We start from the raw sequence: 72,089 nt of genomic DNA, 5'->3' as shown, positions 1-72,089 counted from the left end.
GATGGGAGTGGGGATGGGGATGGGGTGGGGATGGGGATGGGGCTGGGTTTGGGATTGCGGATGGGGATGGGGTTGGGGGTGGGGTTGAGGATGGGGTTGGGGATGGGGTTGGGGATGGGGTTGGGGATTGGGATGGGGGTGGGGTTGGGGTTGGAGATGGGGATGGGGTTGGGGATGGGGATGGGGTTGGGGTTGGGGATGGGGATGGGGGTGGGGATGGGGCTGGGGTTGGGAGTGGGGGTGGGGTTGGGATTGAGCATGGGGATGGTGTTGGGGATGGGGTTGGGGATTGGGTTGGTGATGGGGATGGGGTTGGGGTTGGGGTTGGGGGTGGGGATGCGGTTGGGGTGGGGTTGGGGATGCGTGTGGGAATGATGTTGGGGATGGGGTTGGGGGTGGGGTTGGGGGTGGGGTGGGGTTGGGGATGGGAGTGGGGATGGGGATGGGGTGGGGATGGGGATGGGGCTGGGTTTGGGATTGCGAATGGGGTTGGGGGTGGGGTTGGGGATGGGGTTGGGGATGGGGATGGGGATTTGGGTGGGGATGGATTTGTGGTTGGGGGTGGGGTTGGGGATGGGGTTGGGGTTGGTGATGGGGTTGGGAATGGGGATGGGGATTGGGGTGGGTGGGGTTGGGGGTGGGGTTGGGGATGGGGTTGGGGATGGGGTTGGAGTTGGGGATGCGGTTGGGGATGGGGATGTGTGTGGGGCTGGGGATGGGGTTGGGGATGGGGATTGGGGTGGGGATGGGGATGGGGTTGGGTTGGGGTTGGGGATGGGATGGGGTTGGGGATGGGGATCGGGATCGGGATTGGGGTGGGGATGGGGTTGGGGTTGGGGTTGGGGTTGGGGATGGGATGGGGTTTGGGATGGGGATCGGGATTGGGGTGGGGATGGGAATGGGATTGGGGACGGGGTTGGGAGTGGGGAATGGGGTTGTGGTTGGGGACGGGGATGGGGGTGGGGATGGGGTGGGGATGGGGATGGGGATGGGGTTAGGGATGGGGATGGGGATGGGGTTGGGGTTGGGCATTATGGTGGGGTTGGGGATGGGATAGGGATGGAGTTGGGGATGGGGTTGGGGTTGGGGATGGGGTTGGGTGTGGGGTTGCGGATGGGGATGGGGTTGGGTATGGGGGTGGGGATGGGGATTGGGTGGGGAGGGGATGGGTGCGGATGGGGTTGGGGATGGGGATGGGGTTGGAGATGGGGATGGGGATGGTGTTGGGGATGGGGTTGGGGCTTGGGATGGGCATGGGGTTGGGGATGGGGTGGGGATGGGGATAGAGGATGGGGATGGGAATGGGGATGGGGATGGAGATGGGGTTGGGGTTGGGGATGGGGTTGGAGATGGGGATGGGGTTGGGGATGGGGATGGGGTTGGGGTTGGGGATGGGGATGGGGGTGGGGATGGGGCTGGGGTTGGGAGTGGGGGTGGGGTTGGGATTGAGCATGGGGATGGGGTTGGGGATGGGGTTGGGGATTGGGTTGGTGATGGGGATGGGGTTGGGGTTGGGGTTGGGGGTGGGGATGCGGTTGGTGTGGGGTTGGGGATGCGTGTGGGGATGGTGTTGGGGATGGGGTTGGGGGTGGGGTTGGGGGTGGGGTTGGGGATGGGGTGGGGTTGGGGATGGGAGTGGGGATGGGGATGGGGTGGGGATGGGGATGGGGCTGGGTTTGGGATTGCGAATGGGGATGGGGTTGGGGGTGGGGTTGGGGATGGGGTGGGGGATGGGGATGGGGATTTGGGTGGGGATGGATTTGTGGTTGGGGGTGGGGTTGGGGATGGGGTTGGGGTTGGTGATGGGGTTGGGAATGGGGATGGGGATTGGGGTGGTTGGGGTTGGGGGTGGGGTTGGGGATGGGGTTGGGGATGGGGTTGGAGTTGGGGATGCGGTTGGGGATGGGGATGTGTGTGGGGCTGGGGATGGGGTTGGGGATGGGGATTGGGGTGGGGATGGGGATGGGGTTGGGTTGGGGTTGGGGATGGGATGGGGTTGGGGATGGGGATCGGGATCGGGATTGGGGTGGGGATGGGGATGGGGATGGGGTTGGGGTTGGGGTTGGGGTTGGGGATGGGATGGGGTTTGGGATGGGGATCGGGATTGGGGTGGGGATGGGAATGGGATTGGGGACGGGGTTGGGAGTGGGGAATGGGGTTGTGGTTGGGGACGGGGATGGGGGTGGGGATGGGGTGGGGATGGTTTAGGGGGTGGGAATGGGGTTGGGGATGGGGATGTGGATGGGGTTGGGGTTGGGCATTATGGTGGGGTTGGGGATGGGATAGGGATGGAGTTGGGAATGGGGTTGGGGTTGGGGATGGGGTTGGGTGTGGGGTTGCGGATGGGGATGGGGTTGGGTATGGGGTGGGGATGGGGATTGGGTGGGGAGGGGCTGGGTGCGGATGGGGTTGGGGATGGGGATGGGGTTGGAGATGGGGTTGGGGATGGTGTTAGGGATGGGGATGGGGTTGGGGTTTGGGATGGGCATGGGGTTGGGGATGGGGTGGGGATGGGGATAGAGGATGGGGATGGGAATGGGGATGGGGATGGAGATGGGGTTGGGGTTGGGGATGGGGTTGGAGATGGGGATGGGGTTGGGGATGGGGATGGGGTTGGGAATGGGGATGGGGTTGTGGATGGGTTTGGCGATGGAGTTGGGGATGGGGTTGTGGGTGAGGATGGTGTTGGGGTTGGGTATGGGGGCGCGGATGGGGATGGGGATGGGGATGGGGTTGGGGGTATGGATGGGGTTGGATTTGGGGGTGGGTTTGGGGATGGGGTTGGGGATGGGGATGGGGATTGGGATGGGGATAAGGTTGGGCATGGGGATGGGGTGGGGATAGGGGTGGGGATGGGGATGAGCTTGGGGATGGGCATGGGGTGGGGGGTGGGGATGGGGATGAGGTTGGGGATGGGGTTTGGGGAGGGGATGGGGTTTGGGATGGGGATGGGGTGGGGTGGGGATGGGGGTTGGGGTGGGGGTGGGTTTGGGGTTGGGGTTGGGGATGGGGGTGGGGATGGGGGTGGGGTTTGGGTTTGGGATGAGGTTGGGGTTGGGGATGGGGATGGGGTTGGGGATGGGGACGGTGTTGGGGGTGGGGAATGGGTTTGTGGTTGGGGATGGGGATGGGGGTGGGGATGGGGTGGGGATGGGGATGGGGGTGGGGATGGGGGTGGGGATGGGGATGGGGTTTGGGTTTGGGATGAGGTTGGGGTTGGGGATGGGGATGGGGTTGGGGATGGGGTTGGGGATGGGGATGGGGTTGGGATTGGGGATGGGGATGGGGATAAGGGTGGCGATGGGGATGGGAGTGGGGTTGGGGTTGGGATTGGGCATGGGGATGGGGTTGGGGATGGAGTTGGTAATGGGGATGGGGTTGGGTTTGGGGTTGAGGGTGGGGATGGGGTTGGGTTGGGGATGGGGTTGGGGATGGGGTTGGGGATGGGGTTGGGGATGGGGTTGGGGATGGGGTTGGGGATGGGGTTGGGGATGGGGTTGGGGATGGGGTTGGGGTTGGGGTTGGGGATGGGGTTGGGGTGGGGATGGGGTTGGGGATGGGGTTGGGGATGGGGTTGGGGTTGGGGATGCGTGTGGGGATGGGGATGGGGTGTGGATGGGGTTGGGGATGGGGTTGGGGATGGGGTTGGGGGTGGGGATGGGGATGGGGTGGGGTTGGGGTTGGGGTTGGGGTTGGGGTTGGGGATGGGATGGGGTTTGGGATGGGGATCGGGATTGGGGTGGGGATGGGGATGGGATTGGGGACGGGGTTGGGAGTGGGGAATGGGGTTGTGGTTGGGGACGGGGATGGGGGTGGGGATGGGGTGGGGATGGTAATGGGGATGGGGATGGGGATGGGGTTGGGGATGGGGATGTGGATGGGGTTGGGGTTGGGCATTATGGTGGGGTTGGGGATGGGATAGGGATGGAGTTGGGGATGGGGCTGGGGTTGGGGATGGGGTTGGGTGTGGGGTTGCGGATGGGGATGGGGTTGGGTATGGGGTGGGGATGGGGATTGGGTGGGGAGGGGATGGGTGCGGATGGGGTTGGGGATGGGGATGGGGTTGGAGATGGGGATGGGGATGGTGTTAGGGATGGGGATGGGGTTGGGGTTTGGGATGGACATGGGGTTGGGGATGGGGTGGGGATGGGGATGGGGATAGAGGATGGGGATGGGAATGGGGATGGGGATGGAGATGGGGTTGGGGATGGGGTTGGAGATGGGGATGGGGTTGGGGATGGGGATGGGGTTGGGGTTGGGGATGGGGATGGGGGTGGGGATGGGGCTGGGGTTGGGAGTGGGGGTGGGGTTGGGATTGAGCATGGGGATGGGGATGGGGTTGGGGATGGGGTTGGGTTTGGGGATGGGGATGGGGTTGGGGTTGGGGATGGGGATGAGGAAGGGGTTGGGGATGGGAATTGGGGTGGGGATGGAGATGGTGATGGGGTTGGGGATGGGGATGGGGTGGGGTTGGGGATGGGATGGGGGCGGGGATGGGGTTGGGGATGGGGTTGGGGATGGGGTTGGGGATGGGGTAGGGGATGGGGCGAGGGTAGGGTTGGAGATGTGGATGGGGATGGGGGTGGGGTGCGGATGGGGTTGGTGTTGGGGATGGGGGTAGGGATGGGGTGGGGATGGGGTTGGGAATGGGGATGGGGTTGGGGATGGGTTTGGGGATGGAGTTGGGGATGGGGTTGGGGGTGAGGATGGTGTTGGGGTTGGGTATGGGGGCGCGGATGGGGATAGGGATGGGGTTGGGGGTATGGATGGGGTTGGATTTGGGGGTGGGTTTGGGGATGGGGTTGGGGATGGGGATGGGGATTGGGATGGGGATAAGGTTGGGCATGGGGATGGGGTGGGGATAGGGGTGGGGATGGGGATGAGCTTGGGGGTGGGCATGGGGTGGGGGGTGGGGATGGGGATGAGGTTGGGGATGGGGGTTGGGGAGGGGATGGGGTTTGGGATGGGGATGGGGTGGGGTGGGGATGGGGGTTGGGGTGGGGGTGGGTTTGGGGTTGGGGTTGGGGATTGGGGGTGGGGATGGGGGTGGAGTTGGGGTGGGGTTGGGGTGGTGGAGGGAGTGTGGATGGGGATGGGGTTGGGGACGGTGTTGGGGGTGGGGAATGGGTTTGTGGTTGGGGACGGGGATGGGGGTGGGGATGGGGTGGGGATGGGGATGGGGATGGGGGTGGGGATGGGGGTGGGGATGGGGATGGTGTTTGGGTTTGGGATGAGGTTGGTGTTGGGGATGGGGATGGGGTTGGGGATGGGGATGGGGTTGGGGATGGGGATGGGGTTGGGATTGGGGATGGGGATGGGGATGGGGATGGGGATAAGGGTGGCGATGGGGATGGGAGTGGGGTTGGGGTTGGGATTGGGCATGGGGATGGGGTTGGGGATGGAGTTGGTAATGGGGATGGGGTTGGGGTTGGGGTTGAGGGTGGGGTTGGGGTTGAGGGTGGGGTTGGGGATGGGGTTGGAGATGGGGTTGGGGATGGGGTTGGGGATGGGGTTGGGGATGGGGTTGGGGTTGGGGTTGAGGGTGGGGATGGGGTTGGGGTGGGGATGGGGTTGGGGATGGGGTTGGGGATGGGGTTGGGGTTTGGGATGCGTGTGGGGATGGGGATGGGGTGGGGATGGGGTTGGGGATGGGGTTGGGGATGGGGTTGGGGGTGGGGATGGGGATGGGGTGGGGTTGGGAGTGGGAGTGGGAATGGGGATGGGGTGGGGATGGGGATGGGGCTGGGTTTGGGATTCCGGATGGGGATGGAGTTGGGGTGGGGTTGGGGATGTGGTTGGGGATGGGGTTGGGGATGGGGTTGGAGATGGGGTTGGGTGGTGTTGGGGATGGGGTTGGGGATGGGGATGGGGATTTGGGTGGGGATGGAGTTGTGGTTGGGGGTGGGGTTGGGGATGGGGATGGGGTTGGTGATGGGGTTGGGGATGGGGATGGGGATGGGGATTGGGGTGGGGTTGGGGTTGGGGGTGGGGTTGGGTTGGGGTTGCGCTTGGGGTTGGAGTTGGGGATGCAGTTGGGGATGGGGATGTGTGTGGGGCTGGGGATGGGGTTGGGGATGGGGATCGGGATTGGGGTGGGGATGGGGATGGGGTTGGGGTTGGGGTTGGGGTTGGGATGGGGTTGGGGATGGGGATCGGGATCGGGATTGGGGTGGGGATGGGAATGGGGATGGGGTTGGGGTTGGGGTTGGGGTTGGGGTTGGGGTTGGGGATGGGATGGGGTTGGGGATGGGGATGGGGATCGGGATTGGGGTGGGGATGGGGATGGGGTTGGGGTTGGGGTTGGGGTTGGGGTTGGGATGGGGTTGGGGATGGGGATCGGGATCGGGATTGGGGTGGGGATGGGAATGGGGATGGGGTTGGGGTTGGGGTTGGGGTTGGGGTTGGGGATGGGATGGGGTTGGGGATGGGGATGGGGATCAGGATTGGGGTGGGGATGGGGATGGGGTTGGGGATGGGGATGGGGTTGGGGATGGGGTTGGGGTTGGGGTTGAGGATGGGGATGGGGTTGGGGTTGGGGATGGGGAAGGGGTTCGGGATGGGAATTGGGGTGGGGATGGAGATGGTGATGGAGTTGGGGATGGGGATGGGGTGGGGTTGGGGATGGGGATGGGGGCGGGGATGGGGTTGGGGATGGGGTTGGGGATGGGGTTGTGGATGGGATAGGGGATGGGGATGCGGGTGGGGCTGGGGATGGGGATGGGGATGGGGGCGCGGATGGGTGGGGGTGGGGTTGGGGATGGGGTTGGGGATGGGGATGGGGATGGGGGCGCGGATGGGTGGGGGTGGGGATGGGGATGGGGTGGGGATGGGGATAAGTTTGGGCATGGGGGTGGGGGTGGGGATGGGGATGAGGTTGGGGTGGGGGTAGGGATGGGGTGGGGATGGGGTTGGGAATGAGGATGGTGTTGCGGATGGGTTTGGGGATGGGGTTGGGGATGGGGTTGGGGTGAGGATGGTGTTGGGGTTGGGTATGGTGGCGCGGATGAGGGTGGGGGTGGGGATGGGGATGGGGTGGGGATGGGTATAAGGTTGGGGATGGGGGTGGGGGTGGGGATGGGGTTGGTGTTGGGGATGGGGGTAGGGATGGGGTGGGGATGGGGTTGGGGATGGGTTTGGGGATGGGGTTGGGGATGGGGATGGGGTTGGGGGTGGGGATGGGAATGGTGATGGGGCGGGGATGGGAGAGGGATGAGTGTGGGGATGGGGATGGGGTTGGGGGTCTGGATGGGGTTGGATTTGGGGGTGGGGTTGGGGATGGGGTTGGGGATGGGGGTGGGGACGGGGATTGGGATGGGGTTGGGGATTGGGATGGGGTGGGGGGTGGGGATGGGGTTGGGGATGGGGATGGGGTGGGGGGTGGGGATAGGGATGGGGATGGGGTTGGGGATGGGGATGGGGATGGGGTTGGGTAGGGATGGGGATGGGATGAGGTTGGGGGTGTGGTTGGGGATGGGGATGGGGATGGGGTTGGGGGTGGGGATGGGGATGGGGTTGGGGGTAGGGATGGGGATGTCGTTAGGGATGAAGTTGGGGATGGGGGTGGGGTTGGGGTTGGGAGTGGGGATGGGAATGTGGGTGGAGTTGGGGATGGGGATGGGGTGAGGTTGGTGATGAGATGGGGTTGGGATTGGCATTGGGATTGGGATTGGGATGGGTTTGGGGATGGGGTTGGCCTTGGGGATGAGGTTGGGGATGGGGATGAGGTTGGGGATGGGATGGGGTTGGGGATGGGGTTGGCCCTCGGGATGAGGTCGGGAATGGGGATGAGCTTGGGGATGGGATGGGGTTGAGGATGAGGTTGAGGATGGAATGATTTGGGGGTTAGTAGTTGAGACCCCAGAGGGAAACGGTCGCCCAGAAATTTGTCGGGAATGAGGGAATGCGTGACAGACAGGAGGACAGATCTCTTCATTTTCATCTCAGCCCCTGTGAGTGACTAACGCTTGGGCAATATGCGGTTTACCAACAGAACGTCTTTTACAAATCATCTTCATGCAAGGAAAAAGCATCAATTACAATTGTAACCACTAATTATACAAAAGGCTTTAATTCCAGTCATTTATGGTAAATTACCAGTCACAATCAGAGGATAGTTGGCATTGTATTAAGTAGCTTTCACAGAACACTGCTTTCTCCCCAGTGATATAAATACATGCCTCAGAGACAATGGATTACATCGCGATGATTGATGAGACATACTCGAAAGAAATGTTTATTCCATCGTTATTGAAGACCTTTACTTATCACAAGATGGTTCTGAAGGTTCTGACTAATCTTATCTGACTCAAGATGCATTCTAACCCCCCGCAGATTTCAGATAAAACACTCGTCAAATTTCATTAAGTTTCCTGTGGACCTGACAACCCGATAATTAATGGGGGGAGACACACACATCACTAACAACTTCTGAACTCACTTGCAAATAATTATAATTAACTTCAATGCTCTCTCTGGTATTCAGGGTTGCTTTTGCACACCCTGCTGGGTTTGCCCGAGTTAAACCAATCAGAACTTTCTTGAGCTGATTCCCCCCTGAGCTATTCAACACTGTTGAGTTGTTTTTCCTTATTTCAGAGACTCTGCTGTTGGAGTAGAGGACAAGTGACCAGCACTGGGAACTCAGGAAGAAGTCAGCCATTCTCCCCCTCGAACCTGCTAGTTACTCAAAGCACAGAATCAACGGACTCCTAGACTTTATGTTGTGGTCCTGAAAACAGGCTGGGAAGATACACATGGGCGAGGAACAGAAACTGCCTCATGAGACCCTGGCTGGAATCGATACTGGCCATCTGCAAAAGCACCCAAGTCAAGACATAAACCTGTTATTGCGATATGGACTTTGTGATTACCCACTCCAAACACTATGAATATGGAACAAAGTTCCAGATACAGGTGATCAACTTTGCAGCAGGACGAAGAGCAGACAAAAGAAGCCATCAGACTCCATAATGAGCTGATGTCTGGTCAGACAATGGGTCTTGATTGAACCACCAGCGATAAACAGGAGTATCCTGTCTTTACCATTAACCAGTTGGGGTCTGGCTCAGACAATGGCCAGTGGTGGGCGTATATCCAAGCTTCCCAGTATAAAGGAAGGAATAGTGCAAAGATCTTGAGCGATACCTGGGAGTTCCCCAGGCACAACCATCGCAAGAAGATAGGGCCCTGGTTTCGCAAAACGTTGGTTTACAGGGCAACAGGTGATTAAGAAGGTGAATGGAGTTTTGTCCTTCATTGCTAGAGGGATGGAGTTTAAGACTAAGGAGGTTATGCTGCAACTGTATAAGGTGTTAGTTAGGCCGTACCTGGAGTATCGTGTTCAGTTTTGGTCTCCTTACCTGAGAAAGGACGTACTGGCGCTGGAGGGTGTGCAGAGGAGATTCACTCGGTTAATCCAAGAGCTGAAGGGGTTGGATTATGTGGAGAGGTTGAGTAGACTGGGACTGTACTCGTTGGAATTTAGAAGGATGCGGGGGTATCTTATAGAAACATATAAAATTATGAAGGGAATAGATAGGATAGATGCGGGCAGGTTGTTTCCACTGGCAGGTGAAAGCAGAACTAGGGGGCATAGCCTCAAAATAAGGGGAAGTAGATTTAGGACTGAGCTTCGGAGGAACTTCTTCACTCAAAGGGTTGTGAACCTATGGAATTCCTTGCCCAGTGAAGCAGTTGAGGCTCTTCCATTAAATGTTTTGAAGATAAAGATAGATAGTTTTTTGAAGAATAAAAGGATTAAGGGTAATGGTGTTCGGGAGGGAAAGTGGAGCTGAGTCCACAAAAGATCAGCCATGATCTCATTGAATGGTGGAGCAGGTTCAAGGGGCCAGATGGCCGACTCCTGCTCCTAGTTCTTATGTTCTTATGTTTCGAACCCAGAGAAGGCATCAACATCGAGTGATCGAAGCCTGCCAGCCTCCTTTACTAAGTGTGGGTAAAACCCAAAGCTCAGCTGGGAGCCTGAGTCATAATTTCTTGAGTAATAGAATTGTGAATATAATTGCATTCAACTGTGAACCTGTTTTGTCCTTTGTTTATCTCATAAATAAGTGCACCTGAGTAAAACGTTTGAGTAAGTAAACTGGTTGAATGCATCAGAGGTTTTAAAGGTATAACAATGTCTTTGGGTTTCCAATTCAATAAAAGAAAGCTGACGTGACCAGTAATCCACCAGTTAGGTGTGAAAGACCATCTATATCCTCTTGTCTATCAATGACCCTTTAGTTTTAAACCATTCTGGGTGGACATTGGCCATTGACTAAATGAGCAAAAACTGTATTCTGATATCAAAATCCTTTATTACTCCATGACCCCGAAGACACCTGGGCAGACTGAAGAAACCAAGAACTGCGGCGAGGGGGCGGCATGGTAGCACAGTGGTTAGCACTGCTGCCTCACAGCTCCAGAGTCCCGGGTTCAATTCCGGCCTCGGTTGACTGCCTGTGTGGAGTTTGCTCGTTCTCCCCGTGTCTGTGTGGGTTTCCTCCGGGTGCTCCGTTTCCCCCACATTCCAAAGATGTCCAGGTTGGGTGGATTGGCCATGATAAATTGTCCCTTAGTGTCCAAAAGGTTAGGTGGGGTTGCTGGGTTACAGGGATAGGGTGGAGACGTGGGCTTAAGTAGGGTGCTCTTTCCGAGGGCCGACGCAGACTCGATGGGCCAAATGACCTCCGTCTGCACTGTAAATTCTATGAATTCTATGATTCTATGAAAGGCTGTGCCATTTTACCTTGAACCATCAGTTGTCAGATTCGGAAACTAGCTGTAAATCATCAAGCAACCAAGTTACTTAACCTGTTCCAGTTTCAAAGTTCCTCTGAGAACCAACCTCCTAGATAATCAACTGCAAGAAACCTCACAACCTGCTGCGAACCCTTCTCTTTTCAAGACCATTACTTCAACCTTAAACCATTGAAGCCATTCAAGTAACCGCGGGCCTCCCGTGAATGGAAACCAGTGGGCCGAGTTGAGAGGGTCTGGTGCCTCCTTACATGTGAGTTCCATTTCCTCCTGGTCAGGACTACCCAGCAAATCACACGCAGTTTGTTTCCCAGAAGGCATCACACTGAAACAGGAAGCAGAGGTTGGTATAAAACAAAGAGGAGGCTTGAACAGTGTGGAACAGCTCAAACAGGTTGTTTGAGTGCCACCAGAAGTAAATGGACGTGATGTTTGACTACCTGCTGACCAACCTGAGAGAAAATGTGATTTACTACCTGGCTTTAATCTTTGCTTGGTGTGTGACCTCAAATTGGAACACAAATTGTGACTGCCTGAGGACCTGATCTGACTAGGACATGACTTTTCAAACACTGACCAGGAGACTTTCTGTCTGCAATGGTTTGATTGCATGATAAATCGCCTATCTATCCATGCAAAGATACAGAGAGGATAATCAATGTAAAGATAGTGGCTAGCGAAGAACTAGGTCTTGTGTTCGTTTGATCTCTTTCTGATTTTGAAGTGCCTCGGTTATGTGGAACAGACTTTACAACAATAACGATACAGTCATTGTACTGGTTAGCTGAATTCCTGTGTTAAAGTGTGCTTAAACTCCCCGCCTACAAAGATTGCAGGGCAGCACCACACCCTTGCTGTTGTTACAGCAGGAGTGTGTGATGTTGTGTTAATTCAGGGTAAGCGTGTGAGAATAAAAAAAAACGTTGTTGACTTTTTAAACTCATGAAAACTTGCTGCTGAATTATTTAATTGGAATACACACTCTCTGAGAAGACACAGCTCTTTCCATGTCACAGATTGATTATAGGCAGTGAGAGAGTAAATCCATTCTGTCTGTGGCAGTAACAACAACTGCTTGGTGTATCACTTTGTCATTTGCTTTGTTGGTTCTGAATAAGCAATTGTAACTTGGCAGCGATTCTTTGGTAAGGACGGTAAAGTGTTTGAATTTCCTAAATCGCTCTCTGCAGAATAGAAGTGTGAGTAATTGGGGCGGGATAGCTCCTCCTCTGATGGGAATGAGCATTGATCTGATTGTTCTATTGGGTGTTCAGCTGCCCAATCATGCTAAGCTGATTGTTGGGGCTGGTGTTGGGGGAGGGGGGTGGGTGATGTTGACGCGATTGGCCAGAACCAATTGGGCTTGGCAAGGGAGAGGCGGCCAATGGAACGTGAACTCTGGGTGCTGGGTGAGGGCAGCAGTCAGCCTGCTGCCACAACCTCCCCCCCCCCCCCCCGCGATCCCACACTGGGCTGAAGAATGAGTGAAGTGAGGGAGGGAGGGAGAAAGAGGCCAACTCTCATCGTTGCAGAGACCGACCAGAGCCATACCATCGGGGGAGAGACAGAAGAAAAATTAAATCGGGAAACAAAAATAAAAATCTAGGAAGAAAAGTTCAAGGTAAAATAATCAATCAACTGATAACATATTCACAAGATTGCCATAAATTAGTTGACAGTAATTATGATTTAATTTGCGTGCTGTAAATTATCATAAATTACACACTTTGTATGGCGGTAAGTACCCAAATGAAATGAAGGGTTGATTTGTTCCACTTACTCATCAATCCTCTTCATTTGCTCAAAGAGGTAACGCTTTTACCTAAACAAAATACTCCAACACCTGGCTCAGTTTAGAGCTTTGGTCCTGGCCATTCAGGAGGCAAAGCTATCTGGATGTGACTCGCTGGTCAGGATTGGATTTGGTTATTGTCACGTATACCGAGGTACAGCAAAAAGGATTGTTCTGCGCACAGTCCAGACAGATTGTTCCATACATGAAAAACATAGGATATACAATAGATACACAATGTAAATACATAGGCAACGGGTGAAGCACACGGAGTGTAGTACTACTCAGTAGAGAAGATGTGTGGAGAGATCAGTTCAATCCATAAGAGGGTCATTCAGGAGTCTAGTAACAGCGGGGAAGAAGCTGTTTTTGAATCTGTTCGTGCGTGTTCTCAGACTTTTGTATCTCCTGCCCAATGGAAGAAGTTCGAAGAGAGAATAACCCGGGTGGGAAGGGGTCTTTTCCCAAGGCTGAATCAATGGATGGGAGGCAGGTTTGTGTGATGGACTGGGCTGTGTTTACGACTCTCTGAAGTTTCTTGTGGTCTTGGGCCGAGCAGTTGCCATACCAGGCTGTGATACAGCCAGATAGGAGGCTTTCTATGGTGCACCTGTAAAAGTTGGTAAGAGTTAATGTGGACATGCCGAATTTCCTTAGTTTCCTGAGGAAGTATAGGCGCTGTTGTGCTTTCTTGGTGGTAGCATCGACGTGGGTGGACCAGGACAGACGTTTGGTGATGTTTACACCTAGGAATTTGAAACTGCTAACCATCTCCACCTCGGCCCCGTTGATGCTGACCCGGGGTGTGTACAGTACTTTGCTTCCTGAAGTCAATGACCAGCTCCTTAATTTTGCTGACGTTGAGGGAGAGATTGTTGTTGTTATACCACTCCACTGGGTTCTCTATCTCCCGCCTGTATTCTGACTCATCGTTGTTCGAGATCCGACCCACTACAGTCATGTCATCAGCAAACTTGTAGATGAAATTGGAGCCAAATTCTGCCACACAGTCGTGTGTGTATAGGGAGCATAATAGGGGCTAAGTACGCAGCCTTGCGGGGGCCCAGGATAGAGGGCTATCGTGGAGGAGGTGTTGTTTATTCTTGCAGATTGTGTGTCCGCGCTTCGTGGGTCATCCCTCTGGTCGGCAGCTCCCATCACCCTCTGCGCCCAGCAGGAATGTTTAAAACTGGCTTTATACAGCAGTCCCAATGCTCGGATTTCATGTTTCAATCTCCGACGTTGTGTATTTTAGGTAAATGGACGGGAGTTCAGGCAGATTTTTAATCAGTAAGGGAATCAAGATTTGTGGGGATAAGGTGGCGAAGGGGAGGATCATCATATCATTTCAGCTATGATCCCATTGAATTGCAGAGGAGACTCGATGGGCCGAATGGCCCACTTCTGCTCCTGCGTCTTTTGCCTATGTGGCATATCCCTGCTGAACCTTGTTCCGTGACATTGGCCAGGACTTTCCAGTCCCGTCATGGTTGGGGTCTGCCCCGGGAGGCTAGGCGGCCCAGTCAAGAGTCCACTGACCATCGGCGGGACTGGACGGTCCCTTCAGTGAGTCGGGCTGGAAAATCCCACTTTCTGTGTCTGGCTGGCCAATTAAGAAGCCGTTTCATTTGTCCCACTAGTTTTTTGTTTCCTCTGTGTTCACTCTCCTGCGATGTGAAGGTCGGAACATCTGGTTCAGGAACTGGCACAGAACCAGGTCCTTTTCTTATTACTTGTTCACGGGATCTGGGCATCCTCGTAAATCTCTTCTGCACTCTTTCTAGTTTAACAATATCCTTTCTAAACCGCACCGACCTCCTCAGAAGACAAACATGGGACACAACCGACAGAATACCCTTCGTCGTCCAGTACTTTCCCGGAGCGGAGAAACTACAACATCTTCTTCACAGCCTTCAACACGTCATCGATGAAGATGAACATCTGGCCAAAGCCATCCCCACACCCCCACTACTTGCCTTCAAACAACCGCGCAACCTCAAACAGACCATTGTTTGCAGCAAACTACCCAGTCTTCAGAACAGTGACCTCGACACCACACAACCCTGTCATGGCAATCTCTGCAAGACGTGCCAGATCATTGACATGGATACCACCATTACACGTGAGAACACCACCCATCAGGTACGCGGTACATACTCGTGCGACTCGGCTAACGTTGTCTATCTCATACGCTGCAGGAAAGGATGTCCCGAAGCGTGGTACATTGGCGAGACCATGCAGACGCTGCGACAACGAATGAATGGACATCGCGCAACAATCACCAGGCAGGAATGTTCCCTTCCAGTCGGGGAACACTTCAGCAGTCAAGGGCATTCAGCCTCTGATCTCCGGGTAAGCGTTCTCCAAGGCGGCCTTCAGGACGCGCGACAACGCAGAATCGCCGAGCAGAAACTTATAGCCAAGTTCCGCACACATGAGTGCGGCCTCAACCGGGACCTGGGATTCATTTCCATAACAGCCGTAACATTCCCGTAACAGCCTCCCCGAACAGGCGCCGGAATGTGGCGACTAGGGGCTTTTCACAGTAACTTCATTTGAAGCCTACTTGTGACAATAAGCAATTTTCATTTTCATTTCATTTCATTTCATGTCTCATTACATTCATTCCTGGCCTGCAGAATCCTACCAACTGTCCTGGCTTGAGACAATTCACACCTCTTTAACCTGGGGTTACCCCATCTCTGGATCTGTAAAGATTTAATCACCTGCTAATGTTCGCATTCCAAGCATTGTCTGGCATCTTTGAATCTGTCTATATATGTGTTTCTGGAACAGACCTCTTCATTCACCTGAGGAAGGAGCAGCGCTCCGAAAGCTAGTGATTTGAAACAAACCTGTTGGACTTTAACCTGGTGTTGTAAGACTTCTTACTGTGCTCACCCCAGTCCAACACCGGCATCTCCACATCATCAATATCCTTTCTATAATAGGGTGACCAGAACTGTACACAGTATTCCATGTGTGGTCTTACCAATGTCTTGTACAACTTCCAACATGACGTCCCAACTCCTGTATTTAATATTATGACCGATGAAACCTAGCATGCTGAATCCCTTCATCACCACCCTGTCCACCTGCGACTCCATTTTCAAGGAGCTATTAACCTGTACTCCTGATCTCTTTGTTCGGTAACTCTCCCCAACCCCTGAGCCATTATTTGGATCTGGAGTCAGACCTGGCCAGACCTGGTAGATTTCTTTCCCTAAAGATTTCAGGGAAGTAGGATGTGCCTTTCTGGCAAAAGGCGATTGTTGCAACCAGAGACTAACATTCCATTACAGATCATTTTTAACTGAATTTATACCCCACTAGCCACCATGTCCCCAGAGCATTATCCTGGCCCATGGATTACGAGATCCTATGGCATTACCACTACACCAGCATCCCCCACCCCCCCAGAGAAATTCTCCCCCATCTCATGGTGCCAAAGAGGGCAAGTCGATAGTGATGGCCACATTAATGCTGGCTCTTTAGATGGTGTGAAGTAGCCCAAAAAGTTTGGCAAAGGCGGTAGCTGGGGCATTGGCGCAGGAGAATTGAGAGGTGGGTTCTGCAGGTGAATAGAGATGTCACTGGACTTACCCTTGTAGGAATGACAGGATATTTGAAACCATTTTCGCAGACTCGCATGGGGATTGCAACACGGAAACCGTTCGCCCAACCCAGTCTCTGCCGGTGCATTGCCGGTATAACAGGGAGGGGGCTGGGGTTAGGGGGGAAGATGGTGGATGGTGCTCCCCCAACACAGGGACCACTGCTGGCAGATAATGGCCCTGATTCTCCCCACCTTGAACAAAGCCCAGTGACCAGGCAATCACAATTACTGCAATTGGGAGCAGGAAAGAGAATGAATTTTGTCTTGCACGCAGATCCCCACACAGAAACATTTTTATTTTTGTTGACACACTTTGCCAGAAGGAGAGGTGACACAGGGTAGGATTCAAACCTTATTTGTATTTATATTTGCACAGTTTCAATTTAGAATTCCTGAGACGAGCTCTTAACCTGTCAGACGCCTAAGTAGCATAATCCTGAATTAATTTCGCCAAAGGAGATTAATTTAGGATTAGGCTGTTTAGACAGCTGACAGGTTGGCAGCATTGGATAACAAGTCTATTCACTAGATTAAAGTGAATGCCGATAGTTAGCACTATTTCTGGAAGTTATTCAGTCTTGTCCTAAAAAGGCCCTTGCTGAATGCCTCACCTGCCACTGGGAGATGCTAGGGGTCTTCTGCGAGCAGAGTGATGGTCTTCAATGCATAGCTATGTAAGGTCATTCTTGGCGTATCTCTAATCTATGCTTCACATCCTGGAATGAAAAAATGGACAGCAATTTTGAAACTCTCGACTATGAGGAGACATTGATTCCTTCTGAGTGAAGACTTACGAGGGACGATTTTGCAACGTGGAGTCTACAATGAGCCTGCCCAATCATTCCTGGCAAGCACGGCCAGTTAAAAGTTATTTGGTGGTTTGAATGTGCAGTTTAGAATCTCGATGCCTATTTTAGGGAACCCCCTCCCCCATGTTTGGCATAAACTGAACACTCCACCTTGCTGGCAACGGTGAAGTTAGGGATGTTGGAATTTCAAACACTGGGAATCATGCACCTGATTTTGCCCCTTCAGGCCCCAATGCCTCTTTCCCCAGTTGACCAACAGACCACAGAATGAGGCTATTTGGCCAGTCATGCCTGTGCTGGTCCTCCGTCTCGAGTCACTTCCATGCCTTTTTCCCAGAGCCCTGCAATTTGTTTCCTTTTCAGAAACTGATCCAGTTCCTTTTTGAAAGGGTTTTGAACCTGCCTCCACCACACTCTCAGGCAGTGCATTCCACACCCTAACCGCGTGGATAAAGGTTTCCCTCACCTCACCATTCCCTCTGTTGCCAATTATCTTCAGTCCGTATCCTTTCTCTGAAATCCCGGCCAAGTGTTGACGCTGGCGTCAAAAACGACACGAGCAACTCCAGCGTCAACGGGCTTCCAGGCCCTGATGTCCGCTGCTCCAGCGCCGAAAGACGGCGCACCATGGCCGGCGTGGGTTCGTGCAGCACGCCACGGCCTTCTCCGTGCCGGTCCCCGGGCAATATGGCGGAGCCCTACAGTGGCCCGGCGCGGAGAAACATAGGCCCCCCCCCCCCCCCCCCCCCGGAATGGGCCTGCCCGCCGATCAGTTGCCCCCGATCACGGGCCTGGCCACCATGCAGGCCCCCCCCCCCGCAGTTGGCTCCCCCCCCCCACCAAGACGGCCCCCGCAGCCAGAAGTCTGAGGTCCCGCCGGGTAGGACCATACGTAAACGACGTCGGCGGGAATCGGCCGAACTCGGTGGGCACTTGGTCCATCGCGTGGGGAGAATCGCCGCCGGGGCCGCTTTCAATGACCCTTGACCGGCGCCGCGGCTACCGCGGTGGCGCGATTGCCACCGATTCTCCGGGTGCCGGAATGGCATGGCGGGATTCGCCCCCCCCCCCCCCCCCCCCCCCCGTCGATGAATAAGTTCCTCATGCCTGGACCCATTCTTGTGAATCCTCTCTGCACTCTGTCTAATGCCTTCAGATCCTTCCTGGTGTGGTGCCCAGGACTGACCACAGTCCTCTGATTGAGGGGGAACCAGAGGTTTGCACAGTTTTATTGTAACGTTCTTACTTTTGTACCCTGTGCCCCCATTGATAAAGCCCACAATGCCTTATGCTTTATTAGTCACGCTCTCAACCTATCCAGCTATCTTTAATGATTGATGCAATTAAACGCCCTGGTCCCTCTGCACCTTCACTCCCTTTTGAATTGTTCTCTTGATATCCTCCACAACTTCCTACCAAAATGAACCACTTCACACTTCTCTGCCTGTCTTTGCCCGAAGTCTTTCAATATCCTCATCACAGTTCAGTATGTTTTGTGGTATCTGCAGGCGTTGACATTGTGCACTGATCAGGACCTGGTGGTTGATATCCATCAGGGAAAGCAAGTCTAGGTGGAGCACAGTTTGCAAACCTTCCATTGCTTCTCTGCCAGTGTTACGGCAGCAGTGAGCTGGGAAGACTGTAGATTGGGGAGGCGATGAAACATTGGTAATGTCACCGATTGAGTAATCCAGCAGCCCTGGGGACATGGGTTCAAACCCCACCAGGGCGGCTGGTGGAATTTAAATTCAATTGATAAAATCTGGAATTGAAAGCAAGCCTGAGTAACGGCGACCGTGACAACTGTCATTGATTATCGTAAAAACCCACCTGGTTCACTAATGTCCTTTAGGGAAGGAAATCTGCCGTCCTTACACGTGACTCCAGACCCACAGCGATGTGGTCGACTCTTAACTGTCCCCCCCTCTGAAATGGCCAAGCGAGACACTCAAGTTTAGGAGCAGTTACGGCTGGGCAATAAATGCTGACCCAGCCCAGCGACACCCACATTCCATGGAAGAATTTTTTAAAATTCTGGATTTAACTTTTTCAGAACCTTCCCAATTAGTCTGTAAGTAGCCACAGGAATGCCTGCTTTGAACACGTCCTTGGAAAGTTACCTGAGCCATGAACTTAAAGGGACAGGCCACACCTTCACCATCCTCGATAAACATTGCAACAATCGAACAGGTTCCGACTGCCCCGACTGCCCCGAGCATTGTCACAGGCTTTCAGCTAATGAATAACACACTCACTGTTCCATCATCCAGCAGTTTGCACCAAACTGTTGTGTTGGGTGATCTGGGGCGAAATTCTCCCGAAACGGCGCGATGTCCGCCGACTGGCACCCAAAACGGCGCCAATCAGACGGGCATCGCGCCGCCCCAAAGGTGCGGAATGCTCCGCATCTTTGGGGGCCGAGCCCCAACATTGAGGGGCTAGGCCGGCGCCGGAGGAATTTCCGCCCCGCCAGCTGGCGGAAACGGCCTTTGTTGCCCCGCCAGCTGGAGCGGAAATGACATCTCGGGGCGGCGCATGCGCGGGAGCGTCAGCGGCCCCTGAAAGTTTCCCGCGCATGCGCAGTGGAGGGAGTCTCTTGCGCCTCCGCCATGGTGGAGGCCGTGGCGGAGGCGGAAGGGAAAGAGTGCCCCCCACGACACAGGCCCACCCGCGGATCGGCGGGCCCAGATTGTGGGCCAGGCCACCGTGGGGGCACCCCCCGGGGCCAGATCGCCCCGCGCCCCCCCAGGACCCCGGAGCCCGCCCACGCCGCCTTGTCCCGCCGTTCAAAAGATGGTTTAATCCACGCCGGCGGGACGGGCAATTTATCGGCGGGATTTCGGCCCATCCGGGCCGGAGAATCCAGCGGGGGGGCCCGCCAACCGGCGCGGCCCGATTCCCGCCCCCGCCGAATATCCTGTACAGGAGACTTCGGCAACCGGCGGGGTCGGGATTCACGGCAGCCCTCGGCGATTCTCCAACCCGGCGGGGGGTCAGAGAATGACGCCCCTGGTTTACAAACAAGCCAACAATGCTGGAAGTGGTGTAACGCTATTTTATTAACTGTTCAACTATGCTAACATACTGTAAACGTGGGTATAGCAATACCAGCTTAACTGTGGACCCTTTCCTATCACTAGCTATGGTGAGGCACTCAGCACATGGTGAATGTCTGTGTTGCAGGCTGTGAGCTCTGTGCTCTGAGCTGGCTGCTACTATAATGAGCGGGAACTCTCCTGTCCCCTGTCTTTATAGTGCTTGTGCTCTCACTGGTGATTGGCTGCGGTGTTCTGTATGCTGGTTGGTCCCACTGTGTGTCCATCAGTGTGTGTGTGTGTCTGCACCATAATGTACTGATGTATATTATGACATCCCCTTTTTTTTACAAAGAACATGCGCCTATGTGAGAATAAATAACGTGTAATGAGTGTATCTGACCATGTGTGTGCAGTATTTACATAACTATGTACAGGAGGCTAGTCTATACACACGGGAAGGTGCCTGGTGCAGAGAAAAGAAAACAAGGTGTTACACCAACAACAAAACTAATAACGAATGCTATAAACAAACTAGTGAAATGCTGAAACAGGATGAAAGAACAAAGCATTGAGTCCAACATTGTAAGGCTCATAAATCAATTCTCTGAGGTTGGCGACGAATTCGGGTTCACCGCCTCAAGGGTGGGTCAGGAGCCACCGGCTGAGGATCGGGCCGGGACAAGGCCAAGTGAGGAGGATGCAGAGTATCCGGAAGCTCGACAAAGTCCAGGTCGGGGACAACAGGAGGGCGTGGCACCGGTGGAGGATCGCGTAGCGAGCGTGGAACCAGGCGAAGGGCACGCCGATTGCGGCGGCGAATGGAGCCATCAGGCAGACGAACCAGGAGTGAGCGGGGAGCCACCAGCCGAAGAACCACAGCAGTCGCAGACCAGCCACCCTCCGGAAGATGGATTCGGACGTTGTCATCCGGCGCCAGAGCAGGGAGATCAGTTGCCCGAGCGTCATGCGCCACCTTGTGCTGCGCACGAGACTGTTGCACCCGCTGAAGGACCGGAGTATGGTCGAAGTCTGGGACGTGAATGGACGGTGCAGCTGGGCTGGTGACAGGCCCGTGGACAGTGGGGCCGAGCGATAGGCCAGCAAGGCGAGGCAGAAATCGGATCCTGCATCAGCAGCCTTGCAGAGGAGCCTCTTTACGATGTGGAATCCCTTTTCTGCTTTGCCATTTGACTGGGGGTGCAGGGGTCTGGACGTCACGTGTACAAAGTTGTACCTGCTGGCGAAGTTAGACCATTCCTGGCTCGCGAAGCAGGGGCCATTGTCCGACATCACAGTGAGTGGGATGCCGTGACGAGCAAAGGTCTCTTTGCAGGCACGGATAACAGCCGATGACGTGATGTCTTGCAGGCGTACAACCTCGGGGTAGCTGGAAAAATAATCAACTATGAGAACATAGTCCCTGCCGAGCGCATGGAACAGGTCCACACCTACCTTAGACCAAGGGGACGTGACCAACTCCTGGGGCTGAAGGGTCTCCGTGGTTGGGCCGGCTGGAACCGCTGACAGGTGGGGCACTTGAGCACTGTGTTGGCAATGTCCTCATTTATGCCGGGCCAGTAGACAGCCTCTCGGGCCCTCCGTCGGCACTTCTCTACGCCGAGATGGCCCTCGTGCAGCTGCTCTAAGACAAGCCGGTGCATGCTGTGTGGGATCACGATGTGGTCCAGCTTCAGGAGGACACCATCCACGACTGCCAGATCGTCTCAAATATTACAGAACTGCGGGCATTGTCCCTTGAGCCATCCGTCAGTCATGTGATGCATCACACGTTGTAGCAGGGGGTCAGCCGCAGTCTCACGGCGAATGTGGGTTAGGCGTTCATCCGTGGCTGACAGATTGGCGGCAGTGAAGGCCACATGGGCGTCGACTTGGGAAACGAACCCCTCTGGGTCGGACGGAGTGGTGACTGCCCTGGACAGAGCATCGGCTATGATCAGGTCCTTACCCGGGGTGTACACGAGCTGGAAATCATATCTCCGGAGCTTGAGCAGAATTTGTTGTAGGCGAGGGGTCATGTCATTGAGGTTTTTTTGGATGATGCTGACCAGCGGGCGATGGTCGGTCTCCACAGTGAACTGGGGAAGGCCATACACGTAGTCATGGAACTTGTAGACACGGGTCAACAGGCCTAGGCACTCCTTCTCGATTTGCGCATAGTGCTGCTCTGTGGGGGTCATGGCCCGTGATGCATAGGCAACAGGGGCCCATGACGAGGTGTCATCTCGTTGCAGGAGCACCGCCCCTATGCCAGATTGGCTAGCGTCCGTCGATATTTTAGTCTCCCTTGCAGGATCGAAAAACGCCAATACCGGGGCGGTGGTCAGCTTGACCTTGAGGTCCTCCCATTCACGCTGGTGGGCGGGAAGCCACTGGAAGTCCGTCGTCTTCCTAACTAGGTTACGGAGAGCCGTGGTGTGGGAAGCGAGGTTAGGGATGAACTTTCCTAGGAAGTTGACCATTCCTAAGAACCGGAGCACCGCCTTCTTATCCGCCGGCTTCTGCATGGCCGTGATGGCTGCCACCTTGTCCGCATCCGGCCGCACACCCAACCGGGAGATCTGGTCCCCTAAAAACTTGAGTTCGGACTGGCCGAAAGAACACTTGGCTCTGTTGAGGCGCAGGCCTTGGTCCCGTATTCGCTTAAAAACGCATTGGAGGTGACTGATATGCTCCTGCGGGGTGGTGGACCAGATGATGATGTTGTCCACATAGACGCGCACACCCTCAATGCCCTCCATCATCTGCTCCATGATGCGGTGGAACACTTCAGATGCTGATATGATTCCAAATGGCAGCCTATTGTAGCAGTACCTGCCAAATGGGGTGTTGAAAGTGCACAGCTTCCTGCTGGACTTGTCCAATTGAATCTGTCAGAAGCCCTTCGATGCATCCAGCTTGGTGAATATGTTGGCTCGAGCCATCTCGCACGGGATCTCCTCACGCTTGGGGATAGGGTAATGCTCCTGCATGCTGTTACGATTTAAATCCTTCGGGTCGATACAGATCCGGAACTCGCCGGAAGGCTTCTTGACGCACACCATGGAACTGGCCCAGTCGGTTGGTTCCGTCACTCTGGAAAGCACTCCTTGGTCCTGGAGGTCCTGCAGCTGCTGCTTGAGGCGGTCCTTGAGGGGTGCTGGGACTCTGCGAGGTGCATGAACCACAGGCGTGGCATCCTGTTTGAGCAGGGTTTTGTATGTATAGGGAAGTGTGCCCATGCCTTTGAAGACATCTCGGTGTTGAGTGATGATGGCACTTAGTTGCGCCCTGAAGTCCGCATCTTGGAAGTCAGACGTGTCCTCTGGAGAGAGGGAATGTACGCGCTGCACGAGGTTGAGGAGCTTGCACGCCTGTGCGCCTAGCAGGGAGTCCTTTGAGGAGCCCACAATCTCGAAGGGTAGGGTGACTTTTCGCGAGTTGTGCGTCACCTCGAGTTGGCATGACCCGGTGGCAGGGATGACGTTACCATTATAGTCGACCAGTTGGCAATTGGATGGAAGAATTGTTGGTTTGACCCCCAGGGTTTGAAATACTGACCATGCGAGGAGATTGGCGGAAGCACCAGTGTCCAGACGGAATCTGATCTGGGATCGGTTGACCGTCAGGGTGGCACACCACTCGTCGTCCGGATCAATGCTGTGCACCGACAGCGGCTGGTGCTTTCGATTCGGGGACAGCCTGTTCTTGGTTATGACAGCGACTCGAAAAGGCTCCCTGTCCTCGGTGTCGCTGGTCTGCATGAAGTCAGGATCGGACTCGGTGATGGTGGGTTGGATTGCCCGAACATTCCTGCGAGGCTGGTTAAATCATTGCGAGTTGGCAGGCTGGGCTGCTCGACAGCAGGCAGCATCGTGGCCAAGCCTGCCGCAGCGTAGGCACTGTCGCGATTTGCAGGGCATTGCCGCTTTAAGTGGCGGAGACACAGTTGGTGCACGTCGTGACATCAGTGAGTTTGTTGCGCCACCACGCATGCGTGGTACGGTCTTACATGGTGCGTGCCTGCGCATCGTGTTCCTCCACGTCACTGTCCCCTCGTTTGGCGCGTACAAACGCCAGAGGCCTCGGAAAGCGCGCGAAATGGCCGCCCTCCTCCATACTGCGGCCCGGGAGGTGTTCGATCGTTTGGACACGTTCCGCCTCATGGGGCCCTTGCTGCGCTGTTTCAGCTGCCTCTATGTGGGAGTACCGGCTGGTGGCATTCTCATGCAGGACACAGGTCTCGATGGCAGTCGCGAGGGTTAGTTGCTTGACTTTAAGGAGCTGCTGACGCAGGGTGTCCGACAATCTGGTCGCATATATTGGAGTCGGAGGTGGGCCCGTAGCTGCAGGATTGCACGAGGATGCGGAGGTGTGTAAATTGGATTGGAAAGGCTCGTCCTTACCCTGCAAGCGCTGCTGGAACAGGTACCTTTCAAAGCTTTTGTTGACTTCAACACTGAAGTGTGTGTCGAATTTGAGGAGCACCGTCTTGTACTTGGTCTTGTCCTCGTCGTCCGCGAATGTCAGGGAGTTAAAGATGTGGATGGCATGTTGCCCCGCCGTGGAGAGGGGAAGGGCTATCTTCCTGGTGTCCGATGCATTCTCCCTGTCCACGGCCTCGAGGAAGTGCTGGAAGCGCTGTTTAAATATCTTCCAATTTACCCCGAGATTGCCAGCGATGCGGAGCGGAGGCGGCGGGTTGATGTTCTCCATGCTGTGGGATGCCGGAATGCTGAGAAGTTGCAGGTCTCACAAGTGCTAGATTGCGGCCACTCCTTGTACCATGTCGTGTTGGGTGTTCTGGTTCACAAACAAGCCAACAATGCTGGAAGTGGTGTAACGCTATTTCATTAACTGTTCAACTATGCTAACATACTGTAAACGTGGGTATAAGCAATGCCAGCTTAACTGTGGACCCTCTCCTATCACTAGCTATGTGAGGCACTCAGCACATGGTGAATGTCTGTGTTACAGGCTGTGAGCTCTGTGCTCTGAGCTGGCTGCTGCTAGAATGAGCGGGAACTCTCCTGTCCCCTGTCTTTATAGTGCTTGTGCTCTCACTGGTGATTGGCTGCGGTGTTCTGTATGCTGGTTGGTCCTACTGCATGTCCATCAGTGTGTGTATGCGATTGCACCATGATGTACTGATGGATATTATGACACAAACCACTTCCATCTTTTCACATTCAAAGTTGGAGCTGAATGTCAGCTCTTCAAATCTCAAATTGTTAACTTTGAAATACTTCAGCGATTGACTTTCAAGGACTCTGCAGAAAAAAAATCCTCTTACAAATCTTTCAAAGCAATATCCATTTCACACAATCGTGACTTGTCAGTCTGCCAGAGCTGCTTTACCTAGCGAAGGAAGGAATGACTTGTATTTGTATAGCACCTGTCACACTCTCAGGACTTCCCAATACACCTGACAGCCAACAAATTACGTTTAGCCACTGCTGTGATGTCAGAAATGTGGCAGGCATTTTACACACAGCAAGCTCCCACCAATGGGATAATGACCAAATAATTTAGTTTACAATTAAGACATGATGTTGCTTTGAGGGAGAAACATTGACCAGTGCACCGGGGAAATCCCTTCTGCTTCACATTGATGTAGTAGCTGTATAATCTTTCATCTCAACCTGAGAGGGCAGATGGTGTCTTGGGTAAACCTCTCATCTGAAATATGACATCTCTGACAGGCTAAAACTCCCTCAGTACTGACCCTCTGACAGTGCAGCACTCCCTCGGTACTGACCGTCTGACAGTGCGGCGCTCCCTCAGTACTGACCCTCTGACAGTGCGGCACTCCCTCAGTACTGACCCTCTGACAGTGCAGCACTCCCCCAGTATTGACCCTCTAACAGTGCAGAACTCCCTCATTACTGACCCCCTGACAGTGCGGCACTCCCTCAGTACTGACCGTCTGACAGTGCGGCGCTCCCTCAGTACTGACCCTCTGACAGTGTGGCACTCCCTCAGTACTGACCCTCTGACAGTGCAGCACTCCCCCAGTATTGACCCTCTAACAGTGCAGAACTCCCTCATTACTGACCCCCTGACAGTGCGGCACTCCCTCAGTACTGACCCTCTGACAGTGCAGCACTCCCTCAGTACTGACCCTCTGATAGTGCAGCACTCCCTCAGTACTGACCCTCTGACAGTGCAGCACTCCATCAGTACTGACCCTCTGACAGTGCGGCACTCCCTCAGTACTGACCCTCTGACAGTGCAGCACTCTCTCAGTACTGACCCTCTAACAGTACAGCACTCCCTCAGTACTGACCCCTCGACAGTTCGGCACTCCCTCAGTACTGACCCTGTGACAGTGCAGCGCTCCCTCAGTACTGACCATCTGACAGTGCAACACTCCCTCAGTACTGATCCTCTAACAGTGCAGCGCTCCCTCAGTACTGACCCTCTGACAGTGCAGCGTTCCCTCAGTACTGACCCTCTGACAGTGCGGCACTCGCTCAGTACTGACCCTCTGACAGTGCGGAACTCCCTCAGTACTATCCCTCTGACTGTGCGGCACTCGCTCAGTACTGACCCTCTGACAGTGCGGCACTCCCTCAGTCCTGACCCTCTGACAGTGCAGCACTCCCTCAGTACTGACCCTCTGACAGTGCGGCACTCCCTCAGTACTGACCCTGTGACAGTGCGGCACTCCCTCAGTACTGACCCTCTGACAGTGCGGCACTCCCTCAGTACTGACCCTCTGACAGTGCGGCACTCCCTCAGTACTGACCCTGTGACAGTGCGGCACTCCCTCGGTACTGACCCTCTGACAGTGCGGCACTCCCTCAGTACTGACCCTCTGACAGTGCAGCACTCCCTCAGGACTGACCCTCTGACAGTGCGGCAGTCACTCAGTACTGACCCTCTGACAGTGCAGCACTCCCTCAGTACTGACCCTCTGACAGTGCAGCACTCCCTCAGTACTGACCCTCTGACAGTGCGGCACTCCCTCAGTACTGACCCTCTGACAGTGCAGCACTCCCTCAGTACTGACCCTCTGACAGTGCCCTCAGTACTGACCCTCTGACAGTGCGGCACTCCCTCAGTACTGACCCTCTGACAGTGCAGCACTCCCTCAGTACTGACCCTCTGACAGTGCGGCACTCCCTCAGTACTGACCCTCTGACAATGCAGCACTCCCTCAGTACTGACCCTCTGACAGTGCAGCACTCCCTCAGTACTGACCCTCTGACAGTGCGGCACTCCCTCAGTACTGACCGTCTGACAGTGCAGCACTCCCTCAGTACTGACCCTCTGACAGTGCGGCACTCCCTCAGTACTGACCCTCTGACAGTGCGGCACTCCCTCAGTACTGACCGTCTGACAGTGCAGCACTCCCTCAGTACTGACCCTCTGACAATGCAGCACTCCCTCAGTACTGACCCTCTGACAGTGCAGCTCTCCCTCAGTACTGACTCTCTGACAGTGCAGCACTCCCTCAGTACTGACTCTCTGACAGTGCAGCGCTCCCTCAGTACTGACTCTCTGACAGTACCGGACTCCCTCAGTACTGACTCTCTGACAGTGCAGCACTCCCTCAGTACTGACTCTCTGACAGTGCGGCACTCCCTCAGTACTGACCCTCTGACAGTACCGGACTCCCTCAGTACTGACCCTCTGACAGTGCAGCGCTCCCTCAGTACTGACCCTCTGACAGTACCGGACTCCCTCAGTACTGACTCTCTGACAGTGCAGCACTCCCTCAGTACTGACTCTCTGACAGTGCGGCACTCCCTCAGTACTGACCCTCTGACAGTACCGGACTCCCTCAGTACTGACTCTCTGACAGTGCGGCAATCCCTCAGTACTGACCCTCTGACAGTGCAGCACTCCCTCAGTACTGACCCTCTGACAGTGCAGCGCTCCCTCAGTACTGACCCTCTGACAGTACCGGACTCCCTCAGTACTGACTCTCTGACAGTGCAGCACTCCCTCAGTACTGACTCTCTGACAGTGCAGCGCTCCCTCAGTACTGACCCTCTGACAGTACCGGACTCCCTCAGTACTGACTCTCTGACAGTGCAGCACTCCCTCAGGACTGACCCTCTGACAGTGCGGCAGTCACTCAGTACTGACCCTCTGACAGTGCGGCACTCCCTCAGTACTGACCCTCTGACAGTGCGGCACTCCCTCAGTACTGACCCTCTGACAGTGCGGCACTCCCTCAGTACTGACCCTCTGACAGTGCGGCACTCCCTCAGTACTGACTCTCTGACAGTGCGGCACTCCCTCAGTACTGACCCTCTGACAGTGCGGCACTCCCGAAGTACTGACTCTCTGACAGTGCGGCACTCCCGAAGTAAAGCATCAAGTGGGACTATAAACGCCTGACTCGGGTGAGATCAGCAGGACCTGGGGAATTAAACAGTCTGTTCTGTTGTGTTGGGAACTTGTGTTCAACCTTTTCTCCTGACTGGATCTTACTATGCCCCACTCTGGAGCACGTGATACGGGATTGCTGACGGCAGCGAGATAACGCGGTGCTGATTGAGAGTCTGCACCTGCCGCAACATCTCACTTCACATCTTCCTCACTGTCTGCAGCTCGCCAATGCGCACAGAGTCAATCAGAGGTCACAAGCAGGGGATTGAAACCTGTGCTCGACAATGAATTCGCACCAACCATCATTGCAGCTGTGTTAAAAATGTGAGAAAGCCTCAGAGTTTGAAAAGGTCACGAAAATCCCCAGCTGCTGGCATTTCATTCGAGGCTCTCCACATGTGAAGAAAAACACACCATGAAGGGAAGGGGTAAAGCAGCATGACTAGGACAGCGAGGGGAGGACTGAGGGCCGGACACGAGGTGTCATTAAAGCTGTAAGGACCCCCCAATTACTGCTTGCCAATGAAAACAAGAGGGACAGTGTGCAGGGGGGGTCTGGGTTAATTGTTCTGGGGGTGATTGACTGAGATTGTACCCATTGCTGGTCAAGGAACTCAGCAATCCAGCCCGCAACATCTCAAATTTAAATTTCTCATCCTTGCCCATGGCCCCAGGGCCCCTTTGGGCTCTCAGTTCATGTCCAAACATACGAATTGGGAGCAGACGTAGGTCACTCAGCCCCCTCGAGGCTGCTACCCCCATTTAATAACATCATGGTTGACCGAATTGTAACTTCAACTCCACAGTGTGCCTAACTCCACAGTACAAAGAAGTGCTGGCCAGGTGGATTGGCCACGCTCAATTGCCTCTTAGTGTCCAAAGATGCATAGGTTATGTGGGGTTATGGGGTTACAGGAATAGGGTGGGGCAGTGGTCTTGGGTAGGGTGCTCTATCAAGAGGTTTGTTGCAGACTCAATGCGCTGAATGGCTTCCTTCTGCACTGTAGGAATTCTATGGCTCAATGGATCTAATTCTAGCCAAGTTGCATTTCCGATAAGAAAGCATGCAGTGGGTAGAAATTTGCATTAGGAGATAAATGAGGGTTTGTATCTTTAGCTGTTAAATTTCAAAGGGGAGTAAAAGGGGTTACAACTTGTAAAAGGTTATAAATAAATACAGCAAGCTTACTAAATTTTATCTGGCCCGAAAGTGGGGGCAAAAGAGAGAATATAAAAGATTTTTATATTCTGGGAAAGGAGTTTCAAGGCATGGTTAAGGACAACAGGATCAAACACGAAAGAGGAAAAATAACACTTCAGGAGAGATATTGAGAGCTGTGTTTGGAATGGCCATGCGAGACCTCTTGATAGTTGGCAGTATGAGAAAGCCCTGCCAGTAACAGTTCTAGCTGGTAGGGATACAATATTAAATTAGCCACCAGGTGAGTCAGAAAAGTCACAGGTCTGCAAAAAGCAATCTGGTGCCTGAAGTTTTGAAGTTCCACAGCTGAGTGGAAGCAAGGGCTTGTGTGGTGTGCCTCAGTAAAATGACAATAGCTTTGCCTTGGGGATAATATTATTGGAATTTTACAGTTAAACATTCATAGGCGATTGCCGCCTGGTGGGTGTTTATTTATGAGTCTGACCAAATTGGAAGTCTTTCTGGGGGGACGTTTTGTAGGATTAATTTTAACTGTGTAAATGTAATCTCTTGTGTTTAAGTTTTCTTGTAGTTTATTAATTCATGTTATGATATATTTGCCAAGTTTCCCTTTGGGATTTGGTTTGTGCAGCAATTATCAGCTGCCGGATGATAACGCAATGGGTACTCCCCTCCCCGCAAGTCCCCATGGCACCAATTTGTGGAGAGTGTGGACATGCGGAGTCATCAACGACATTTCTCTTGTTCATCTGCAGATAAGAGGCGACGTCTGTGGACATTGGATTTCGTGAAATTCCAATGCACAGCGCCTTTTGTGATGTTGATCCTCTGCATCCGGGGAGGGCCTTGTCGGCCCTTGCTCTTGAGGGTATTGTCAATCCAATGGCTTCAGTTGCAATCTACTCCTTCTTCTCTCCTGCTTGCGAGCGATAATACCCGCAATGATGAATCCAGCCTCCATCTTCCAGGCTGTCTCCTATCTGCCGTATCAATGAGAAACAGACAAGAGTCACCATTGATCTCCAAAGGGCTTCTTTATGTCAGTGACTCGTCAGTGAATGTCAAGAGATTTGTTCTCGTGATGGAAACGACTTAACCCTGAAATTATGTCCTGTGTGGGCTGTGTATCAATATGGTCCACTCCCCCCCGCCCCCCCCCAACATGACCAACTGCTTTGAGATTGCTTTGATCAGGTGTTTGGATTCTCTGCTGTCAGCCCAGGTGTTGAGATCACTGTACTCCAACAATACACTCTTGGGAATACATTTTTAGTCAGGAAATTAGGTTATTTGAGGGGGGGGGGGGGGGGGGGGGGGGTTGCGCGGGAGGGTCTGAGGAATCTCTTTTATGAACCGGTCTAACACCAGGAATCTTGTAAACATCGGAAGCTTGTCCATTCAGCCAATTGCTCTGGAGTTTGTTATCTGGGGAACTTCTAGACTGTGAACAAGAGGGTAAAACAAAGGGATTGATTAATGCTCCTTTGTGGATTTAATCTTGCATTAATGGACATCGTTGCTCCTCCCTTGAACTGGAACAAGGAGAGTCTTTGCAAGCTCCACAATGTAAATGGAGTCACTCAACACTCCAGAGTGTTACTGGTCTTCAGACACTCTTTCTCTGGAGTTAATCTGGAGGTGATGCATGACTAATGTCACTAGACTCATCTTCGAGAGGCCCAGGCTACTGCAATGCAGAGAAAGATTCAAATCCTATCTTGGCAGCTGGTGGAATTTCAATTGAATCTGAAATTGAGAGTTAATCTCTTAATGGTGACTGACAATCAGATTGTCCAGCAACTCGAGAGGGTGGGACCTCCTCCCACTTGTGGGGTCAGACCGACATTGTATTAGATTCCACTCCTACACCTTGGAATACCAACTGCCCAGGGGATCAGGGGGCGGAGCTTCCTCCCAACTGGGGGAACCCCCCCCCCCCCAGGACATAAATCCCGGCTTGTGGAGAAGGTCGGGGAGGAGGACCCTGAGGGGAGTGAAGCAGAGAAGTATTGTATTGTGGAGTAATAGAATAAACCTTGTTGTGTCCTGTCTGTCTGGCTACATGTGGTGTCCTTGCCTTCTGTCACAACAAAGGGAAATAGTGAGAGAGGTAGAGAATGAGTGGGTGGGAGAGAAAGAGAGCTGGAGAAAGAGTGAGGGAGAGAGAGAGACTCCAATACGTACCTCAGAGTTCCAGGGCTCCAGCTCCCATTGGGCCTCGGGACCCGCGGGGAAAGGAGTCACAAGTGCGCAGAAGAAAAAGGAGTAAAGCAAAACAGCGTAAACTGCAAGTCGGGTGGCCTGAGGGAGAGAGACAGTGTAGGGAATGTGTCCCAGGGACTAGGACACAGAGAGGGGGACGGGATGAAGGACCCAAACAAGCAAGTGCAGAGAAAGGCAGTTCCAGGTAAAGGATCGGGGGTCAGACCATGTGGCATCGGGCAGGGGGGGGCGGGTCTGACCAGGGAGGGGGAATAGTCAGACCACTGGCACTGGGAAGGGGAGGGGGGGGGGGTCAGGTCGTGCCAGTGGCTGGGGGTGGGGTGGGGTCGGGAGGGGAATGTCAGGCCTTGGGACAGTGTGATGGGTCTTCCCGGATGGGGGGGGGGGAGGGGGGAGGGTTGTGGGTGTCCTGGGGGAGGGGGGGGGGGGTTGTGTTGTTGTGGGTGTCCCGAGTGAGGCAGGGTCTAAACAGGAGTTAGAAGAGTTTTTTCCTTGAACTCTTTCAGTGTAACTGTGGGTAATACTGACAGAACCATCTGACATTAGCGACTTAACTCAGTTCTGTCGATGGTTCCCAGTCCAGCGCAGTTATCCAGGGGAAGTTAGCGCTTCTGGACAATTACCCTTACGTGGGAACCTCCTGGAGGGATTCTCCAGCACACCATTGGTGATGCTGGGGAAGCAGGATGTACTGGGTCGCGAGAGTTTCAGTGAGACTGAGCGGTTCACAGTATAACTAGCATCCGGGCAGGTTGTGAGATATCCACACAGTCTGCTCTAAACACGTCTGTCATTTACTTTGCAACATGGTTCTGTCCGAATGCAGTTTTTCACTTGGTTCACATTTATCGCACCTTGACCTAGAATATGAAAGATAAACATGGGAAACCCTTGCGTCTTTCTGAATTTGTACGGGTCTGTGGAGATAAAGCTGGGGTAAAGGAATAGTGAATATGTGAATAATTTTCTTCTGTTTGTGTTGAGGTCCTTCCAATTATTTGGTCTGGTGTAATGTGGTTCACTTCTCTTATTCAATTAATATTTTATTCTTTCTGTTAAGAGTCCATCAACAGACTCTTGTGAATTTGTTCAGTAGCTCATTGCCATGGTTTCTAAAAGATATAAAAGTTAGGCGGCTGGGTTCTCCATTCCAGAGATGCCGGGGCAGGATTGGCGGAGTTCTATCACAGCACAACCAGCGCGGCACCCGGACCGATTCAAGTACTGTTGAGGGGCTTGCACCACGTGGAACACAATCGATGCCAATTGAAAATGGTGTTGGATTCCCCGGGGTCGAGATAGGCACTCAGGCGGCTGACCAGCAGCATATGAACGCTTCACTCCCCACACCATCCCAGCCAACAAGATGGCGCTGGTTGCGTTGGAACATGCCCATTCGGTTGATGGAAGGGCTGGGGTCAAAGGGCACCTGGGGGGGGGGGGGGGGAGAGCACCCATATGACTGGTGGCACTAAGTAGACAGTGGGCAGTAAGCGGGGTGCGCAGCTGCACGGCTGCGGCTGCAACAATGGTATCCCGTGCCCGCCCACCCCGACCCCACAGCCCACCTCCTGGCCGCCCTCCCCCTGGCCAGCCAACAACTGTCAGCAAACTATGGCTCCACTCTGGGGTCTGATTGGTTGAGCCTTGACGTCAGCCGGGATCGCAACAAGAGAGAGATCCGCAGAGGTTCAGGGAGCAACTGCGAAGCTGAGGGTGGAGCTGAAGGGAAGGCATTGGTGGAAGGGTGATTAAAAATTATCGTTGGGCATCAGGATTGGAGAAGAGCAGAGATCTGCTGCTGTTCAGCTGGATTGAGCTGCAGGCAGGCAGCGAGATGCGCAAATAAATCTGAAGGAATAAGTAATAAATCAAAGGGAAAAAATTCTCATCAAAGTCACTCACTGAACATTTCTGAGGAGGTAAAGTGAGAGATTAAGCTTCCTACAATAGCACTTGAAACTGAGGTTGAGCAATCTGATTAACCCTGAGCAGTGAGCCACTCATGCTGGAGATCAGCTCTCCTGTCTCATAACCATGGAAATTATACAGAGGAGAAACTGTCTTCATGAATATTTCAAAGATAGGAGAGTGTGAACAAAGAGAGGGAGAAATGAGTGTCCCACATTGCCTTATTAGTGCCAGTCTGTCAGGCTGAAATAAGAAAAATGCTTACTTTGTCAAAGCGGGTGACAGATCTCTCACCATTCACAGATCTGAGGCCAGACTCTCCGAACATAGAATTATCATAGAATTTACAGTGCAGAAGGAGGCTATTCGGCCCATCGAGTCTGCACCGGCTCTTGGAAAGAGCACCCTACCCAAGGTCAACACCTCCACCCCATCCCCATAACCCAGTAACCCCACCCAACACTAAGGGCAATTTTGGACACTAAGGGCGATTTATCATGGGCAATCCACCTAATCTGCACATCTTTGGACTGTGGGAGGAAACCGGAGTACCCGGAGGAAACCCACGCAGACACGGGGAGGATGTGCAGACTCCGCACAGACAGTGACCCAAGCCGGAATCGAACCTGGGACCCTGGAGCTGTGAAGCAATTGTGCTATCCACAATGCTACCGTGTTGCCCACATCTTACTGAACGATCCCTGCTTTACACACCACCCAGCTTGGAAACGACTGAGTGAGTCATCTACTTAAGAAACTGCTCAAATATTTATGGCGCACTTCCAGCACTCCCGAGACCCCAAAGGACACATTCTCATTGATTCATCAAATTTTATCACAGGGAGGAGTTGATCCAGTTTAAATGTTCACATTTCCCAAATGAAACTGCCCACAAATGGGAAGTACGAGCCTGCACTTTGATGGACGGACTGAGAGTGCAGACACATTACAGCGAGGTTTGAGGAGGTGCTGGTGTCTGTCTGATGTTTAGCTTCTGTGTCGTCACATCGCAGCTTTCACTGAAGGTGACACAGCCTCGTCCCTCGCCTTCCCCTCCGATATTGCACATCTTGGTCATACTTTGAGCATGCCTCAAAATCTGAGAAGGATAAATCAGGGGCGAAATTCTCCGGAAACGGCGCGATGTCCGCTGACTGGTGCCCAAATCGGCGCCAATCAGACGGGCATCGCGCCGCCCCAAAGGTGCGGAATGTTCCGCATCTTTGGGGGCCGAGCCCCAACATTGAGGGGCTAGGCCGACGCCGGAGGAATTTCCGCCCCGCCAGCTGGCGGAAACGGCCTTTGTTGCCCCGCCAGCTGGCGCGGAAATGACATCTCCGGGCGGCGCATGCGCGGGAGCGTCAGCGGCCGCTGACAGTTTCCCGAGCATGCGCAGTGGAGGGAGTCTCTTCCACCTCCGCCATGGTGGAGACCGTGGCGGAGGCGGAAGGGAAAGAGTTCCCCCACGGCACAGGCCCGCCCGCGGATCAGTGGAACCCGATCGCGGGCCAGGCCACCGTGGGGGCACCCCCCGGGGTCAGATCGCCCCGCACCCCCCCCAGGACCCCGGAGCCTGCCCACGCCGCCTTGTCCCGCCGGTAAGGTAGGTGATTTAATTTACGCCGGTGGGACAGGCAATTTATCGGCGGGACTTCGGCCCATCCGGGCCGGAGAATCGAGTGGGGGGGCCCGCCAATCGGCGCGGCGCGATTCCCGCCCCCGCCGAATATTCGGTGCTGGAGACTTCGGCAACCGGCAGGGGCGGGATTCACGCCAGCCCCCGGCGATTCTCCGACACGGCGGGGGTTCGGAGAATGTCGCCCCAGGTCCTCTTTCATAAGCAGCGAGACGATTTGACCCGATAAACGTATTCAGCTGATGGTAATCTCAGTGGGACAGAGAGAGGATATCGTAAATTATTGGCCATTCCGCTGAATCAATCACCAGGCCGTGGGGCAGAATGTTATTCAACTTATGCTCCATGTCTCAATTGTCACACTGAGATTCTACTGAATCTAATGTAGCCTCGACTGACCTCCAAGATTCAGGTCTTTCCCCCAACCTGTAAAATCATCGCTTCCTCTGTCTCTCCGCACTCACTGGTATTCCACCATGATATTTACTTGGTGCCTTTGGAAAAGATGCTTCCAGTTTAGAATTTATTTCAGCAGATAAGACCATAAGCTCATAAGAAACAAGAACATGGGTAGGTCATTCAGCCTGTCGAGCAGGCAACACCATTTAACACTCACTGAACACACACTCAACTTCTTCAGTTTGGCTACCGGGTCAGGTACAGCACGGGGTTAGATACAAAGTAAAGCTCCCTCTACACTGTCGTCATCAAACACTCCCGGACAGGTACAGCACGGGGTTAGATACAGAGTAAAGCTCCCTCTACACTGTCCCCATCAAACACTCCCAGGACAGGTACAGCACAGGGTTAGATACAGAGTAAAGCTCCCTCTACACTGTCCCCATCAAACACTCCCGGACAGGTACAGCACGGGGTTAGATACAGAGTAAAGCTCCCTCTACACTGTCCCCATCAAACACTCCCAGGACAGGTACAGCACAGGGTTAGATACAGAGTAAAGCTCCCTCTACACTGTCCCCATCAAACACTCTCAGGACAGGTACAGCACGGAGTTAGATACAGAGTAAAGCTCCCTCTACACTGTCCCCATCAAACACTCCCAGGACAGGTACAGCACGGGGTTAGATACAGAGTAAAGCTCCCTCTACACTGTCCCCATCAAACATTCCCAGGACAGGTACAGCACAGGGTTAGATATAGAGTAAAGCTCCCACTACACTGTCCCCATCAAACACTCCCAGGACAGGTACAGCACGGGGTTAGATACAGAGTAAAGCTCCCGTTACACTGTCCTCATCAAACACTCCCTGGACAGGTGCAGCACGGGGTTAGATACAGAGTAAATCTCCCTCTACACTGTTCCCATCAAACACTCCCAGGACAGGGACAGCATTGAGTTAGATACAGAGTAAAGCTCCCTCAACACTGTCCACATCAAACACTCCCAGGACAGGTACAGCACGGGGTTAGATACAAAATAAAGCTCCCTCTACACTGTCCCCATCAAACACTCCCAGGACAGGTACAGCACGGGGTTAGATACAGAGAAAAGTTCCCTCAACACTGTCCCCATCATACACTCCCAGGACAGGTACAGCACGGGGTTAGATACAGAGTAAAGCTCTCTCTACAATGTCCCTACGAAACACTCCCAGGACAGATACAGCACGGGGTTACAAACAGAGTAAAGTTCCCTCAACACTGTCCCCATCAAACACTCCCAGGACAGGTACAGTACGGGGTTAGATACAAAGTAAAGCTCCCCCTACACTGTCCCCATCAAACACTCCCAGGACAGATACAGCACGGGGTTAGATACAGAGTAAAGTTCCCTCAACACTGTCCCCATCAAACACTCCCAGGACAGGTACAGCACAGGGTTGGTTACAAAGTAAAGCTCCCTCTACACTGTCCCCATCAAACACTCCCAGGACAGGTACAGCATGGGGTTAGATACAGAGTAAACCTCCCTCTACACTCTCGCAATCAAACACTCCCAGGACAGGTACAGCACGGGGTTAGATTAAGAGTACAGCTCCCTCTACACTGTCCCGATCAAACACTCCCAGGACAGGTCCAGCACGGGGTTAGATACAGAGTAAAGCTCCCTCTACACTGTCCCCATCAAACACTCACAGGACAGGTACAGCACGGGTTATATATAGAGTAAAGCTCCCTCTACACTGTCCCCATCAAACACTCCCACGATAGATACAGCACGGGGTTAGATACAGAGTAAAGCTCCCTCTACACTGTCCCCATCAAACACTCCCAGGGCAGGTACAGCGCAGGGTTAGATACAGAGTAAAGCAGCTTCCACACTGACCCCATCAAACACTCCCAGGACAGGTCCAGCCCCCGGTTCGATACAGAGTAAAGCTCCCGCTACACTGTCTCCATCAAACACTCCCAGGCCAGGTACAGCATGGGGTTAGATGGAGTAAAGCTCCCTCTGCACTGTCCCCATTAAACACTCCCAGGACGGGTACAGCATGGGTTTAGATACAGAGTAAAGCTCCCTCTACACAGTCCCCTGCAAACACTCCCAGGACAGGTACAGCACGGGGTTAGGTACAGAGTAAAGCTCCCTCTACACTGTCCCTATCAACACTCCCAGGCCAGGTACAGCACGGGGTTAGATACAGAGTAAAACTCCCTCTACACTGTCCCCATCAAACACTCCCAGGACTAGGTACAGCACAGGGTTAGATACAGAGTTAAGTTCCCTCCACACTGTCCCCATCAAACACTCCCAGGGCAGGTACAGCACGTGGTTGGATACAGAGTAACGCTCCCTCTACACTGTCCCCATCAAACACTCCCAGGACAGGTACAGCACGGGTTATGTACAGAGTAAAGCTCCCTCTACACTGTCCCCATCAAACACTCCCACGATAGATACAGCACGGGGTTAGATACAGAGTAAAGCTCCCTCTACACTGTCCCCATCGAACACTCCCAGGACAGGTACAGCCCCCGGTTAGATACAGAGTAAAGCTCCCTCTACACTGTTCCCATCAAACACTCCCAGGACAGGTACAGCATGGGGTTAGATACAGAGTAAAGCTCCCTCTACACTGTCCCCATCAAACACTCCCAGGACAGGAACAGCACGGGGTTAGATACAGAGTAAAACTCCCTCGACACTGTCCCCATCAAACACTCCCAGGACTAGGTACAGCACAGGGTTAGATACAGAGTTAAGTTCCCTCCACACTGTCCCCATTAGACACTCCCAGGGCAGGTACAGCACGTGGTTGGATACAGAGTAAAGCTCCCTCTACACTGTCCCCATCAAACACTCCCAGGACAGGTACAGCATGGGGTTAGGTACAGAGTAAAGCTCCCTCTGCACTGTTCCCATCAAACACTCCCAGGACAGGTACAGCATGGGGTTAGATACAGAGTAAAGCTCCCTCTGCACTGTCCCCATCAAACACTCCCAGGACAAGTACAGCACGGGGTTAGATACAGAGTAAAGCTCCCTCTACACTGTCCCCATCAAACACTCCCAGGACAGGTACAGCGCAGGGTGAGATGCAGAGTAAAGCTCCCTCTACGCTGTCCCCATCAAACACTCCCAGGACAGGTACAGCCCCCGGTTAGATACAGAGTAAAGCTCCCTCTACACTGTTCCCATCAAACACTCCCAGGACAGGTACAGCATGGGGTTAGATACAGAGTAAAGCTCCCTCTACACTGTCCCCATCAAACACTCCCAGGACAGGAACAGCACGGGGTTAGATACAGAGTAAAACTCCCTCTACACTGTCCCCATCAAACACTCCCAGGACTAGGTACAGCACAGGGTTAGATACAGAGTTAAGTTCCCTCCACACTGTCCCCATTAGACACTCCCAGGGCAGGTACAGCACGTGGTTGGATACAGAGTAAAGCTCCCTCTACACTGTCCCCATCAAACACTCCCAGGACAGGTACAGCATGGGGTTAGGTACAGAGTAAAGCTCCCTCTGCACTGTTCCCATCAAACACTCCCAGGACAGGTACAGCATGGGGTTAGATACAGAGTAAAGCTCCCTCTGCACTGTCCCCATCAAACACTCCCAGGACAGGTACAGCACGGGGTTAGATACAGAGTAAAGCTCCCTCTACACTGTCCCCATCAAACACTCCCAGGACAGGTACAGCGCAGGGTGAGATGCAGAGTAAAGCTCCCTCTACGCTGTCCCCATCAAACACTCCCAGGACAGGTACAGCCCCCGGTTAGATACAGAGTAAAGCTCCCTCTACACTGTTCCCATCAAACACTCCCAGGACAGGTACAGCATGGGGTTAGATACAGAGTAAAGCTCCCTCTACACTGTCTCCGGTTAGATCCCGGCTGTGGGTAACTGTCGGTGTGGAGTTTGCACATTCTCCCTGTGTTTGCGTGGGTTTCACCCCCACAACCCAAAAATGTGCAAGCTAGGTGAATTGGCCATGCTAAATTGCCCCTTAATTGGAAAAAATGAATTGGGTACTGTAAATTTATTTATTTTTTAAAATCTTTGGACTGTGAGAGGAAACCGGAGCACCGGAGGAAACCCACACAGACACAGGGAGAACGTGCAGACTCCGCACAGACAGTCAACTGAGGCCGGAATTGAACCCAAGTCCCTGGAGCTGTGAAGCAACAGTGCTAACCACTGTGTTACCGTCCTATATTGTTCTAAACCATTGTTCTATTATATATATATATAGTACATTGACCTGGGGCAGTGGGTTATTGAATGTGGGGAGAGACATCACGATGATCTCAGGTCAAATGGGAAGAATGACCAATGATCATCCAGCAGAGGGCAGTAGAGCGGAGTTGCTGATTGGCTGTTGCGGGGGAAATTTGCCTCCGTCCATTGTGCTCACCCTAACTTGAAGGTGGTTTGTGGAGGAGCTGTTGTCAAGTGATACTTAAAACCCGATACACTTCTTCAGTGTTTCGCTCCCTACCCCCTCCTCTAACCAAAAAAACAACAACCACTGTCAAGATCAAGAGGAAGACTCGAGGGCAGGTAGAAGTAGAAAGAAGTTGAACCGTGACATCACAGTCTACAGGTAAGGGATTGGCTGGTGACTGGTAAGTAGTTTTTCTTTTATTTTCCCTCAGCTTTTATCGTGCGGGGCGCAGAGGTTGCTGAGTGAGTGCTTGCTGAGAAGGGGAGTGAATAACAGGTAAGCTCTTTCTTTCTTTTTCTTTTTTTATCTCGAGGGGATGGCAGGGAAGGTAGTGCAATGTTCCTCCTGCAGAATGTTTGAGGTGAGGGACGCCATCAGTGTCCCTGCTGATTTCATCTGTGGGAAGTGCACCCATCTCCAGCTCCTCAGAAACCGCGTTAGGGAACTGGAGCTGGAGCTGAGTGAACCTCGGATCATTCGGGAGGCAGATGTGGTCAGAGATAGTAGCTTCAGGGATGTAGGTACTCCGAAGAATAAAGATAGATGGGTTAAGGTGAGAGGGGCTGGGAGGAAGCAGTCAGTACAGGGATCCCCTGTGGTCATTCCCCTTAGTAACAAGTATACCACTTTGGATACTGTTGGGGGGGGGGACTTACCAGGGGTAAGCAATGGGGTACAGGTCTCTGGCACAGAGTCTGTCCCTGTTGCTCAGAAGGGAAGGGGAGAGGAGTAGAGCATTAGTCATTGGAGAGTTCATAGTTAGGGGGATAGATAGGAGATTCTGTGGGAACGAGAGAGACTCGCGGTTGGTGTGTTGCCTCCCTGGTGCCAGGGTGCGTGATGTCTCGGATCGTGTTTTTGGGATCCTTTAGGGGGAGGGGGAGCAGCCCCAAGTCATGGTCCACATAGGTACCAAAGACATAGGTAGGAAAAGGGATACGGATGCAAGGTAGGAATTCAGGGAGCTAGGGTGGAAACTTAAATCTAGGACAAACAGAGTTATTATCTCTGGGTTGTTACCCGTGCCACGTGATAGCGAGAAGAGGAATAGAGAGAGAGAGGAATTGAACATGTGGCTACAGGGATGGTGCAGGAGGGAGGGTTTCAGATTTCTGGATAATTGGGGCTCATTCTGGGGTCGGTGGGACCTCTACAAACGGGATGGTCTACACCTGGACCAGAGGGGTACCAATATCCTGGGGGGGAAATTTGTTAATGCTCTTCGGGAGGGTTTAAATTAGTTCAGCAGGGGCTTGGGAACCTGAATTGTAGCTCTAGTATACAGGAGGTTGAGAGTAGTGAGGTCATGAGTAAGGTTTCAAAGTTGCAAGAGTGTACCGGCAGGCAGGAAGGTGGTTTAAAGTGTGTCTTCTTCAATGCCAGGAGCATCCGGAATAAGGAGGGTGAACTTGCGGCATGGGTTGGTACCTGGGACTTCTGGCCATTTCGGAGACATGGATAGAGCAGGGACAGGAATGGTTGTTGCAGGTGCCGGGGTTTAGATATTTCAGTAAGCTCAGGTAAGGTGGTAAAAGAGGGGGAGGGGTGGCATTGTTAGTCAAGGACAGTATTACGGTGGCGGAAAGGATGTTTGATGAGGACTCGTCTACTGAGGTAGTATGGGCTGAGGATAGGAACAGGAAAGAAGAGGTCACCCTGTTAAGGGTTTTCTATAGGCCTCCGAAAAGTTCCAGAGACGTAGAGGAAAGGATTGCAAAGATGATTCTGGATAGGAGTGCAAGCAACAGGGTAGTTGTTATGGGGGACTTTAACTTTCCAAATATTGACTGGAAATGCTAGTTCGAGTACTTTAGATGAGTCCGTTTTTGTCCAATGTGTGCAGGAGGGTTTCCTGACACAGTATGTAGATAGGCCAACGAGAGGCGAGGCCATATTGGATTTGGTACTGGGGAATGAACCAGGACAGGTGTTAGATTTGGAGGTAGGTGAGCACTTTGGTGATATTGACCACAATTCGATTACGTTTACTTTAGTGAAGGAAAGGGATAGGTATATACCGCAGGGCAAGAGTTATATATGGGGGAAAGGCAATTATGATGCGATGAGGCAAGACTTAGGATGCATCGGATGGAGAGGAAAACTGCAGGGGATGGGCACAATGGAAATGTTGAGATTGTTCAAGGAACAGCTACTGCGTGTCCTTGGTAAGTATGTACCTGTCAGGCAGGGAGGAAGTGGTCGAGCAAGGGAACCGTGGTTTACTAAAGCAGTCGAAAAGGAGGCTTATGTAAGGATGAGACATGAAGGTTCGTTGAGGGTGCTCGAGAGTTACAAATTAGCTCGGAAGGACCTAAAGAGAGAGCTAAGAAGAGCCAGGAGGGGACATGAGAAGTCTTTGGCAGGTAGGATCAAGGATAACCCTAAAGCTTTCTCTAGATATGTCAGGAATAAAAGAATGACTAGGGTAAGAGTAGGGCCAGTCAAGGACAGTAGTGGGAAGTTGTGCTTGGAGTCCGAGGAGATAGGAGAGGTGCTAAATGAATATTTTTCATCAGTATTCACACAGGAAAAAGACAATGGGCAGGATTCTCCGAAATGGAGGCAGAGTGTTCGCGCCATCGTGAACGCCGTCGAGGTTCAAGACAGCGCGGAATGGCCCCTATCCCGACTGATTCAGGGCCCGATAATGGGCTAGGAGCGGCGCCGCGTCATTTACACGCGCCAGGCCTTGGCGCCGCGTAAAGGCGGCGCCGCATACATGACGCGGCCGGCACTGCATAACTGGCGTCACCCGCGTGTGCGTGGTTGCCGTCCTCTCCGTGTCCGCCCCACAAGAAGATGTCAGACGGATCTTGCGGGGCTGCGGAAGAAAGGAGGTCCTCCTTCAGAAGGACGGCCCGACGATCAGTGGGCACCGATCGCGGGCCACACCCCATTTGAGGCCCCCCCCAGTGCAGGATACCCCCCCCCCCCGCAGGCCACCCCCCAGTGTTCCCGCGCTGTTCCCGCCGGCAGCGACCAGGTGTGGACGGCGCCGTGGGGGGAATCCGCCATTTTGGGCTGGCCGCTTGTCCCATCCAGGCCTGAGAAGAGCAGGGGTGCCGGAGAATCGCCATTTTGGGTGTCTCGGGCGATTCTCCGGCCTGCGCCGTGAGGAACTCGGTGGGGCCATTCTCGCCGCTTGGGAGAATCGCGGGAGGGTGTTGGGCCGGCGTCGCGGGAAAATTTGGCGACACAGGCGATTCTCCCAACCGGCGCGGGAGCAGAGAATCGCGCCCAGAGTTGTCGAGGAGATTACTGAGTTCAGGCTACAAGACTAGAAGGGCTTGAGGTTCATAAGGAGGAGGTGTTAGCAATTCTGGAATGTGTGAAAATAGATCAGTCCCCTGGGCCAGATGGGATTTATCCTAGGATTCTCTGGGAAGCTAGGGAGGAGATTGCTGAGCCTTTGGCTTTGTTCTTTAAGTCATCTTTGGCTACAGGAATAGTGCCAGAAGACTGGAGGATAGCAAATGTTGTCCCCTTGTTCACGAAGAGGAGTAGAGACAACCCTGGTAACTATAGACCAGTGAGCCTTACTTCTGTTGTGGGCAAAATCTTGGAAAGGTTTATAAGAGATAGGATATATAATCATCTGGAAAGGAATAATTTGATTAGAGATAGTCAACACGGTTTTGTGAAGCGTAGGTCATGCCTCACAATCCTTATTGAGTTCTTTGAGAAGGTGACCAAACAGGTGAATGAGGGTAAAGCAGTTGATGTGGTGTATGTGGATTTCAGTAAAGCGTTTGATAAGGTTCCCCATGGTAGGCTACTGCAGAAAATACGGAGGCATGGGATTCAGGGTGATTTAGCAGTTTGGATCAGAAATTGGCTAGCTGGAAGAAGACAAAGGGTGGTGGTCGATGGGAAATGTTCAGACTGGAGTGCAGTTACTAGTGGTGTACCACAAGGATCTGTTTTGGGGCCACTACTGTTCGTCATTTTTATAAATGACCTGGAGGAGGGCATAGAAGGATGGGTGAGTAAATTTGCAGATAACACTAAAGTCGGTGGAGTTGTGGACAGTGCAGAAGGATGTTACAAGTTACAGAGGGACATAGATAAGCTGCAGCCCTGGGCTTAGAGGTGGCAAATGGAGTTTAATACAGAAAAGTGTGAGGTGGTTCATTTTGGAAGGAATAACAGGAAGACAGAGTACTGGGCTAATGGTAAGATTCTTGGCAGTGTGGATGAGCAGAGAGATCTCGGTGTCCATGTACATAGATCTCTGAAAGTTGCCACTCAGGTTGAGAGGGTTGTTAAGAAGGCGTACGGTGTGTTAGCTTTTATTGGTAGAGGGATTGAGTTTCGGAGCCATGAGGTAATGTTGCAGCTGTGCAAAACTCTGGTGCGGCCGTATTTGGAGTATTGCGTGCAATTCTGGTCGGCGCATTGTAGGAAGGATGTGGAAGCATTGGAAAGGGTGCAGAGGAGATTTACCAGAATGTTGCCTGGTATGGAGGGAAGATCTTATGAGGAAAGGCTGAGGGACTTGAGGCTGTTTTCGTTAGAGAGAAGAAGGTTAAGAGGTGACTTAATTGAGGCATACAAGATGATCAGAGGATTGGATAGGGTGGACAGTGAGAGCCTTTTTCCTCGGATGGTGATGTTTAGCACGAGGGGACATAGATTTAAATTGAGGGGAGATAGATATAAGACAGGTGTTAGAGGTAGGTTCTTTACTCAGAGAGTAGTAAGGTTGTGGAATGCCCTGCCTGCAACAGTAGTAGACTCACCAACACTAAGGGCATTCAAATGGTCATTGGATAGACAGGGTCGATAAGGGAATAGTGTAGATGGGCTTTAGAGTGGTTTCACAGCTCAGCGCAATATCAAGGGCCGAAGGGCCTGTACTGCGCTGTAATGTTCTATGGTCTTTGTTCTATGTTCTAATTGGTGAAATGTTTGAGGGTGAGTGTTCCTGCGGAGTTATATTGCTGTTTCACCATTGTTGAGCCACATAAGGCAACGCTCGGACACGTGACTTAAATGTGGTCAAACAGGAGACTGTACAGAGCATTGTACATGTGGAAGGAGAGGTGCAGAGATTCCATGGAGGGATTTTACGAGCTCAGGGACCAGGCTGCCAAGCGTGCGGTCGCCAGTGGCTTTGACGTTAAAATTGGGAATGTTCGAGAGGCCAGAATTGGAGGAGTGCAGAGATATCAGAGGGTTATCGGGCTGACCATGAAGGGGTTTGAAAGCAAGAATGAGGATTTTATAATTGAGATTTTGTGTCAGTCAATGTAGATCAGCAAAAAAAGGGATGATCGTGTTGAGGACATGTTTCGAACTAAGACACGGGGAGCAGATTTTTGGTTCAAGCTCAAGTTTATGGGGAGACTGTAGCAGATAGACGTGTTTTTGTTTCTAACTTTGCAGTTACAGGAACCGAACCTGGAGCCATCCGGGTGTCTGTGCCTCATTCACTCAGCACCTGACCTAAGTAGAAACCCCTAATTGACAAGTTCTGGACCAACAAAACCTGTGACATTAAATTAATGTGTCGGCATGAATCAGATGGAAGCGCAGTTCCTTCCATGTCAGAATTGCGTTAGCTTGATTAAAATTAATCAAAGATTGGAAATTAACAGATGGATGGAAAATTGTGCTGGCAGAAAATCAACTTTGAAGCACTTCAGTCGGACCATGCCAGGTAGAATATCCATGAATTTACCTTTCTGGGGCTTGGGTTTTATAGCAAGCTAAAGGTGAAGGTCGAGGCTCTGCTTAGGGTCCAATACGATGAACCTTTGGGTTCAGGCACCCAAGAATTCAAGGTTTGTAAGACTTTGGGAATATGACTTTCTAGCGTTCTTGGAAGAGGCAATGGGCGGGATTCTCCGTCAGCCGACGGCGAATTGGGAAAGGTGATTGCCGGGAGAATTGATTCCATCGCCAAAATAACGGTGAGTGCCGGTTTCACTCCAAATCGCAATTCTCCGTCACCTCTACAGTGGCACCAATGCGTTCCAGAACACTTGTAGAGTAAACACTGTTGGCTTATCATTCGCGCGCGCCCCGGTATTCTCCATGGCCTCCGAGACTCTCTGCCTCAACTGGAGTGAATTCACAATGGCGAGGTTCGCTTGTGCATTTAGAAATTGTGAAACAGGCTCCGAGGCTGCTGAGGGAGAGAGGGTACAGAAAGTGTCCAACATCGCCGTAGTTTGCCGAGAGATGTGCTGTTGGCCGGAGGGGGGCTTCTTCCTTGGCCAGGATGGTAGTTGGGGGTGGCCAGGAGGTGGGTTGTGGGGTCGGGCTGGATGGGCACTGAGCACCCTTGCTGTGGCCTGCAAGGCAGACATACGGGGCGTCATTCTCCGACCCCCCCAGCGGGTCGGAGAATGGCCGTTGGCCGCCGTGAATCCCGCCCCCGCCGGTTGCCGAAGTCTCCGAAGGGAGAAAAGTCGGCGGGGCGTTAATGGCGCCGCTGCCGCGGAGAATGGCACGGGTCTGCGCAAGGCAGCCGATTTTCGGCCTGCCGATATTCTCCCTTCCGGATGGGCCGAAGTCCCGTCGACGTGATGACCGTTCACGTCGACGTAAATTAAACCTCCTTTTCATCGCCGTGACCCTGTGCTCCAGGCTCACGCTGACCAGTGTGGAGGTGAGTGACGGCCTGGGGGGTTGGCTCTGGGCAGGCAATGGTGTGGCCGCAGACTGAATGCGTGAGGAGAGGTGTGTCTCGGGTTGTGTGTGTGTATGTGCGGCGGGGGGGGGGCGGGGGTGGTTAGAGTAGGCTGGGCTCCGGGGGAGTGCCGGGAGGGGGTCCGTGCCGGGGAGGTGGATGGGGGGTCCGTGCCGGGGTGAGGTTGGGGGGGGGGTCCATGCCGTGCCGGGGTGGAGGTTGGGGGGGGTCCGTGCTGGGGTGGAGGTTGGGGGGGGGTGGTCCGTGCCGGGGTGAGGTTGGGGGGGGTCCGTGCCGGGGTGGAGGTTGGGGGGGGTCCGTGCTGGGGTGGAGGTTGGGGGGGGTCCGTGCCGTGCCGGGGTGGAGGTTGGGGGGGGTGGTCCGTGCCGGGGTGAGGTTGGGGGGGGTCCGTGCCGGGGTGGAGGTTGGGGGGGGTCCGTGCTGGGGTGGAGGTTGGGGGGGGTCCGTGCCGTGCCGGGGTGGAGGTTGGGGGGGGTCCGTGCTGGGGTGGAGGTTGCGGGGGGGTCCATGCTGGGGTGGAGGTTGGGGGGGGTCCGTGCCGTGCCGGGGTGGAGGTTGGGGGGGGGTCCGTGCTGGGGTGGAGGTTGGGGGGGGGGTCCGTGCCGGGGTGGAGTTTGGGGGGGGGGTCCGTGCCGTGCCGGGGTGGAGGTTGGGGGGGGGTCCGTGCCGTGCCGGGGTGGAGGTTGGGGGGGGGGGTCCGTGCTGGGGTGGAGGTTGGGGGGGGGTCCGTGCCGTGCGGGGTGGAGTTTGGGGGGGGGTCCGTGCTGGGGTGGAGGTTGGGGGGGGGATCCGTGCCGAGGAGGGGGATGGGAGGGCAAGTGAGTTGGTCCACCTGGCCAGGTGCCAGCCTCCAACAGTTGGGCCCATGCGGTCCATGCCACCTGGCTGGGGGGAGGAGGGGATATGGGCAATGATGACATGTCGTCGTTCCCCTCCCCCCCCACCAGGCCGTCATGTTTTCAGATCATCCAGCGATGTTGGCCGCCGTGGTGGCAGCCGCTCATGTCTATGTTGCCCTGGATGAGGAGGAGGAGGAGGAGGAGGAGCGTGCCAGAGAGGCGGCGCAGGCTGCCGCAGAGGGGCAGGCGGCAGCCGCCCAGGCTGGAGGGACACCTGACCGACAGGACGAGGAGGGGGAGGAGGACGTCGCGGCCCCATGGCAACGGAGGCACCCGAGGGCGCCCCGTGTGTACCGGCCCCGGCAGTCATACCAGGACCTCACGGACCGGGAATGCAGGAGGAGACTCCGGATGAGCCGGGAAACCGTGGCACACATCTGCCACCTGCTGGCACACCTGTCACCGCGTGGCACTGGCGGGGGACACCCTCTCCCCGTGTCCGTCAAGGTTACGGTGGCCCTGAACTTTTATGCAACGGGGTCATTCCAGGCACCGAGTGGGGACCTGTCCGGCATATCGCAGACATCGGTGCACCGGCGCATCCGGGCAGTGACAGATGCCCTATATGCCATGGCGCACCGCTACATCCGCTTCCCCGTGGACCGGGCCAGCCAAGATGCCCGGGCCGTGGGCTTCTCTGCCATGGCCGGGTTCCCCATGGTCCAGGGCGCGATCGATGGGATGCACGTCGCCGTGCGGCCACCTGCAGATAACAGGGCCGTGTTCACTAATAGGAAGGGGACCTATTCGATGAACGTACAGGTGGTCTGCGACCACTGCATGATGATCCTGCACATCTGCGCCCATTTCCCGGGCAGTGTACACGACTCACACGTGTTGTCGCGGTCATCCATCCCCGGCATGTACGAGGGACGCCATCCCCGGCTGAGGGGCTGGTTGCTGGGCGACAGGGGCTACCCATTGCGATCGTGGCTGATGACGCCTATACGGAGGCCACGCAATGAGCGGAGAACCGCTACAATGATGCCCATGTAGCGACAAGGGGAGTGATCGAGAGGTGCTTTGGCGTGCTGAAGATGCGTTTCAGGTGCCTGGACCTCACTGGGGGTGCCCTCCAGTATCGGTCAGATAGGGTCGGCCGCATCATTGTGGTGTGCTGCGTCCTGCACAACATAGCCCAGCAGAGGGGCGATGTGCCGCAGGCAGAGGAGGGCGGAGTGGAGGAGCAGCAGGAAGAGGCCCAGTCCTCCCCAGATGAGGGGGATGGGGGCAATGGTCAGGGCAGACGGGGTAGACACAGGCGGGTGGCTGTCCACCGTTACCGGCTGGCCCAGCGGGCACGGGACAGACTGATAGACGCCCGCTTCACTGACTAGATGGGCGTGGGAATCGGGTAGTATGGCCACAGACCGCACACCATGGCAACAGCCGACCACCCACACCTCCCACCCATCCACCCACCCAGCACCCTCACCCCCCTCCCCAACCCCACCCACCCCACCCGCATGCACACCACCCCCCACCCCCCCCATTGCCGATCCACCTGCGGCACAACGGGCCGGGCTCACACAGTTGCGGGTGGACGCGTGTCTATCGCAGGCCATGGAGGATGATGACAACCCGCCCTGCGATGAGCTCCTGGCTCTACATCGTTGGACTATGTCTGACTCATGGCCACAGTACCACCATCCACCCGGACCATCCCTGCATGCGGCTGTGACACTGCAGCGCACGGTCCCGTCCTCTGCCCGAGGGATGTTGATGGCGGCCCAGGGGGAAGGGGGCAGACTCACCTGGGGCTGAGGTAAGACCACCCCTCAAACACACACTTGCGCTCAACGTACATGACACCCCCGCACACTTTGGACAGAGCACAAAGGCAGCTTCGGTAGGTGTAACATTGACTTTAATAACCAAAGGAGTTCATGCACGTGCCCTAGCCCCGAAAACTCATCTGTGCCCTGCACCCGTGCCAACTTACTCAGTGTCTAATTGTTTGGCCTTACGGGCCCTTTGACTACGTCTACGTGGTTCCCCAGACGGTACAGCAGAACTGGAGGTGGACTCCTGTGATTCCTGCCCTCTGACACTGGATCCCTTTGGCGGCCGTTTCCTGGGGCGTCCTGGCCTAGATGGGCCAGGCTGTGGCCCGGGCGACTGGGATGGCGAGCTGCCAGCCTGTCCTGCCCGTTGCCCACCCGATGCACCTGGGACAGAAGGGGGGGAGTCCGAGGTGTCGCGGTGTACCGGGACCTCCCCTACAGAGGGAGCCGGGACGGACCACACCACCTCCTCCTCCCTCGGGGTGCCCGATGGCCCCCAGGCCTCTACATGGGTGGGGGATGCGAACGGACTGGCCATCCGACGCCCCCCCGACATCTGGCGCTGCCAGTCCTGGAGGCCCGTGCTGGTATCGACAGGGGTCTGCAGGTTTGCAGCCATGGAGCCCAGGGGGTTGGCAAACCCTGTCTGTGACAGTGCGACGCCGGCTCGCACATGGCCACTGGCGCCGATGCCCTCAGCGATGGCCTGCAGAGACTGGGCCATGGCTTGCTGCGACTGGGCCATGGCCTGCAGAGACTGGGCCATGGCCTGCAGAGACTGGGCCATGGCCTGCTGAGACTGGGCCATGGCCTGCTGAGACTGGGCCATGGCCTGCAGAGACTGGGCTATGGACTGCAGAGACTGGGCTATGGCCTGCTGAGACTGGGCCATGGCCTGCAGAGACTGGGCCATGGCCTGCTGAGACTGGGCCATGGCCTGCAGAGACTGGGCCATGGCCTGCAGAGACTGGGCCATGGCCTGCTGAGACTGGGCTATGGACTGCTGAGACTGGGCTATGGCGTTGAGCGCCTCTGCCATCTGGCGCTGGCACTTGCTCTTGGCCTCCTGTGAGAGGGCAGCCATTTCCTGGGCCACAAACGCCGCCTGCACGGAAGGCCCCAGGCCTCGCAAACCGTTCCCCATGTCTGACACCATCGCACCCATTGCCTCCACCGCGGACGCCACCCGTGCGGTGTCGGCCTGGGTGGCACGCATGACCGGCACCACTCCCAGCTCCTGGACGCGGATGGACTCCTCCACCTGCGACCGCAGCCGCCGCAAGCCGCCCGTCACCCTCTTCGCTCGTCTCCGGGTCGGTGGTTGCATCGGATCTATGTGTGGGTGTGGTAACTCCAGGAACCCGGGATCCATCTGGGCGGCAGATGTTCGCTTGGGCTGGGCTGCCCTCCGACCGCCCGGCCCCTCTGCTGCTTCGACCTCCACCTGCTGTACCGGGACGGCTGTGTTGTGCGCACCTGTGAGTCCACCAGACGCCCCATCACTAAAGTGCCCAACCGTGGTGAGTGTTTCTGCGATGGTGGAGGGTGTTGGTGACAGCAGTGGCGTTGTGTCGTGCTCTTCGTCCCACTCTGAGTCCGTGGCACTTTGGGGTGGGGGTTCGTCTCCACCCATCCACTCTGAGTAACTGTCCGGTATTTCGTCTTCCTGGGTAGTGCTGTCCCGGGTAGGGGTGTCCTGGGTAGTGGTGTCCTGGGTAGTGGTGTCCTGGGTAGTGGTGTCCTGGGTAGTGGTGTCCTGGCTCGGATGTGACGGGGGCCTGTGGCTGCCCCCCTCGTCGCTGGGTGGTCGCTCCCGCACGTGACGGGGGTGTCGTCTCCCTGTTGCTCCAGGTCTCTCCGTCTCCCGTGTTCTCCGAGCGGCATCCTGCGGGCGTCGCATGCTGGAGGGTACGGGTCTCTCCGTCTCCTGTGGTCTCCGAGGGGCATCCTGCGGGCGTCGCATGCTGGAGGGTCCGGGTCTCTCCGTCTCCTGTGGTCTCCGAGGGGCATCCTGTGGGCGTCGCATGCTGGAGAGTGCGGGTCTCTCCATCTCCTGTGGTCTCCGAGGGGCATCCTGCGGGCGTCGCATGCTGGAGGGTGCGGGTCTCTCCGTCTCCTGTGGTCTCCGAGGGACATCCTGCGGGCGTCGCATGCTGGAGGGTGCGGGTCTCTCCGTCTCCCGTGGTCTCCGAGGGGCATCCTGCGGGCGGTCTGCATCTGCGGGGATGGGTGCCTGGACGTTTGGTCCTGCGATACACAATGAAGCATGCATGGTTAGACATCAGGCAGTGATCAAGTGATACGGGGGAGGGGGATGTAGGGGAGGGGGGATATGGGGACGGGCTGTCGGCGGCTCACTCGCTAGTACGCCCCCGACCTCTGCATCAGCAACCTCCCGGTCCTCAGGTCCGCCAGCCAGTTCCAGGGCCCTTTCCTCGTGTACGGCCTCTCATCAGCGGGCCCTCCTCCAGTCCTCAACATGCTCCCTATTGTTGTGTGCGCGCTTCTCCTGTGGGGGGGGGGGGCAGGGGTAAAAGGCAACAGTGTTAGGCAGGTATATGAATGCACGCCATCGGTTGCGCGTGCATTGCAGAGGTTAAGGTTAGGGCTGGATTCACTTGAGGATATGGGGGATATGGGGGAGGGGGGATATGGGGAGGGGGGATATGGGGAGGGGGGATACGGGGGAGGGGGGATATGGGGGATATGGGGGATATGGGGGAGGGGGGATATGGGGGATATGGGGGATATGGGGGAGGGGGGATATGGGGGAGGGAGGATATGGGGGATATGGGGGGGATATGGGGGAGGGGGGATATGAGGAGGGGGGATATGGGGGATATGGGGGAGGGGGGATATGGGGAGGGGGGAGGGGGGATATGGGAGAGGGGGGGATATGGGGAGGCTCACCCTGCCTGCTCTGACGAGGTCGTTCACCTTCTTGTGGCACTGGGTGCCTGTCCGTGATGTCAGGGCCACAGCGGTGACGGCCTCTGCCACTTCCCTCCACAGACGCCGGCTGTGGCATGGGGCAACTCTGCGGCCGTGCCCGGGATACAGGGCGTCCCTCCTCTGCTCCACCGCGTCCAGGAGCGCCTCCACATCGCGTGACTCGAACCTCGGGGCTGAGCGACGGCCAGCCATCCAGTCGGGTGTTGCGGTCGGGTGTTCCGGTTGGGTGGGGGGGGAGCAACGCGGTCTTATGAGCCGTCACGCCTTGCAGCGCGTATGACGCTGCACGGCGTGAATCACTGCGCAAGCGCGGATCCCGTTACGTCGCTGCTAGCCCATTTCGGGCCGGAGACTATCGACCCATTTTTCCGACGTGACGCAAGTCGGATTTGCGCCGTTTTTTGCGCCGATCGGCGGACTTTCCGCCGATAACGGAGAATTTCGCCCACGGTTACGCACGCCGCTGACTGCACAAGGTGAACCTAGGGCCACAGTTTGTATAGGTGTCCACACAGGTCATCCCCCCTTCCCAGGTGCCCTCTGGCCCCAGCTGACCTATGAGCGGGATTGGTGTGCTCCAGAGCAACTAGCGCCATCTTGTTAGCTGAGATGACCGTGTGTAGGGAGGGGAATGCTAATATGCAGCTGCACCTTGTCAGCCTTCCGAGTGTCAGCTACAGAACACACGAATCCTGCACCGCTTCTCAGTGGATTCGATCGTGTTCCACACGGCGCCGGTGTGAGCCCCATGGCTGAATTGGTCCATGTGAAAGTATTATGTTAGATTTTAATGTCAATGGCTTTAATGAAAAAGGAGCATGAATGTAGAATATTCGGAATGTAGAATATTCAGAATGTAGAATATTCGGAATATAGAAGGTAGAATATTCAGAATGTAGAATATTAAGAATGTCGAATATTCAGAATGTGGAATATTCAGAATGTAGAAGGTAGAATATTCGGAATGTAGAATATTCAGAATGCAGAATATTAAGAATGTAGAATATTCAGAATGAAGAATATTCAAAATGTAAAATATTGGGAATGTAGAATATTCAGAATGTAGAATGTAGAATATTGAGAATGTAGAATATTCAGAATGTAGAATGTCGAATATTTGGAATGTCGAATATTCAGAATGTTGAATATTCAGAATGTAGAATATTAAGAATGTAGAATATGCAGAACGTAGAATATTTAGAACGTAAGAATATTCAGAATGTGGAATATTCAGAACATGGAATATTCAGAATGTAGAATATTCAGAATGTGGAATATTCAGAATGTAGAATATTCAGAATGTAGAATATTCGGAATGTAGAATATTCGGAATGTAGAATATTCGGAATGTAGAATATTCGGAATGTAGAATATTCGGAATGTAGAATATTCAGAATGTAGAATATTCAGAATGTAGAATATTCAGTACGTGGAATATTCATAATGTAGGTTATTCAGAAAGTAGAATATTCGGAATCTAGTATATATGGAATGTGGAAAATAATGAATGTAGAATATTCAGAATGTGGAATATTCAGAATGTAGAATATTCGGAATGTAGAACATATCGAATGTGGAAAATTAAGAACGTAGAATATTCGGAATGTAGAATATTCAGAATGTAGAGTATTTGGAATGCAGAATATTAAGGATGTAGAATATTCAGAGTGTAGAATATTCGGAATGTAACATATTAAGAATGTAGAATATTCAGAATGTAGAATATTCAGAACGTAGAATATTAAGAACGTAGAATATTCAGATGTAGAATATTCAGAATGTAGAATATTAAGATCGTAGAATATTCAGATGTAGAATACATGGAATGTGGAATATTGAGAATGTAGAATATTCGGAATGTGGAATATTCAGAATGTGGAATATTCAGAATGTAGAGTATTGAGAGTGTAGAATATTCAAAAAGTAGAATATTTAGAATGTAGAACATTCGGAACATAGAATATTTGGAATGTAGAATATTTGGAATGTAGAATATTAAAAATGTAAAATATTCAGAATGTAGAATATTCGTAATGTAGAATATATGGAATGTAGAATATTCAGAATGTAGAATATTAGGAATGTAGAATATTAAGAATGTAGAGTATTCAGAATGTAGAATATTCGGAATGTAGAATATTCAGAATGTAGAATATTCGGAATGTAGAATATTCAGAATGTAGAAGATTCAGAATGTAGAATATTCGGAATGCAGAATATTAAGAATGTAGAATACTCAGAATGTAGAATATTCGGAATGTAGAATATATGGAATGTGGAAAATTATGAGTGTAGAATATTCAGAATGTAGAATATTCGGAATGCAGAATATTAAGAATGTAGAATATTCAGAGTGTAGCATATTCGGAATGTAGAATGCCCATCATTTTGATAAAAGGTTTGAGAGAACATCAGAGGTCGTAAGGCACTGTGAGAATGGTTCGGTTTGTGATGGATTCAGTTAAGCTGACAGATTGGAGAATCTGGGGTAGTTCTTTTCAGTGAAGGGGAAGTTGAGAGGAGATTTGTAAGGGAAGGATAGACTGCCGCTATTGGGAGAAGGGTCAAGAACCGGAGGACCACGATTTAAGGTGATTGGCAAACGAGGCCAAGGCAACACTTTGAATAGGTTTCTTATGCAATGAGTGGTTAGGACCTGGAACGCACTGCCTTCGAGTGTGGAAGTAGATTTGGTTATGGCTTTCAAAATTGAATTGGATAAGAGCGTTGAGGGAGAAATGTGCCGGAGAAAGACTGCTGTGGTCTGGGACAAGCTAGCTCTTGAAGAGAGCAAGCACAGATTCAATGGGCCGAATAGCTTTCTATTGCATTGTTACCATTCCATGATTCTGGGGTCTGGCTGACATTCCTCCCTCCCTCCTTCTAGACTGCCTTCCCAACACAGTCACTGCAGTTTAAAACATAGCTCATTCTGTTAATTCTTTGAGATGCTTCAATAGATTAAGATGGCAGCATTATCAGTAAATTCTATTAATAGATTTTGTGATAATTAAGACAAATATTTTTTTGCAGCTTCCAGATGATAAAGGATTGATTGCCCTTGAATAACACACAAGGTGTGAAATATATCGCCCACAACAGAGGTGTTGAAACAGTTACAGAAAATCAGTCATATATTTAATAAAATTACACAAGACATGGGGCAGCTGGTATTCTTCACTGTTAATTGGGCAGCTTTCTCTGGCTGGATTGTGTTGCTGCATCTGAAACCACATAGCTTCAACTTTAATGCTTTAACACATTGATTTAATGTGGTTACCAAAATAATCCCCGGCTGATGAAAATTCAACAAGCGTCTCTCTCACTCGGTTTCAAAATTAACATTTTGATGAATTTTGTATCGTTGGAGGTGAGATTGCATCATTTCCAGTGTCGTTCACGATCTCCCAACGTCCCAGAGTGTAGACAGCCAATGAAGTACAGTTCTGAAGTACAGTTATCTTTGCAGTGTAGGAACGAGAGTCAGTTTTCACACTGCAAGGTCTCGAAACCAACACCGCCAGGATAGTGCCCAGAAAACCTATTTTTGAGTGATGTTGGTTGAAGGGTGAATATTGCCCAGGGCCCCAGAGAGAACTCCCCTGCTCTCCACCGGAATAGTGCCTGAAGACCCTTCATATTCACATGAGATGGTGGATGGAGCCTGTGTTTAATGCCTTCTGACATCTCTGACAGTGAAGCACTCCCTCAGTATTGGGCTGACTGATCAGCGTGGAATAGTTGATGGGTTTAAGCCTATGGAGTGTGACTTGATCTAAAACCTATTGAGTCAGAGCTGCCATCCCAGTGCCAGGCATGGTGTTCTCACCCAAAGCATCCCACCGGTATCAGAGCCAACAATCTCAGGCAGGGTCACAACAGAAAAGATGGAAGCCTGCCTGGCTGATCCCTGAGATAGTTCCACCTCATTTATCCACCCTCCCACCCCTTATCCTCCCAACCCCACTGGGGGCAGGTGGAGAAAACCTTCGGCAATGGCAGCAGACATGGGGCAATCCCTCTCCAAACCCCGAAAGCAATAACTGTATAAGGCTCTGGTCAGACCCCATTTGGAGTATTGTGAGCAGTTTTGGGGCCCGTATCTAAGGAAGGATGTGCTGGCCTTGGAAAGGGTCCAGAGGAGGTTCACAAGAATGATCCCTGGAATAAAGAACTTATCGTATGAGGAACGTTTGAGGACTTTGGGTCTGTACTCATTGGAGTTTATGAATGAATATTGCTTATTGTCACAAGTAGGCTTCAAACGAAGTTACTGTGAAAAGCCCCTAGTCGCCACATTCCGGCGCCTGTTCGGGGAGGCTGGCACAGGAATTGAACCGTGCTGTTGGCCTGCCTTAGTCTGCTTGCAAAACCAGCGATTTAGCCCAGTGTGCTAAACCAGCCCTTAGAAGGATGAGAGGGGATCTTATTGAAACTTACAGGATACTGCGAGGCTTGGATCGAGTGGATGTGGAGAGGATGGTTCCTCTTGTAGGAAAAACTAGAACCAGAGGACACCATCTCAGACTAAAGGGAGGATCCTTTAAAACAGAGATGAGGAAGAATGTCGTCAGCCAGAGGGTGGTGAATCTGTGGAACTCTTTGCCGCAGAAGGCTGTGGAGGCCAATTCACTGAGTGTCTGTAAGACAGAGATAGATAGGTTCTTGATTAATGAGGGGATCAGGGGTTATGGAGAGAAAGCAGGAGAATGGGGATGAGAAAAATATCAGCCATGATTGAATGGTGGAGCAGAGTCGATGGGCCGAGTGGCCAAATTCTGCTCCTATGTCTTATGGTCTTAAGATCCCGGAGGAGGGTTATCCGTGACACCTCACTGAGGAATTCACTGCCTGAAATGTGGGGCTCGATTTCACGGTGAGCGAATTGCTCGCTCCCCCAGTTAGGAGAGTCAGGGGTGAGCCGAACAACTTAAAAAAAAGACCCACACCGCAACGTGCCACAGGCGACCTTAGCAGGGTCAGCGTGAGACTTGCCCCACTGCACTCCACCTCTGTGGGAGGAAGTCACACTCTCAAGATGGTCTGGCATTGCCAGTAGTCCCAGCAGAGCCAAAACTGAGTAAGTTGAGTCTGGGACTGCCAAGCAGGGCCCTGGAAAGGAGTGATCCTGGGCGAAAGTACCTCGGCGAATAAATGGGTTTTGGAGAGCACAAATGGGCGTGTCATCTTGGATGATGCCCCCAGTGCACACACAGTGACCCACCATTATAAGGATAAGCCCTGCCGTTCTGCATTTTCATGCCAGGTGGTGAAAACATGGATCCCCCACCCCTTCCCCACTTATGATCGCCCCCCTTGTCCTGAGACTTATACTCTCTGACCACCGGGGTAAAATCTCTCAGAATCTACCCTGTCAAGCCCCTTCAGAATTTTGTCGGTTTCAATGAAATCCCCTCTCATTCTTCTAAACTCCAGAGATTTTAAACCCAATTAATTTTGCCTCTCATCATAGGACAACCCCTTCATCCCAGGGAGAAATCTAGTGAACCTTCGCTGTACCACCTCCAATGCAGGAATATCTTTGCTTAAATATGGAGGCCGAACCTGCTCACAATATTCCAGATGGCGGTTGAGATCTCCGCTTTGCGGCGCTGGTAACGGAGTTCCCGATGTGGCAGAGAATCCAGCGGCGGGAAGAAACGGGGTCGAGGTTTGCTCCCCGCGCCAGATGCAAATTGTTGCTAGCTTTTGGTTGGCTCTTAAATGTTGCCCGTTATATCTTTACTTAATTTGCCCTGTTTCTATAACCTTTGCTCTAGAGTCGCTAGGTATCTTTGTGATACCGCCACGAGGTTCAAGTTCAAGTACTGATCAATAACTCGACACACCAATTAGTAAGATTCAAATCAAAACACATTTATTTACACACAGTCAATCACTACTCATGCATAAAACTCTACTTACTAGGCTATCTTTATCACTAAAAGGCCTATACTTAGCTTGGAACTGGGCCACCAGGTATGGGGAACAAATGGTCTTTCGGTCGATTCTGAGTCTGCAGGATTCAAAAGCTGGTATGGACTGGCAGCTAGGAGCACCTATCTCGTAGCGTGCGTTGACTGGAGATTTACTTGGTTGATGCGGCAGCTTCGACAGTTCACTCTCAGGGGTTGATTCGAGTTGTTGAGTGACCCTGCCAAGAAGACCGATTTGAACTCGGGGACTCTACTTTATAGTCCCCAGGGGCTTTGCGCCATTCGGGGCGGACCCCGTATCTGGTTCCAAGTGATTGGACTGCGTTCCGATCACTTGGATCAATTTTTCCAATGCTGGAGCTGTTCCCTGATCGCTGGGTGGTCCCTAGGTGTCTGTTGGCCTTCCTTTGTCTTGGCTCCTGCTGGCGCCGAGGAGTCTGGCTTGGCCTTATTCACCTTAAATGTTTCAATTGTACCCGGGGATCGCTCATGAGTATGCAGATGGCTGTGAGTTTCAGTGCTATCTGGGTTTCTGTAAAGTCTAATACACAGGAGACTTTGCACCTGCTAGTTTTTGCCTGTGTTGTCTGAATTTCCCTGTAGTCTTTGCGGACCTCCATTTTAAGTCGGGAAGTGGCCAACCCAGGTGGCTACAAAATGGGTCACTCAGACTCATTTATATCCTATTAACAGGCACTATATTCTCTGGTCCTCTGGGCCGGGAATCACTTGGCAAGTGCAGGTCCTGACAAGCGTGGCCTGACGCAATGGAGTTCACGCTGGGCCAAGAACCTAACTTTTGAAGGGAGGGGCTACCGCCCCCCAGAATGCAAGATCTGCAATCCCACCCCCACAGGCCCTTCTGACCACTCCCCCCCCCCAAGACCCTCTAATTAATGAGACCACCCCAGAGAAACCCTAAATAAAGTACCCCCACATACCCCCTAAATAAAGAGACCCCCTGAATAAAAATTTCCACCAGAAGAGACCTCCCTCCCAGCCCCACCCCCAGAAGAGAGCAGTCCAGAGAGATGTGGAGATCCCAGCGCTGGACTGGGGTGAGCACAGTAAGTCTTACAACACCAGGTTAAAGGTTCAAAACAAACCTGTTGGACTTTAACCTGGTGTTGTCAGACTTCTTACTGTCCAGACAGAGGCAGGGAAAAACATCACTGCTTTAAAACTCACCTGGGCAATATACCTGCTCAGGCAGAGGAAGCAGCACCTGTCAATTCCTGGAAATGGAAATCCAGTCAGCTGGGTTTAAACCCCCTCAGATCTTTGATCTGCAAACCATTCATTCATTTCTCTTTGATGTTGATTTTACTAGGCTGTGATTGACAGCTTCCACACCCACCCAGCTGTCTGCATTGTTCCATTCACTTCCCTTCACGCTTGAGTGACTTTGAAGCAGTCAGCAGTGAAACTAACAGAAAGCACTTAACTCGCTTTCATTAGGGGATCTCTGTTTGGGGGGGGGGGGGGCGGTGGGGTGGTTTGGGTCACTCCCGTATTGTGGGGGGAGGATGGTGGCCCAGAAAATCCGTGGTGGGGCTGCTTTGGGACCGCCCACCCAAAATGGCGGCTCGATAACCAGGTTCCTCATGGAATTCCTCGCAATCCCCACCGTGCAAAAATCTGCATAGCTGAGGATTGAGAATCTCTTCCTGATTTGCGTTCATGGTGTGCGTACAAATCAGGTGCAATTCAGCTCAGTGGGAGAACATAGGGAGCGATTCTCTGGCCCGCCGCACCCATTGTGGGCACCTCCAGGCTGTCGGGAAATCCCCAGGCGTGAGTGTACTGCTGGCGAAACCGAGGATCCCGCCGACGGAGAATCCAGCCCATAGTCTCCAGAATGGAACATCCTGCTCGCTGTCTCACAAAACCCTGTACAATTGTAGTAGGAAGTCGTCATTCTAGGACTCCAATCCCTTCGCAATAAAGGCCAACAAGTCATTTGCCTTCCTGATTGCACTTGCATGCTAATTTTCTGCATTCCTCGTACGAACAAACCCAGGTCTCTTTGAACATCAACACTTACAGGTTTCACTCCTTTAAAAACAAAATTCTGTTCTATTCTTACGACCAAACTGAATAACGTCGCATTTCCCCCCATTAAACTCCATCTGGCATCTTGCTTGCCCACTCACCTAACCTGTCTATATCTCTTTGTAGCCTCTCTGTATCCTCCCCACAGCTTAACCTCCCATCTAACTTGGTATCATCAATATCAAATGAAGATACATTAGTCTTTGTCTCTTCATCTAAGTCATTAATATAGATTGTAAATATCGGAGGCCCCTACACTGATCCTTGAGGCAGTCCACTATTCACTGTCTGCCAACTTGAAAAATCCCCCATTTATGTCCACTCTCTACGTTCTATCCACTAACCAATGCTTTATCCGTGCTAAAATATTACTCCCAACTCCAATGAGCCATTATCTTGCCTATTAACCTTTTGTGTGGCCTTTTGGAGATCTAGGTATACGCCATCCACTGGTTTCCCCTTTACCTACCCCACTGGTTACATCCTCAAAAACTCTGAGAAATTTGTCAAACAGGATTTCTGCTTCATGAAACCTTGCTGACTTATTCTAATTATGCTATCCTTTTATAACTGTATTGTTAAGGATGCCTTAATAATGTATTCCAGCATTTTCCTAACAACAACATATGTTCGGTTAACTGGGTTGTACATCGCTGCTTTCTCTCTCCATCCTTTCTTGAAAAGTTGTGTAACATTTGCCCACTTTCAATCTAATGGGGTAATTCCTGAATCGAAGGTAGTTGGGAAAATCATGGCGAGTATGCTCACTGGTCAGAATTCCTCGGTCGTTGGGCAACTGTGACCCACCGACAGCACAACCCCCGCCCAGGGGTTTCCCGGCAGAGTGGAACGGGAAATCCCATTGACAAGTGCTGGGAGTAGAGAATCCTGCTACCAGAGAACAGCCGGGGGACGGGGAAATCCAGCCCACTATCTCTACAGCGACCTCTGCTAGCACCCCAGGGTGTAGGCCATCATGTGCCGGGGACTTTCCAGATTTCAGCCCCTCCAGTTTCTCCTCTTTGAGGTTAGGACCCGATGTCATCATTCAGGGCAGTGGGTGACAGAAAAATCCAGAGTCATTCAGAAAAGAATGTGCGGGTTGAAGACAGGAATTTTGGTTGTTGTCTGTCGATTCCTCCCTTGTCCCCATCTTCTGACTTGATGTCGGTCACTGCGACACCACTTAGTACCAAAATATGGCAGGATACAGGGCAGCTGATTTCAAAATGACGGAAGGGAATTTTGCATTTATTGTCTGGAGCAATTCTTGTCTCCAGAGATATTGAACTTTCAGCAGGTCCCGGGGCATGTTTTACACGGGAGCAAGCCAGCGGCTGGAGGTACCTGTCTATTGGGTAATGTCAGCATTGAAAAAAGCTGCAGCCTCTGGACTCTCTTTGTGTGGAATCAGAGGATAGTTACAGCACAGGTTGCCATTCGGACCATCGAGTGCATGCTGGCTCTCTGCATGAGCGATTCAGCCAGCTCCACTGGTCAGCCCTTTCCCTGACTGCTGCCATTGTTTCCTTACAGCTCTTCATCAAAATCCTCTTTGAAAGCCTCGATTAAATCAGCCTTCACCAGAATCTCAGGCAGCACATCCCAGATCCTAACCTCTCGCTGTTTAAAGATGTTTTTCCTCGTGTCACCTTTCGTTCGTTTGCCAATCGCTTGTGGTATTATCAGGTATTGCAGTACCCGAGAGGCTGAAGACCATTGGTTAAACCTAGGAGTTTATCATTGGCTGCTTGGTATGTAGCTCCGCCCTGAAAGCGGGGTATAAGAACCGGTGCCGTCCCAGCAGCCCTCATTTTGTACCGAAGCTGCTGGGGAACAGTTCTAGTCTATTAAAGCCTTCAGTTATTACCTCGTCTTTACTACCTCGTCTTTAATCGTAATTGACCGTGCATCATCACTTTAAATCGATATCCTCTGGTTCTCGAGCATTTCGACAATGGGAGCAGTTTCTCTCTGTTGACTTTGTTTGGATCCTTCATGATTTTGAACACCCCTATCAAACTCTTAAGCTTTTCCTCTCTAAGGAGAACATCTCCAAGTTCTCCAATTTATCTGCATAACCCCTGGAATTGTTCTCGGAATTTTTTTCCCTGAACCACCATGAAAACCTTTCATCCCCTACCTGAATGAGGTGACCAGAACTGGTTTGTGGTGCCGTGAACTGGGGGGAGGGAGGCTGCTCTCTAAATCTAGGCAGGGAGGGGAGCTGTTTTAATTGTGGGGGTGGAAGGAAACAGGTCAGTTTGGAGGTGCCAGAGGGCAGCATAACTGCAGCAGTTGGACCATGAGACGTGCTGGAAAGGCACTGACCTTTTCTATCGAGCAGTCCTCGCCTTCCTTTAACTGTTGGGCGCCTGAGACCTTGGAGTCACTTGTCGGCGGGTATTAACGTGGGAGGGGAAGTATAATGTGAAGCACGCAGTCTCACTATGACTGGCTGCCCTGACTCCCCCAGTGTGGGTTGGTTCCCTGTCCTGAATCTGTCTCTGTTAGAACTGGAAATGGGTGGCTTGGAGGTGGCTGGGATTGGACTGGGCTGGATTCTCTCAAAATGGGACTATGTCCCCACGCCGGCGTAAAAAGGCTGGCGTTTCACTCTGGAGTTTCCTATAAAAAAGATCAGCCAGTTCACTCACCTGCAGGAGGCTGGCAGGACTCAGAGTAATTCACGCAGCTGTAGCTACGGATATGGACCCCCGCATTTCCGGTTTTCAGTCCGTGTGGCCGCCTCCAGCAGCCGGGTCGAGCACCATGGCAGACTAGGATCACGGAGGCAGCTGGAAAATGTAGCCCCCCCCCGATCGGCCGCGTGCCAGAAGATCCGACCGCCCCGATCTGTCCCCTGGCTGCACATAAGGCCCCCTCCCGGGTGTCCGACCCCCCGCCCCCGACCAGGGTGTACGGGGACCGAGTCCGCAGCCACCATGCCAGCATCCCGACCGGCAATAGCAGGTTAGTTCCACGCCGTCGGGAACTCGGTCGGTCGGGAACGGAGGATCGCTGGGAGGGCCTCTGGCAATGGGCCCCCAGCCGCGCGGAGTACTCTGCGAACACACCGATTCTCGGGACCCAGAGAATCGCCGGACCTGCGCCAATTTCAGCGTGAAATTGGATTCTCCGCCCCCGCGCCAAACGCAATTTCAGCACGGGGCTGCGGAGAATGCAGCCCAGGATCTTTTAAAATTGCTGCAACTCCCCCAACCCAATCCCACTGATTTGGAGGCAAAATACCCCCTCTGGGTCTGGTCGAGATGGAGTGTTGCAGTGTTATATTATTCCTGCCCTTGCCCAGTGCCTGCTCCCATTGCTCCAGGACTACAGAGCCCTGGCTAACAATAATGGAATAGGTTTCCACACATGAGCTTGAATTAAACAGCACAGAGGTTGATGCAGTGACCTTACATCAATTCAGAGGAAGGATGGCAATGGGAGAAATAGCCCAATGGCAAAAACAAGTGGACTCAGATATTTTGGACACTCAATGTGATAGGGCACAGAGCAGGATATCACAGGCATCGGTAGGATTGAGATTAATGGGCAGCGAACGTGGTGGACATTGAGAAAGAAGAAGAGAGTGAGCAGCAGGCAGGAGGAGCAGACCACAGATTCTTCATGGGCTAACGGACAGAGAAATTGGAGGGTGAAGGTGAGGGGGTGAAGGGGAAGAATGGGCTGAATGGTCTTCTTTGCTGCATCATCTTAGGGGCGGAATTTAAAGCCCCCCTCAAGGCACATTTGCATTTGTTGGAGGGGGGGGGGGGAGGTAGCATTTAATCAGACAGGAGGTTGCCAGGAGGGGAACATGCTGCCTTCCCGCCCTGTTGCCCATTGAGGCTGTTAAGACGGCAACTAATCAATTAATACTTAAGAGCCTCACCCTGCGGCCAGAGATCCTCAACCAGCAGCGAGAGGGGCAGTTGCCAGACTAGGATCGAAAAACAAACCCTGTAGATGGTTGCTTGTGGACTCTGAGGAGGGTTGGTGGGAGAAAAGATTGGGGGGTTGAGGGGGGAGGGGATGGTGGTTAGGCAGCCCTCAGTCAAAGGCACTCAGTGCCTGATTGTGGGACCCTGCAGTGGGAAGGGCCCCCGATTCTATCCATTCCCCTGCCTTCTGACCCCTTATTCCCTGTAGCTCCCAAGCAGCAACCTCCATCCTGCCCTCGGTGACCTGGGCCCTTGTCAACACTAGGCCGCTGGTGGGCGAGTTCTCAGCAGCAGCCACCACTTCCCGTGACACTGCCTGCAATGGGGAGCTGTTAGATGTGATTGGCGGGCATCTCTCGGAGTGGGGGATTGGAATTTCTGCCTCCACGGCTCCTTTGTTCCATCCCTATGAAATGTCATCCATAGACTTATTGGTGGAACGTTTTCACTCCAGATATTACGGCCAGTCCCTCCTTTTCGATTTGGGAATAAGCTTGTTCAGCACCAGTCAAAGTCCTCGAGCCACAGGCGATTGGCCTTCCCTACACCATCTTCCATCTTCTGGCCCAAACCGCCCCTATTCCGTAAGGGGACACACCGCAGGTAAGGGTTATCTCCATTGATGGGTCAAAATACACCAAGAGAGGATGTCTGTAAAGATAATTTAATCTGTTCTAAGGTATTTTTCTGATGTTCTTTCCAATTCCACCTCTGGTGCTTTCTGAGCATTGTGTGTGTGTGTAAGGGAGTTCCAACATTGTCGAAAAATTAGGAATAAATCTGTTGGAATAATTCAGCATTGCTATAACAGGATTTCAATTCTGACCTATTCTTGGGGGCCTGCACTTGCTTCATCACTTTGATCTTCTTCACAGGGTGCAGCCCTCTGGTGTCTATCCTGAATCCTAAATCCGTCACTCCCTGAGCTTGGAAGGTGCACTTTTCTACTTTCAGCCTTAACTCCAACCTTTTTAAATATTTTTAAAACTTCTTTGAGGTTTGCTAGGTTCCTCCTCCCCAGACTCTCCTGTAATCAGTGGATCATCTGGATAGCCAACCACCTTGGGTAGATCTTGTAGTAAATTTTCTATCGTGCTTTGGATAGTTCCCCTCTCATCCTTCTAAACTCCAACGAGCACAGACCCAGAGTCCTGAACCGCTCCTCATACGACAAGCTCTTCATCCCAGGGATCATTCTTGTGAACCTCCTCTGGACCCTTTCCAAGGCCAGCACATCCTTCCTTAGATACGGGGCCCAGAATTGCTCACAATATTCCAAATGGGGTCTGACCAGAGCCTTATACATGCAGAAGAAACTCATGAAAGGTAATCAGGAACACTGGACTAACCCTTTTTTGGTGTTTACAGTGACAAATTCCCTGGATGTTTAGTCTAACTCTAATTATTGGTATGCATGATTCATATAATAATAATCTTTATTAGTGTCACAAATAGGCTTACATTAACTCTGCAATGAAGTTACTGCGAAAAGCCCCAATCAAGTTTAGGATAAGTTAAGCCTCCCGCCAATTTAATGTACAAATCTTTAATTCTTAATTTGGTATCAGTCAAATTTTTCTGCTCTGTTCACAGTTGGTTTGCAATCCCCACATATCCTGATGGTTCCATCGCGCTTCACCACTGGCACGATTGGAGCCGCCCACTGTGAAAACTCTGCAGGTTTCATAATACCTAATACTTCTAGTCGCTTGAGTTTAGACTTAAGCTTCTCATGTAAGGCATAGGGGATAGTTATGGCTCTGATAAACCTGGGTGTAGCGTCAGGATCCACTTAAATCTCTGCTTTTAGGCCCTGGGGTATCTTGGAATCAAGGCTTGGAAAACTTCCTTAAAAGTTTTAAGATGTCATGATGGCCTCCTTCGTTAATTTGGAAGATTTCTAGCCAATTTTATCTCATTGGACGAAGCCAGTCCCGGACCATCAGACTCTGGTCCTTGACCCCCCCCCCCCCCCCCCCCCCCACACACACCCCCCACACCCCACCCACTACTATTAGGAGCAGTTGCTTTGACTGGTCCCGGTGATTTACGGATGTTGTGGTTGTTACTAAAATTCTTAAAGTTTTCCCAGTATCTGTGGTCAGGCTGAGACACTTTCAAAGGTTTAGAAATGACTTAATTTGACAATCATGGGTTTGTTTCATTGCCTAAGTTACATCTAACATCCATACAGCCCTTTCTTACATTTGAAAGAAAACATTCAGAATGCAGAGCAAACTTCTCCCAGCAACAGCTGTTGACAAATCTTCCTCTCATTCTTGTGCTTTCTTTGCTGAATATTTTTGTGCTTGAGTTGTGAGGTGCCATGACTGGGAATGAAACACTGCGTGTGGGTGGAATCACCACAAACAAACATTTCAGTGGCCTTCCCAAGCTCTATATTCAGAGATGTGGGGTGAAATTCTCCGGTATCGGCGCGATGTCCGCCCACCGGCGCCCAAAACGGCGCCAATCAGACGGGCATCGCGCCGCCCCAAAGGTGCGGAATGCTCTGCATCTTTGGGGGCCGAGCCCCAACCTTAAGGGGCTAGGGTCGGCGCCGGACTAATTTCCGCCTCGCCAGCTGGTGGAAAAGGCCTTTGGTGCCCCGCCAGCTGGCGCGGAAATGACATCTCCGGGCGGCACATGCGCGGGAGCGTCAGCGGCCGCTCACGGCATCCCCGCGCATGTGCAGTGGGGAGAGTCTCTTCCGCCTCCGCCATGGTGGAGACCGTGGCGAAGGCGGAAGGAAAAGAGTGTCCCCACGGCACAGGCCCGCCTGCGGATCGGTGGGCCCCGATCGCGGGCCAGGCCACCGTGGAGGCACCCCCCGGGGCCAGATCGCCCCGCGCCCCCCCCAGGACCCCGGAACCCGCCCGCTCCGCCTTGTCCCACTGGTAAGGTAGGTGGTTTAATCTACGCCGGCGGGACAGGCATTCTAGCAGCGGGACTTCGGCCCATGTGGGCCGGAGAATCGCCGGGGGGGCCGCCAACCAGCGCGGCGCGATCCCCGCCCCCGCCGAATATCCGGTGCCGGAGAATTCAGCAACCGGCGGGGGCGGGATTCATGCCAGCCTCCGCCGATTCTCCGACCCGGCGGGGGGTCGGAGAATCTTGCCCGTGATATTGTACAATAAAGGAATTATAGAAATTTGGAGCATGTTAGCTGTGAAGAGAGATTGGATAGACTGGGGTTGTTTTCCTTGGAGCAGAGGAGACTGAGGGGGGACATGATTGAGATGTATAAAATTATGAGGGGCATAGATAGAGTAGACAGGGAGAGACTGTTCCCCTTGGTGGAGGGGTCAATGACCAGGGGGCAGAGATTTAAGGTAAGGGGTAGGAGGTTTAGAGGGGATGTGAGGGGAAAACCTTTTCACCCAGAGGATGGTGGGAGTCTGGAACTCGCTGCCTGAAAGGGAGGTGGAGGCAGAGACCCTCATAACATTGAAGAAGTATTTAGATGTGCCCCTGCGATCCCAGAGCAGACACGGCGATGGGCCAAGTGCTGGGAAATGGGATTAGAATAGTCAGGTTGTTATTTTTGACCGGCACAGACGCAATGGGCCGAAGGGCCTTTTTTGTGCTGTAAACCTCGGTGACTCGATAAGGAGGGCATTTGGCTCATTATGTTTGTGTTGGCTTTTTCAAAGACCTATCCAATTAGTGCCACTCTATATGCTCTATATGCCACTCTATATGCCACTCTATATGATCTCTCTATTCCTACAAATGCTGGTTTTCAAAAATGTATTCAATTATTCACACTAACTGAAGTCCCTCTTCCCCTGCTCCCATTCCACCAGGTTTCTCCTTCACTCTCTCCAAAGCCTTGACATCCTTACAATGGGCTAGTTTAGGCACAGCCAATGATTTATAAAGCGTGACGTCCTTGCTGTTGTACTCCGCGCCGCTATTTCTAAAGCCAAAGGTGTCAGCGTACTTTGTTAGAAACCTTCTCACCCTTCCCTGTCACCTTCCAGTGTTGAGAATTGCGATGAATGAAGGGGTCCTCTCACAACGGAAAAGGAGATGAATCAGACGAACGGGACCTTGGTGAGGCCGCACCTGGAGCACCGGGTAAGGTGTTGGTTTTGGGTTCCTTCCTTAAGGAAGAATGATGTGGAGATGCCGGCGTTGGACTGGGGTGAGCACAGTAAGAAGTCTTGCAACACCAGGTTAAAGTCCAACAGGTTTGTTTCGATGTCACTAGCTTTCGGAGCGCTGCTCCTTCCTCAGGTGAATGAAACCTGAGGAAGGGGCAGCGCTCCGAAAGCTAGTGACATCAAAACAAACCTGTTGGACTTTAACCTGGTGTTGTAAGACTTCTTAAGGAAGAATATACGTGCTTTAGACGGAATACAGTGAAATTTCACAGGACTGATTCCTGGGGAGAGAGGATCGTCCAGGGAAGGTACCATGAGTAGACTGGGATTATATTCCCTGGAATTTTGAAGAATGAGAGGCAATCTCATTGGAACATACAAAACCCTTCAAGGATTTAGCAGGATAGATGTTGGGTGGCTATTTTCATCTGGCTGCTTTATTGGGTCATCAGTTTAAGAATGCCATGAGGACACATTTCTTCACTAAAGGGGTTGTGAAACTTTGGGATTTTCTATGTCAGAGGCCCGTAGATCCACAGCCATTGAGTAAACTCAGGGTAGAAATCAACTGTTTTTTTTTAAAGGGAATAAATGAAGGGATCTGGGGATTGAACGGGAAATGGTGGCTGAGGTAGAAGTTCAGCCATGGTCTTGTTGAATGGTTGAGCACGTTCAAAGGGCCGAATGGCCCAGCCTTGCTGCTGATCCTTAAGTCTTCCTTTACCCCAGCGGGGTCAACAGCTCTGTGCTGCGCTGCTTGGGAATGAAAGTTCAGGGAAGTTACCCTGCCAAGGACACCGGGGAAGGGAGATAAATTAAAATGGCCCCAGGTTTGATGTGGTTAATGACCCTGAGCTGAGTTATGTTGTGCTGACCAGGCAAAGGCAGCCAGTTTTAAACCTGATAATGACTTTGATGTATCAGAACACTGCGAGCAATCCCTTTGTAGTCTGAAGACCTAATTAGTCTGTAAACGGTAGTGAAGATAATTATTGAATCAGGGTCCAATTGAAACATTGCAACCCTCTTCACTGTATCAATTGACTGAGTCAGCAACCCACCAGCAAGGCGGAAACAGGCAACAAATAACTACGTCAGCCACCCCAGCACCCCCGTCAGTGGGAGAGCTGGCTGCTGTGTTAGTGAGACACGTGGATCGGGAAGACGCCGGGAGTCCTTAAGATACGCTCTTACTTCCTTACTTCCGCTCCTATGTCTTATGGTCTTATCTTGATTTCTCGAGGAATTAAGGGCTATGGAGAGAGAGCGGGTAAATGGAGTTGAAATCAGCCATGATTGAATGGTGGAGTGGACTCGATGGGCCGAATGGCCTTACTTCCGCTCCTATGTCTTCTGGTCTTATATCTGTTCCTTTGGGAGGGTTTCACTAGCTGGGTCCTGGTGCAGACTCCCCTCAGGCTAAAGAGAATGCCAGTGATCCCTGCTGGGCGCACGTTTTTTTAAAAGAATTTACAGGGCAGAAGGAGGCCATTCGGCCCATCGGGTCTGCACCGGCCTTTGGAAAGAGCACCCTACTTCAGTCAACGCCTCTCCCCCATCCCCGTAACCCAGCAAACCTACCTCACCTTTTGGGAACGAAGGGGCAATTGATCAGGGCCAATCCACCTAACCTGCACAGCTTTGGACTGTGGGAGGAAACCGGAGCACCCGGAGGAAACCCACGCAGACACGGGGAGAACGTGCAGACTCCGCACAGACAGTGACCCAAGGCTGGAATTGAACCCAGGTCCCTGGAGCTGTGCGGCAGCAGCGCTAACCACTGTGCCACCGTGACGTTGTGTGGCGATGGTGTAGGGCCAAACTGTGAACTCTGTTAAATAACCCCTGAAAGGCAGGCTCTTGTACTCATCCTAGCCGAAATCATTAATCAGTTGTAGGTCTGGTGAACTCCATGATATACGTTGGAGTTTTCGAAACTCTGGCCCATAACAATTGCTGTGCGGATTCAGTGGGTAGAATTTTACAGCCCTTCCTCCAGCGGGATCTTCCCGTCCTGTCGCGGGCGACCCCCTGCGGCGGGTTCCCTGGTGGCGGAGTGGACGAGCCACGCCCGAAGATCCTGTTAGCGGTCAGTGGCGAATCGCCTTCTCTGTGGGAAAACACATCGGCGGGGAGGAGGGGGGATGGTGGCGGTGGGGCTGGATCATTCCGCCCGATTCCGCGGAACCCGTCCCTTCGGCAACCACGGTAACGTGACGACAGGAGGCGAACGACCCCCAAGCCTTTAAAAAATGGAAAAACCCGCAGGCAGACCTGAAGAAGACGCGCCGACGCGGAAGATTTTGGCGAGGAGGTTTGGAGACAGGCTCCGTAAGAGATGTGGAGGCTGCGGGAAGCTAACCGTGCGGCTCAAGAAGGACGTGGAGGTACGTCGCAAATCCTGACCAGGAGGCAGAGCAGTGACGGTTGGGAAATGGTGGGCTAACTCGGAAGAAAGGCCCGAAACAAAGCGCAGTAACCAGGCAGCAGTGGGCGACGGTTCAGTTTTAAGCGCGGATTCAAATACGCTGAGGTCTGAGTCCCCCCCCCCACCAGACTCGCCACCATTACGCCTCACGCCAACCGTGTGGAAAATAAAAAGGAGAAGAAATCAATTGACTACCAAATTGGAAGCTCCAGTGACATCAAATAACTAACTGGCCTTAATAATCGTTTCAACATGCAGCCTCACGGTGCTGAGGTCGCAGGTTCGATCCCGGCTCTGGGTCACTGTCCGTGTGGAGTTTGCACATTCTCCCCGTGTCTGCATGGGTTTCGCCCCCACAACCCAAAGATGTGCAGGTTAGGTGGATTGGCCTCGCTAAATTGCCCCTTAATTGGAAAAGATGAATTGGGTACTCTAAATTTATAAAGGCCGCCTAGTGCATGGAGACCAAACCAGTTAACCCTGGAAACCCTTCCCCAGCACCTCCTCGGGCAGCCCTCCGGAACTGCCCGGTCAACCCCTTGCACTGCCCTGGCAACGCTGCTGTGGGGAGCCTGGGCAATGCCCGGGGAATGGTGCCCGGTAGTGTTGGGGGGTGTGCCAAAGGGGGTGCCTGTATAGTGCAGGGGCAGAACCTGGTCGTGACCTTCTCTCCTTGAGCGTTGCGCTCACCTGAGCTCTCCTGGATGGTCAGCTTGTCAGCTGCACGCTTCGGAGACTAGTCGTGATTCACGCTGTTCCTTGGTCACGCAGTTGTGGATGGGTTTTGTGATGGGCGGGGGATGATTCCGGTTTGGAGGCCCGATAATCATATGTTAGTTCATTATAGTGATGTTCCTGATGTTGAACGATTGGAATTTCGCGCTGTCACTGATGGGAGTGGGGGGGGGGGGGGGGGGGGGAGAGGACAATCGTCTCATACATTTATGGTGACGTAAAATGCAACTTTATGGTTCTTGCGATATTTTCTGTCCCCATCGCTGAACCCGCCCCAACCCACATGGGGTGGGAAAACGTGGCCGGTGTTATATCGCAGAATAAACAGTTACTGTTTAGTCTCTGAACCTCTCCCTTAAACAACCACAAGATCATTGCGACACTCTATCTGTTGAAATGTTTCCTAATTTCACTCCAGAAAACTCTACCTCTCATTTTTAGATTACCCCTCTAGTC

Source organism: Scyliorhinus torazame, chromosome 25 (genome assembly GCF_047496885.1).
Source record: "Scyliorhinus torazame isolate Kashiwa2021f chromosome 25, sScyTor2.1, whole genome shotgun sequence".
Lineage (NCBI taxonomy): Eukaryota > Metazoa > Chordata > Chondrichthyes > Carcharhiniformes > Scyliorhinidae > Scyliorhinus > Scyliorhinus torazame.
Note: the sequence above shows the minus strand (reverse complement) of the source record.